A 72,089-nucleotide genomic window follows, 5' to 3' on the forward strand; every position below is an offset into this window, starting at 1 on the left:
TCAAAGAAAATTGTCCCGAAGGAATAGAACAGGAGGGGAAAGTAGAAATAGAAAAAAATCCACCAATCACCACCTGAAAGAGATCCTACAAAGAAAACCCATGGGGATGTCATAGTCAAATTCCAAAGCCCCCAGCTCAACGACACAATGTTATGAACAACAACAAAAACAAAATTAAATGTGGTAGTGCCACAATTCAAACCACAAAAGACCTAGCAATGGTAACACTAAAAGACTGCAGGTCTTGGAACACTATACAGTGAAGAGCAAAAGTACTGGATTTCCAGCTGAAAATGAAAGCTAAGCATACTCTTGAATGAAAAAAATTGACATTTAATGAATTTTAGGACTTTCAGGACTTTGTTAAAATACACACACACACACACACACACACACATACACACACACACCAAATAAACAAACAAACAAATAAAAAACAATGGAATTTCATAGAAGATTTGACATACAAGAACCAAGAGAAATATAAGGTACACATGAAAGACTGATTGCAAGGGACTGAGTAAGGACAAATTGTTTACCTTTTATGCATTTAAAATGTAAATCTATATCTATATCTACCTATATCTATATATATAAGATTCCTATTAGTATTTGGATAGCTTGTAATAAAGATTGGGGTAGACCTGAGTGTATGATTTTAAAAAGTAAAACTGTTTATGAAGAGATAAAAAGAATATTCATCTTAAAAAATGAGATGCTAGAGGAAGAACTGACACAGAGGAATTAGATAGGGGAGGAAGGATGGTAATTCTGGAAACCTTCTTTCACCAGGACTGGGTTCAAGAGGGAACAGTAACACATATATCTAGAAGAGTATAAAAGTCTTTAAATTCAGAAAGAAATAAAATGCAAATGGGATAGGGAGGGGAAGAAGAAAAGGGATGGATGGATCTTTAGAAGGGGTGGTAGGTTAAGTCAAAGAAGGACAAGCTATCAGGTAGAAGTAAAGGAGAGGAGCAAGGAGGGATAGGAAATAAGAGATACACACAAACATAAAGATCAGGAATAGTATTTGTTAGGGGAGAAGGAGCAGGTGTGGTAAGGCTAAAATAGATTTAATCAGAAAGAAAAATAATAGGGAAAGTACACTATGTGTCAGCCATATTTACCAGCAATATTTTTTACTTTTTTTTTTTTTTTTGCTTTTTGGCAGGGCAATTGGGGTTAAGTGACTTGCCCAAGGTCACACAACTAGTACATGTGTCAAGTGTCTGAGGCCGGATTTGAACTCAGGTCTTCCTGACTCCAGGGCTGGTGCTCTACTCACTGTGCCACCTAGCTGCCCCTATATTTTTTACTTTTACACAACTAAACCATATGAGGTGTAAATATTGGTGTGGTGTAGGACATGATGAGTTGGTGGTCTAGAAAAAATATGGAAAGACTCAGACTTATGAAGGAAGAGGTTACCAACCCTCAGAGAAACAGGATAGATAAGTATAGTATGGTCTTATGTAGATGCGTATGTCTTTGATTATCAATATCTAAGTATATAGATGTGTAAGTGTATGTATATATGGGCATATAGATTTATGTATATATGTATATTTTGTGTGTATTTGTCTACATATGTGTATATGCATGCATATGTGTGTATAAATGTATATCTGTGCTTAATTGTAGCCTGGGGGTGTGGAGGAAGGGGGAAAAAGAACAGAGTAAAAAGTACACAGTGGAGAACAAAAGAAAACTTACAAAGAAGAACAGAAAAGATGGACAGCTCTCAACACAATGTATACTATTTATTATATAGACTTTCTTGAAATAGAAATTTATTGTTATATATTTTGAATCCTTTCTCACTTTCTGCTGTGCACATGGCAATTTTTTTTTTTGCATTATTTCATTTTTAGTATTTAAGTTTGTTTCTTTTTTCTTATTTTGTATTTAAGTTTAAAATAAAAAAAAAATTAGGAAAAAATAATTGAGTAGACCCCATTACCAAGGCATCACAAAATTCCATGTTTCTTGTATTCTTGAGAACAGCCTTATTGAATAACACAGATCATATGGGATTTCTGTGCCAAAATAGCATCTTTTAAAAAATACAAGATAAATTGTCTTTAAAATCTAGACATTATTTTTTAACTGAGCTTGAAATCTTGTGGTAAAGCCTGAGTTTAGGTAAACAAAATGCTCCTGATTTCATGGGTAAATGATAATAATTAATTTTTACAGCATTCAACAAATGGGAGCTTGGTTTAAAAGCCATGAAGTTACAAATCTTAGCTGTATAGTGCCAGAAAGCAATAGTGACCATATGAAACTTTAATGCAATTTACATAAAATCTTCACTGCCATCAAATATACTCCAAGGTAGCAAGGGCTCTTTTAGCCACTGCTGACTTTTTGCCAGTTGATGACATATTATCACGTATCACTTTGATAACAAAATGCCTAGCTTTAAGGAAAGAAATACGTAGAGAATTTTCCCATTTATTTTCAGATAGCTATAAAACCTTTCATGTGAAAATAAAACTATTAGAAAAAAATGTAATGGCTGACTTCCTCTGCTTCTTAATTTTAAGTAAAAGAAGTGAATTCTAATACAAAGGAAGCTGGATGAAAAAAAAAATTGGCCTAACTAAAACTAAGACACGCCATGATTTGTATCAGTAAATAGTAGGACGCTTTTTTTCTTTTTGACAAGTATTCATAGAAACACTAGACAAAATGCATTTAGAAAGCAACTTTATAAAACAAAACAAATGCCTTTTAAAGTACATATGATTGAAATTATTACTTTTAAACAACATGTGCATATTAGATAAAAGATAATAGCTCTCATATATGTAGTGCTTTTAGGGTTGCAAAATGCTTTACAAATATCTCTTTTTATCCTAACAACTTCAGCAGGTAGGTTGCTATTATTTCCTCTATTTTATACATGAAGAAATTGAGGTAAACAGAGATTAAGTGACTTTTCCAGGGTCATTCAGTTATTTAAGTGTATGAAGATGGATTTGAACTCAAGTAAAGGAGTCAAAATTAAGAACTATATAATCTTCAAACTTTAACTGTAGGCAATACGAAACAAATAAGAAAGGCAGTCTGAGTTGCCAGTATCCTTAACAATGGAAATACTCCTTTCCTTCTTTGTGAAGATATGGCTTTCTTTCAGCTCCTTTTCCCAGGGGACTGATTTTTTCTTCTGAATGCAGCCCACCACTATGGAAGTTGGAAAATCAAGTTAAACTCATTTATGTTTTACTCTTTCAACGTTTGCTACACTCACTGATATGTCTAAATTAGCTCTTGCTGACTCCAATTCCAGTTTTCTATCCACTGTATCTGAAGTCGAGAGGAGTAGAATTCAAAGAGTTTAAATCCTGCCTCAGACACTTGCTAGCTCTATAACCCTAGGCAAGTCATTTAACCTTTCTTTTTCAGTTTCTACATCTGTGATATGAGGGGGCTGGACTTTGTGGCCTCTAAGACCCCTTCAACCTCTAAATCTCTGTTTCTAATTTATATTCTAGCCTTATCCAGTCTAATAACATTCTCTCTCTTTGCCTTAAGAAATCTGAGCCTAAACATCAGCTCCTACTGAACCAGTTTTTCTTCTCTAGAATAAGGAAAACTTTCTCTCCTTTAACATCTTTTGTAAGTGTTAGATAAATTATACAAATAGTTTAGCATTCCTACTCACCTGAATAGTAGGTAAATGACTTCTAAATTGAAGCAACAAGTAAATAAAAGAAAAACTATAACACACAGCTAACTAGAAGAGGAAATAGTGCCTTTTTTAAGATATAGAGATTCTTGGGTTCTTCCGATCTTTTGGGATATCTCTCACATCATGACAAAGAGATCCCTATGTAATCGCTTTCCATCTTTGCTACTGTAGCCATAATGGCTTTTGTTTTCTTTGAATGGCTCAGCTTGCCTCATTGAGCCTCTGGACACTGTGGCTTGCTCTTCCGGGGCAGGAGGCCCGGGGAGCATGCCGGGAAGCAGACAACTTCCTGTGTGAGGAGTCATGGGGCTGGCTGAGGGGAGGTGTTAACGGCTATGCTAGGGGGAGGGGCCAACTCAGGAACCAATCGGCCCTGGTCATTCGGGCGGAGCTTGATGATGTCAAAAACCCTATAAGAGGGGAGAGGACAGCTTGAAGATTCTTCTTTTCCTTTTCCGGTTGGAGCCAGCGACAGTTACATCGTCAGTTACAGCGACCGTTACATCGTCAGTTACAGTTGCAGTTTCAGTTACAGACACAGACACAGCTGAGGCAGGAGCTGCCAGTAGCAGAGCTGATCTACGGGAGGAAGCTGAACAAAGACTTCAGGCCAGTGGGTAATTTTATTACCATCGAGGGGGAAACATGATTTTGCTTTACGCAATCATGTTTCTCTGTAGCCTCCTGGTTACTCTTTCAAGGCGTACTTATTGGGCCTGGAAGATTTCGACCAACATATCAAAATGGGGCTTCTGGTTCATGGGTGGGTTACTGAGGAGCCTAAATAAATGTTTTGATTCTTCTGCCTTCTACTTTGAGAGTTTCTTCTATCTGGCGATTCCGAACCTTTCAGACATGTTTATGATCCTCTTTGAGATTATAAACTCTGCCCTCCTGATACATTTGGCGTCACGAACAGGATCGCTAGGTATAAGATCTCTATTTAGAAGCAGAACAATTTCAGAGGAAGAGATGAATATCCCAGGATGGGAGGATCCATTTTATTCCTCCCTAGCAAAAGAATTGGCTAAAAAAGCTGGACCCTGTGAAAACTGGGAACCAAGGCTACGGAAAGGAGATCCTAGGGATTTGGAAAAGTGTTTACGAGAAGTTGGGATTCAGTCAGGGGCATCACTATCTAGGCAAAGCTGGATAGTGTTATCAGCCTACCGGCTAGTATACGAAAGATTGAGATTAAGTGAAAGACATGGGGGCACTCCTACCCCACAGGAAGAAGGGGAATCTCAGATAGCAGAAGACCAAACTGACTCAAATGAGAACTTTTCTATTAATGTGGCTAAGAGCAACAGGAGACCAAAAAAGCCCAGAGTGCATTTCAACCCAGCCCAGAAAGAGCCTGACTGCCTGCTTCGTCCTAGCCATGGTGGCAGAGGAAGTGAGTGGGGAGAGAATGAGACAATGTTAGGGGCTGAGGCACAAAACACTACTGGGGTTCAGGATGTGCCTCACACAGAGAATAGGAGATGGTTAAATGATCAGACAAGGGCTCGACCCATACAAAGGAGGAAGACAGAAACCCGAGGTGAAGATTCAGTTACAAGGGAAATTCAGGAAGATTTCTCACCGCAAGAGGTCACAGATATTTTGAGTAGATTCAGCCAAAGAATAGGAGAACCATTGATATCTTGGATGGTAAGACTCAGTGATCAAGGGGCCGGTGGAATATCAGTAGATGGGACAGACTGCATGAGATTCATAGGTATCAGCCATGATCCTCTAGTTCAACAAGCTTTTAGGGAACATCATCAGCAAGGAGATGGTGATAGCAGGACTACTCTGTTGGCATTAGCCGCTGTGGGATGCAATAAGAGATATGCTACTGATTCTATGTGGCCCACTGAGCACAGACCCTGGTATTCACTTAGAGATTGTATCATGAGACTAAAGGAGGAGGTAATGAAGACTGCCATTATGACAGGAACTGCAGACAAATATTACAATGATTCAATGGAACTGCCTCATAGGAATTTAATAATTAGGACAGCTCCCCCTGCTTATAAACAACTAATTTTGAATTTATTACTTGGAGAAGTAGGGAGCCATCTTACAACAGTGATAAATAAGATTTTACAGTTACATGACTTAGGTGACTGGGGAGGGGATAGATCTCCTCGAGAGAGAAGGGTGAATAACCAGCAAACTTGGCGCCAAAGGAGAGTAACAAGGAAAGAAATGTTTACTGCTTTATTGAGAGCAGGAGTAGGTTTTGAAATGATAGATGGAATTCCAACCAATGAATTATACAGAATGTATAGAGGACTTGATAACAGGAGAAATAGGGAAATAAGAACTGCTCCTGCAAGCCTACAAGCCACTCAGACTGAAGGTGACCTTGTGTGATTAACGGATGAAAACTTGTACATTTGGGGAAAGGCTGGGAGGACAATCTTAGTCTATATCTAGGGTGGGATCCTCTTGGCTTCCTCATTATGTTCCTTTTGAAAAGAAACATTTCCCACCTGAGTTTGGCTCTGATGTTGGATCTTTGCATAACTGAAATCTCAACCAAACTTGAGATGATTTTATTTGAAGAATTATAGTCCATACTTGTCTATTCTTTTTGTCCTTTGTTTTGGCTAACCTTGTTGCTAGTTTTGTTTCCTTCAGGCTTAAGCACCCTGCACTTTCCGGTGACTGCCTAAGCATGTAGCATTCTTGGAATTCCTGCCAGCTCGTTAAAGAAATGACCTCTGGAATGGGACTTTTTGGGGGCAGGGCCATCTCTACATCCAATTTCAGCATGAAGAAGCTATGGAAAATGAGACCTTCACCCCTCACCCCAAGATTTTGAGCCCCAATCGTTCAAGGGGGGTGGAAATGATGATAGTGTTCTGTTTACTTATTTTGTGTTATCCTTGCTGTGTTGTTTTATTGTTATGATATTATTGATCCTATGTAATGGATACAAGGATTTAGGGGTGGACATTTGAATTATTAATAATTATTTTGGGGATGATTGATTGAAGAGATTATCTTGCTGGGACCTAGGGGTGGATCGCATTTGAATCGTTAGCCAATGTTTGGGAATGTCACCGAATGATATGTTTTGCTTTATAATGAATGATATGTTTTAGTTTCCTTTGTAATTGGATCACAATGTATGTTCTAGGATACATGGCTGATTAGATTATGTATCCTATAACAAGGGGTGGAGTGTAGCCATAATGGCTTTTGTTTTCTTTGAATGGCTCAGCTTGCCTCATTGAGCCTCTGGACACTGTGGCTTGCTCTTCCGGGGCAGGAGGCCCGGGGAGCATGCCGGGAAGCAGACAACTTCCTGTGTGAGGAGTCATGGGGCTGGCTGAGGGGAGGTGTTAACGGCTATGCTAGGGGGAGGGGCCAACTCAGGAACCAATCGGCCCTGGTCATTCGGGCGGAGCTTGATGATGTCAAAAACCCTATAAGAGGGGAGAGGACAGCTTGAAGATTCTTCTTTTCCTTTTCCGGTTGGAGCCAGCGACAGTTACATCGTCAGTTACAGCGACCGTTACATCGTCAGTTACAGTTGCAGTTTCAGTTACAGACACAGACACAGCTGAGGCAGGAGCTGCCAGTAGCAGAGCTGATCTACGGGAGGAAGCTGAACAAAGACTTCAGGCCAGTGGGTAATTTTATTACCATCGAGGGGGAAACATGATTTTGCTTTACGCAATCATGTTTCTCTGTAGCCTCCTGGTTACTCTTTCAAGGCGTACTTATTGGGCCTGGAAGATTTCGACCAACATATCAAAATGGGGCTTCTGGTTCATGGGTTGGTTACTGAGGAGCCTAAATAAATGTTTTGATTCTTCTGCCTTCTACTTTGAGTTTCTTCTATCTGGCGATTCTGAACCTTTCAGACATGTTTATGATCCTCTTTGAGATTATAAACTCTGCCCTCCTGATACAGCTACCTATAAATGAAACCAGATTGCTCCATTCCTACGGAAAAAGTCAAACAAACAAAAAGCTTTGCTTTATGTTTTCACCCCTTTTAGAACAGGAAGTTCTCCTAAATCTAGGTACCCAGAGAGTGTAAAAGATAGACTAAGAACAAATAAGAGAATTACAAAAGAATAGGAGGAATAGGTTTGTTTAGCTTACAGTTGTTGGATACAGTGAAAAAATACATATTGGTAGTTCTGATTTTTAATGTGATCTTGATTGAGATGAATACTAAGACTTCCTACTCTCCCTTTCCTTCAAAATCACCTTGTTTATAGAGGTGACTAGTGGTTGGAATGACCCTAAAGGCATGAGAAGACCATCAGGTCTGAGTAGGTACAAGCTGCCTCTCCTGTGCTAGATGGTTTTATATTACAGTGGTCTACCAGATGGCATACTACCAAACCTTAAGTTAACCAAGAGAAAAAGACATCTTTATGTTTTGGTTGCCTATGTGAGAGAAGGGAAAGGCAATACTGTCAAGGAGAATGCCTAATTCACAGTGATTTGTAATTCCATATAGTCAATATGCTAGAAACTTCCCATCTGTAAAATTATGCTGGATATAAAAAAGAAATTCCCCCTTTAAATCCTGGCTGCTCTCTACAACTTGTTTCCTCCTTTTAAATGTGTATAAGCCTTGGCATTATCCACCCAACCTGTCAACTCCTGGGAAGTGGGGGAAAATGTCTGTGCTCAATTGTCTCTACTTCCTCTCCACTCCTCAAACTTTTGCAATCTGTTTTCTGACATCATCATTTTACTGAAACTACTTTCACTGGCAACTGCAAAAGATCTATTAATCATCATATCTCATGGTCTTTTCTCAGTACTTATTCTTGTTGACTGCTCTTTAGCATTTGAGAGCAATTACCACATAACCCTTCAAGATAGTCTTCTCTGAGTCATCAGGTCCCTAAACTGTCTTGGTTGTATTTCTTCATTCTTTCTTGATTTTTTTCCCCAATTTATTTTGATGGATACACACACACACACACACACACACACACACACACTCACACATATGTATGAATTGCACAAAGAATAATTACTTAATTTTAGGCATTTTCACAGGTGATGAGTAAGATAATTTCTGATAGCATAGCTTAGTAACTCAGTACCTTTGTAGTTGTTCTACTTACCTACTTTGCCTACTTGCAAGGCATCTGTATTAGTTATAGAGGAATTACTTGTTAAAAGATGGAAAGCTTTGTTTGTTTTGCTAATTGACCCACTCTGATATTAAGTATTAGGAAATCATTTCTCTTACTGTTTAAAAATTAAGGGTTTTTTATCAGGCAAAAAAGAAGACAGTGGAGGCATGATATGGCTATGTACATCTTATTAGATTTTTTCTGGCTATGTAGGTGCATCTTGTAGAAGTTATAGAGAGGCAGATTTCATTTTACCCCAAGGACAAAGTCTTGATATGTAAAGATACAGCCCCCAACAAAAAGTAAATAAACTACTTGAAAAAGGAATGAGCTCCTGCCACCGAGGGGCTGAAGTGCATAAGAGAAGACCTCTTGCTAAAGTTATTGTAGGCAAGATTTATAATTTGAGTAGCTCTAATAATTGATAATCTCTAATGTCTCTCTAAATCTTAATTTCAATAATAAGTCTACTAAGAAAGATCTAAAGAGAAAATATTCCTCTTCTAGAGTTCTGTACGTGGGAAATATCATTTTTTTCCATGTCTGCCTAAATCCATCTAACCTTACACCTCAATTAATAAGTAAAACATTTTACAATGGCCCTCTGAACAATTAATACATGTATATTGCTGTTTCGTTGAGAGACAAGGGTTGTATTTCATTTCTTTATTTCATAAAAGACAAGTAATCTGATAACAGATCTATAAAACAATGAGTAAGTTGAAGATCTTATCTTTTTTTTTGTTTTGAAAATACCAAACAATCTTTTAATCAACACGAACACAAAAAAAAAAAACCGGCTCAGTGGCTCCAAAGTGCAATGTCCCGTCCCTGTGGTGCTCAGTCCCACGGCAGGCACCGGTGCAGTGGGATCCCGAAGGCTGCTGCAGGGCTGGAGGATGGTGGCGGGGTCCGGTCCCACCCTCCTGCCCACGCCATGGGATCAGCAGCCAGTGCTCTAGGCGTGGGCAGCAAGGGCCCGGTGGGTGGGTGAGAATGCTGATGATAGGGGGAAGGGGAAGGGGGTCGGGTCTCCACGCCACGGGGTGAGCAGCTGGAGCAGGGGTCCTGAAGCTGCTGCAAGGCCTGTGGTACCAGGAGGTTTGGGGGTGGGGAGGGGCTGGTCCCCATCATCCTGCTCCCATCACAGGGTCAGCAGCCAGGGCTCGAGGCGTGGGCTGCGGGGGTGGGGGGGATTCCCGGGGGTGGTGAGGGTGCTGATGGTGGGGGGAGGGAGTCCAGGTTGCTGCCCTCCCACAAAGGCCACGGGGTCAGCCGCATCGGGAGTGCGGATCCTGTATCCCGAGGCTGCTGCAGGGCCGGTAGTAGGGGAGGGGCAGGAATAGGGGGCGGGGGTACCATGGGTGGTGGTGGGGGTCCGGTCCCCGTCCTCCGGCTAAGGCCACGGGGTCAGCGGGGTCGGTGCCCGCGTCGGCAGCAGGAGCAGCAGCGGCAGCATCCCCATCAGGGGCAGCCTCCCCATCAGGAGCAGCATGCGCATCAGGCGCAGTGGCGGCCCCCTTGGGGGCCGCGGCGGCCACCATCTCGTTCCCGGCGGGGGTCCCCAGGCCCGCGCCCCCCGGGCGTCGGGCCGCCTTGAGTAGGCACTGCTGCAGCACTGGGTAGCGACGCTGGCAGCCCTCCGGGCCAGGCGCACGGCGTCCGCCCAGCTCTCGGCCTCGCAGACCTCGCCGCTGCCCAGCAGGCCGGCCACCTGGTTGAGCACGGGCATGAGCGCCACGGTGAAGCTGGCGGCGGCGCGCTCCTCCTCGAGGCGCGTCGGGTCCAGCTGCCGGGCGCTGTCGGCGCCCCGGCCGCGGCTCAGCGCGCAGCCCACCACCAGGTAGTATATCTCAACGCCCGCGTCCACCAGCGCCAGGCCCGCGGCCGTGAGCGCGGCGGCCAGCGCCGAGCCGCCGTCCTCCAGCAGCAGCGCCGACACCTCGAGCTGAGCGCGCGGGTAGCGGCCCAGGTGCACGGCCGGCTCCAGCGCTTCCTGCATGGCCAGCGCCAGCTCGCGCTCCTCCTCCCCGCCGCCGCCCCGGGCCCAAGAAGGGCGCCCGCTGGAAGTCGCATAGCAGGCAGCTGCCCGCACCGCCCGCTGCCGCCGCGCGCTAGCCCTCCGCTGGCCGTGGCCCGGACACCGCGCACAGCACCTTGGTGCGATCGGCCTCCAGGTAGGGCGAACCCTTGGCCTGGCTCAGCAGCCCGACGCGCGCGTACACCAGCCGCACCCGCGAGGGGTCCCGGGGCCCTGCCGCTACCCACCCCCCGTCATCGTCGTCTTCGACGTCGGGCCCGCACCGCACCACGTACAGCGACGGCGGCTTCGACTCCTCGGGCCCGCGGTTGCGCCGGTGATCCCCGGACGTGGCTGCGGCTAGCTGTTGCCGCCGCGTCGGAGGCCGCCGGCCCTAAGGTCTTATCTCTACGTCTGATGGTGGACAATATCAGCTTTTCTACTGATGTCCCTATTGAATTCTCTGAAGTTTACTTCCTAAGGAATCCTCCTGTTTGTTCTCTCAGACTCACAGGCGTTCATTATCAATCATTACAAGTTGAATTCGTCCTGGAACATTTTCATTCCGTAAACTCTGTTTTTAACAAAGGAAAAAAGATCGAAAACAGTTTTCACTGTGCGGTCTATGTAAGAAAAATAAATAAAATATTGTTCCAAAATCCAAATATTATCTCTTGAACTTGGAAATCTTGGGAGTATTCTAGCATTTGTGATGTTTTAGTGGATTATTATTCTCCTGAAATTTACTATTAGGGAAATAATTTAAGTACAGAAGATTTTGAAGTAGTTTGTAGCCCCATAGCTGTAAGAGAAAATAGTTCCCAAATCTGCATCTATGAACCTATCATCGTTTAGTATGATTCCACAGTTTACATTTGAGACATCTAAGGCACAGTGACTAGAACATAAATGTTAAATAAGAAATTATGGTTGATTGAGTCTCAGAGTTTCTAGTGACTACTGAAAAGTCATATAAGTAAGGAACTGACAGAGATTTGAATCTAGTTCTTCTGACAAATCCATAGCTCTTCTCTGAACAGTTCCCAAATAATTCAGTTGTTTTTTTTTTTTTCCCTTATGAGCAAGGCCAAACAAAAGCAATAGGTACCTTTTGGGTCTTGCCACCTCCTGCAACAATGAATCGTTTTACATTTCTGAACTTCAACTCCCACCCCAAATAACTATTCATTTCTGCAAAACCTTGTTGCTAGTTAGCTGCGTCCATATTCCTGATAAGGTGTCAGCGGGCAATTTAATTTTTGACCCTTCTTAGGGAGATTTACCTTTTAATGGGTCACAATTAAAGGGCAAAAAGAGTAATGAAGGAAAGAAAAGTGATAGACTTGCCACTTGGGGACAAGGAGTCCTAACAAGTACCCCAAAATCACAATTATACAGAAGATAATTACTTTCAGTGAACAAACCTAAACACAATGTTCTTGGCAATTTTTTCATCCATCAGCAAGAAATCTCTTTTTATCAGATAAGATGTGTTATGCAAGATGTCATAGTAAAGCTTAGACAGGAATTGTTCTAAATATGAAGACAAGTGGAGACCTTTGATACAATATCTTCTAACTCTCTCATTTTATACATTGGAACCATCTGAAAATTAGCAGGGGTTTTGAAGAGGAAATAGCTCTCAGTGTGAGTAATGAATCCTACCAAATGGTGTTTAGAAGAAACACATTTGCAAGAGGGATACACACAGAGTAAAGGCAAAAAAGTTAGAGCAGAATATATTATGCTTCAGCTGAAGTAAAAGAAAAAAAAAGTCAGGGGTAGCAATCCTAATTTCTGACAAAGCAAAAGGAAAAGCAGATCTAATGAAAAGACGTGAGGAAGGAAACTATATCCTACTAAAAGGAACCGTAGATCAAATTGTGCATACCTTTTGACTCAGGAATACCACTTCTAGGTCTGTGTCCCAAAGAGATCATAAAAATGGGAAAATGACCCACATGTATAAAAATATTTATACAAGCTCTTTCTGTGGTAGCAAAATTGGAAATTGAGGGGATGTCCATCAATTGGGGAATGGCTGAACAAGTTGTAAAATCTGTAATGGAATACTATTATGCTATAAGAAACGATGAGCAGGTGGACTTCAGAAAAACCTGGAAAGACATACGTGAACTGACATTGAGTGAAATGAGCAGAACCAGGACAACACAGTACACAGTACGCTGTATACAGTAATAGCCACATTGCATGATCACTGACCTTAAGAGACTTAACTCTTCTCAGCAATGCAAAAATCTAAGACAGCTGCAAGAGACTCACAATGAAAAATGCTATCCACATCCAGAGAAAGAACTGAATGTAGATGGAAACATACTATTTGCTCTCCTTTTCTTTTGTCATCTTGTCTTGTTTCTTCTTTCCTGTGCTTCCTCCCATTAGTTCTAATTCTTCTTTGTATCATGACTAATGTGAAAAAAAATGTTTACTAAGAGTGAATAAGTAGAGTCTATATCAGATGGCATGCTATCTTGGGAAGAAGGGAGGAAGTTGGGGGGGATTCAAAACTCAAAATATTATGGAAGTGAATGTTGAAAACTAAAAATAAGTAAGTTATATTAAAACTATGTTGTAGTTAGTGCAAAAGTTCATTTTTTCAAATTCAAATATTTATCTCATTTTATTTTCATAGTATTCCTCTGACTTGGATAAAGAAGAGTATTATTATTCCTATTTTTCTGATGAAAATGTTAAGCTTAGAGAGTTTAGATCACTTAAGAGTGAAGTTCATCAGCTAATGGAAGAACTAAGACTAAAACTTTTTTCTCTTGTTTTTTGAGTATAGTTTTCTCCCTCACCCTCAAGCACACCCACTTATATATTCTCATGTCTATTAAGGAAAAAAATGATTTTCTTAATACGATTGTGCTTGTGTGTGTATGTGTTACAATAGAATGGCAAGGAAATACATGAAACAATGCCTTTCCTTTGTGGTATACAGTCTGTACGAAAATAAGGGTACAACTATAACAATGTTAGAAAGCAGTGGAGGCCGGTGGCAACAAAATGGTAGAATCCCTATAGAAAAAGAGTACCTGGGTAGGATAAGTCAAGTAATAGGAGTATGGAGGCTAATGGGTAAACCTGCTATGTAAATCTAGAGGTATTCAAAAGGCATTCTCTTCCAAGGGGCCATGTCCACCATACGATTTAATTCTGGGTTGCCTCCCATTCCCTCTTTCACTAGCGACAACAAAGGATGACCACTGAGCCCATAGATTCAAGAACAAGAAAAGGAATACATAACAACTTCTTCTCCCAGGAAACCTGCACAATTCTAGTGACAGAAAAATGGACAGGATCATTCAGAAAGAGTAAGAACTCAGGTTTTATTTTATTTCATAACACTATATTACCATCAATTCTCCTCTTACTGGTACTGTCTAACTCTGCCTCTATGAGCTTCCTCTCCAAACAGGTGGCATGCTCTCTTTCTATAGATTCCATACTATTCTGCTTGTGCTATGCTCTATTTCTGATAAGTCCTGTGCATTTTTTCTCTTCCCCAGGAGGTAGTGTTTTTTTTTTTCAAGTAACATTTTAAATTATTTATTTGAATGGTTTGTATCTTCTGAAGTCTTTCCTTTTCCCTTTGTATAAGTATGTTATGGGATCTTTCAGTTAATATTAATTTCACCTGACCAAAACACAAATAATAGGACACAAAAATATATATTTGGGAGCATTATTATTCCTTAGATATGAAATGAATGAAAAACCTGAGAGATAGATTTTCTGGGTAATTAATAATCAATTTATTAATTAGTCTAGCTAATAATGGAGACACTGAATGCCTTAATGCATTTTAGAAAAATGGATGCCCGTAACAGGTGGAAATCAACCTTGATCAGTTAATGAGGGGATGGGCATATAAATGAGGAGGTGAGCTTAAAGTCTTCAACTTCTCCTGCTGAGAATGTGGATTACTCATGAAACTTAATCTCCTCCAGGAATCTGCTCAAAGGAATCCATCTTTACCCAGAACACTGTGCTTGGTTCTCTTCTTCATGAGCTGCATTATTCTAAACCCCAAGGGAGGGGTGTAATGACAGGGATTTAATGCTTTGTGGCTGTTATTCACCTAGATTGGATTCTATTTACACTCTAAATAGAAGTCAAGTCTCTTAGTAGTGTGGGGTACTGTAAATCCCCTTCCTCAGTCAAGCTATTTGTGAATCCTCCTTAAATTTACTTTAAGCTGAACCCTGAGTTCGTTTACCTATTGACTTTATTTGATAAAATTAGTTTACTTAGGGATTATTATGAGATTAATACTCTGTTTAATGAAGTCTGTTCAACTTTTAAGACACTGAAGGACAATAGGATTGTGGATCTATCTTCTCTTTAACATTTATGGCCTAAGAGTCCTATACTAGATTCCAATAGGTACATGAATTATTTGTCTGTCACTCTGAAGTTGGTTGGTTCATTGATTGTTATCCTTCATTCTCAAAGAGGATCAAAATAGCATCAGTACATTAGATTCCAGTTACAATGCATCTGTCTGTGACTGATCAGACTAATATGAGCTCACAAGGCACTATCACAGGTCAGGCAAAATATTCCATATGCACATTTGTGGAAGATGTCTCTATATTTATGTATCTCACTTTTTTTAAAGCTCCTGCAATTTTGCTCTGCCCATGGAGCAAATGTGGGTGCACCATGCTGGGCAGTCCTTTGACAGAATCTCCCACATCACCAAATCACTTTGTGAGGGATGGCTCACAGTGAAGTTCCTTCAAAAGTATCTTCCTGCTACACTCTTATCCCCCTGCTCTGCTCCTGTCTCTTTCCTGCACTCTGAGTGTGAGCGATGGCCTACAGTGCAGTTCTCACAGGCCTAAGTTTTGTTCCTCCAGAAAGCCTTGAGTTGAGTTTCCATTTTCCACGATAATTTTCTGTTTCTCCAGCACCACATCAGCATGGGTGGGGGAGCTCTGTGCCTGGTCGCTCCTACTTCTTACTACACATATGCATCTAGTCCAAATATGGGCATGTTTGCTTCTACTGGGTATTAGCTGCCACATTTAGAATGTATGCCCTGAGTAACCAGCCAAAGGAGAAAGGAGTAAGAGAGTGGGAGGGGGCACGTCTTAGGGTTATAAAGGTCTGTTTCTCCCAGCACTCCCTGGCTGAGTCTGTTTGAGCAACGAGGGCTGTACCCTTTCTCATGAGAAAGAATAAGGAATTTTTCTGATCTCTGATTCAGACTCGGGATTTTTGACTTAGTGATCATCATCCCACACAACTTCCAAAGTTCTTCTGAGAGAGCTCAAGAGTATGTTTGTATGGCTTCTTCTGAATGCCATGCAGATGATATATATTTGATTAATGAGTAAATTGGATTTAAGTGAGGTAGACTTGCACAAAGTTCTCAGCTTTACTGTCTTCTACAGTCATCATATTCCAGTCACAGGACAGAGTAAAGATGACTGAAATTTTTTTTTCACCATCAAAAAATATTTATTGAGCACTCACTGTGTATAGAACTGTTCTAGTTCTAGATTTTCAAGAATCTACAATTCTTCTGCAAAAGCTAACATTTCTTAGCCTCATTATCACCTCCCCTAGTTTCCTTTCACATGTCATCTGGGCTATTGTAACAACCTCCTAACTCACCTCCCAGCCTCTATTCTTTTTTTCTCTTAGCTTTTATTTAGTATTGTGTTTTTCCCCAGTTACATGTAAAAGCAATTTTTAACATTAGGGTTTTTTTCTAAATTAGAGACCCAAATTCTCTCCCTTCTTCCCTCCCCATTGTCCCTCTTCATTGAGAAGGCAAGCAATTCCATATAGGTTATACATATGCAGTCATGCAAAACATATCCACAATAGTCAAGTTGTGAAAAATATAGAAAAGAAAAATTACTCAAGAAAAATAAAGTTAAAAATATGCTTCAATCTTTACTCATTCACCATCAGTTCTTTCTCAGGACTATATAATATTTTTCATATGCAATTCCTTCAGAGCTGCCTTTGATCATTGTATTGCTGAAGATGATAAGTCATTCACTGCTAAACATCTTATAATGTTGCTATTAATTTGTACAAAGTACATTTTACTTTGCATCAGCTCATGAAAGCCTTTCCAGGTTTTTCTGAGAGCATCCTTTTCATCATTTCTTATAGAACAATAGTAGCCCATCATAATCATTCACTTACATACCAAAACTTGTTCAGCCATTCCCCAGTTGATGAGCATCCTCTCAACTTCTAAATCTTTACCCCCAGAAAAGAGATGCTATAAATATTTTTGTACATATAGGTCCTTTCCCTTTTGTAATCTCTTTTGTGATGCAGAACTAGTAGTGGTATTGCTAAGTCAAAGCGCATGCATGATTTTATACCACTTTGGGAATAGTTTCAAATTGCTCTACAGAATGGTTGAATAAATTTACAACTCCACCAACACTGCATTAAAGTCTCACTTTTCCAAACATTTGTCATTTACCTTTTCTGTCCTATTAGGAAAGACAATAGGTGTGAGGTAGTACCTCAGAATTGTTTTAATTTGTAATTCTCTGATCAACAGTGAGTTAGAGTACTTATTTCATATGGGTATATATAGCTTTGATTAAATAATCTGAAAACTGATCATATCTTTTGAAGATTTTTCAGTTGGGGAATGGCACTTATTTTTGTACATTTGACTCAGTTCTGTATACGTTTGAGAAATGAGGATTTGAGCAGAGAAACTTGCTTCAATTTTTTTTCCCAGTTACTATTGCTAACTATATTTCCTTCCATCCTAGACCCCACTCCCTTTATTTTATTCTCTCTCTTCTTTCACCCTGTATTTCCCCAAACCTGTTTTTTTTTCTGAATACCCCCTACCCAATCTGCCCTCCCTTCTATCACCACCCCCTTCTCTGATCCCCTTCTCTTACTACTTTCCTATAGGGTAAATAAGATATATTTCTATACCCAATGTATCTGTGTGTGCATACACACACACACACACACACACACACACACACACACACACACACACATATATACACACATATATGTACACACATATATATGCATATATATTATATACACACATACACATATATGTACACACATATACATATATATGCATAGCTAGATACCTACAAATGTATATATGTATGTGTCTTTCTGTATATGTATGTACCATATTTTCCCATGTGTAAGACACTCCCATGTATAAGACACACCTTAATTTTGGGGCCCAATATTTGAAAAAATAAATGTATTACGTAAAGTTATTGAACTCATGTTTTATTCATCCTAAAATTCATACAATAATACAATGAAATTCAAGGACCTTCTGCTCCTAGCTTTCGGGCATCTTTTGGGCAAGTCTGGTGCATGCATACATGCTTAGTCCGTTCTGTTTCATGAACCTGAAGCACCAATTGTGTCCTCCTTTGAAATCAATAACTTCTTTTTCATCAGCAATTCTTCTTGCCTCATGATGAGCCATCTTTGTGGACACAGGAATTCCAAATGCCCTTTCCTCTTCAATCCATATCTTCATTTCACCCTCTAAATCAGGCTGATCTGCTGACTTGACTCTCATGGCCTTCTTCTGTTTTTTAGTTGGGTTTCTTCTTCTCGTAGCCAATCTCGGATTGTTTTCTCATTTGGAGGAGGATCAAACTTTCTTTCAGCAGAACCATTTCCATTCACTTTTGCAAACTGGATCACTTTTAACTTGAATTCAGCACAGTACAAAAATCCTTTCTGAGCCATTTCTGGGCAGAACATGGCAAAATGTAACCTAGTACACCGGTAACAAATGAGAAACAATGGGCACAAAGACAACAAGTGCAAAAAAGCGGGAAATGCAAGTAAAAAATCTACAACCATTGTATAAGATGCACCCAGTTTTTAGACCTCAAATTCTTAGGGAAAGGGTGTTTCGTATACATGGGGTAATATGGTATGTGTGTGTATGTATTTATACATACGCATATATACATACATATATAAATATACACATACATATATACATATATACGTGTATATGTATACACATATACACACATACCTACCCATATGTTGAGAAAGCTCTCATGAGTTACAAATATCATCTTCCCAGGTAGGAATATAAACAGTTAAATTTTAATAAGTCCCTTACGATTTCTATTTCCTGTTTACCTATTCATGCTTCTCTTGATTCTTGTATTTGCAAGTCAAATTTTCTATTCAGCTCTGGTATTTCTATCAAGAATGCTTGAAAGTCTTCTATTTCATTGAATATCCATTTCTTTTGCCCTGAAGCAATGTACTCAGTTTTTCTTGGTCCATGATTCTTGGTTTTAATCCTATCTTTTCTGACCTTCAGAATATCACATTCCAAGCCCTCTGATCCCTCAGTGTAGGAGGTGCTAGATCTGGTGTTATCTTGATTATGTTTCCACAATACTCGAGTTGTTTTTTTCTGGCTGCTTGCAATATTTTCCTTGACCTGGAAATTCTGGAATTTGACTATAAGTTCCTAAAGAGCTTTTATTTTGGGATTTCTTGCAGGAGATGATTGGGGGAGTCTTTCAATATCTGTTTTACCCTCTGCTTCTATAATTAAACAGCTGTTTCCTCGATGATATCATGAAAGATGATTTCTAGACTTTTTTGGTCATGACTTTCAGGTAGTCCAAAAATTTTAAATTGTCTGCCCTGGATCTATTTTCCAGGTCAGTCATTTTTCCAATGAGATATTTCACATTGTGTTCCACTTTTTATTACCATTCTTTTGGTTTCTTTTTTGTCTCTTCATTTTCATAAACTTATTTGTTCCATTCTAATTGTTAAGAAATTATTTTCTTCAGTCATCTTTTGGATCCCCTTTTCCATTTGACAAATTCTGCTTCTTAAAGCATTCTTCTCCACATTAGCTTTTTGGACCTCTTTTGGCATTTGGACTTAGCTCTTTTTAAGGGGTTATTTTCTTCAGTATTTGGTTGTCTACTTTACCAAGCTGTTGACTCATTTTTCTTCCCAATGTTTCCTCTACCTCTCTTATTTTATTGTCTAAATACTTTTTGAGCTCTTCCATGGCCTGAGACCAATTCATATTTTTCTTGCAGGCTTTAGATGTAGGAGTTTTGACTTTGTTTTCTTCATAGTGAATATTTTGACCTTCCTTGTCACCATTGATACTTTCAATAATCTAAGGTTTTTTTCCATTCTTTGCTCATTTTCTCAGCCTATAATTTGACTTTTAAATTTTTGTTAAAGTAGGGCTCTGCTTCAATTGTGAAAGGTGTACAGTTCCAAGTTTTGGGTGGTTTACTCAGCTATTTTCAGAGATACTTCTAGAGATCTGTAAGCTTTCACTCCTTCAAGGTAGCATGATCTAAGGAGAGGTGTTACTCTTCTTCTGGCCTGTAGTCTGGTCTTTGAGAGACCACAAGAACTCTTTTTTGCCCTGGAACTGTGAGAAGGGTCTTGTGTCCACTGTAGCTGCAAGCTCTGCTATGCCAGTGTTCCTCCTTACCTTGGGACTGCCACCCAGAACCTGCATCAGAGTATTGGCAAAGCAGAGTATTTTTCAGTGCTAGCAAAAGACTCCTGTAATCTCCTTCTGACCAGTTGTGTGGTCCTCTTACTCTCTGTGGGCTGAGAGCTCCAGAAGCAGTGGCTGCTGCCTTTTCTGATTCTGTCACACCCGAGGCCTGCTCCTCATTTTCTGGGGCCTTGGCTGTACTGACATGGCCTACACTGGGACTGTGTTCCACTCTCACCCCAGTGTGATGGACATTTCCTGCTGATCTTCTGAGTTGTCTTTGGCAAAGCTAAGCAGTATGGAAACTCCCACTGCTGCAAGTGATTCAGCTTCCATGAGGCCTGCTCTGACTTTGACAGGGATGGGTTTGTGCTGGTGCAGCCTGTACTTCTCTCTCAAATTGGTGCAATAGACCTTTCCTGCTTACTGTCTAAGTTGTCTTGGTCTGGAAATTTGTTTCATTCTGTCTTATTGTGGGTTCTGCTGCTCTAGAATTTTTTAGAATCATATTTAAAAGTTACTTGAAGGGATTTGGGAGAGAGGTCAGGTGAGTCTTTACACCACCATCTTGGATTTTGAAGTTATTTTTCCTGAAAGAATCCTTGTCAGAATCCTCCTAATTGTTAACATTCTCTCTGAGGCTTTAAACCATTATTTGAGCATAATAATGAAATCTAAGGTTTACCTTAATAAGTTCTGCATTGTGGTAAATATATATTTAGCTTTAATTACCCACTGCATGAACTCAGAAAGGAGATATTTCTCCCATAACAGATATGCTTGCTACAGAAGTTCATATCAAAAACTAACTATGTAGTCACAGTGTTAGAGAGTTCTGAAGTAGAGCAAATTATATAAGCAAAACTGTAAATTAAAAGAAAAAGTTTGGAATTGGACAAAACTGATAATATTACCATTTCTGGGGAGGCCATAATCTAGCCAACTGGAATTTTCCATTACTATTCCATCAACCTCTCAGTAATAGGGTTCTTGGCTCTGTTTTCATTTATATAGTGCTCAATATTAAATTTTAAGTAAATCTCAAGTTGTGTTTCTAAAAATACAATTACTTAGTATTGGAATGAAAAATATAAAACATACAGGCATTTTTGCCTTTAGCATTATTCATATTTAAAATAAAGTGTATCTTTTATTGACCCTTTTGGTTTTAGCATTATTAACTCTTTTCTAAGTTATTTTAAAATAAATTGAATTTGGGATAAAAGTACAGTACTGTACAGGAATACTATACTTAATTTCAAAAGACCATTGTTTAGGTCAGTGGAAAATTGCAAAGGAGTTTGAAAGAAACCAGACACTGAGTGACTACTCATACCACATACCAAGGTAAGCTCCAAAAGTATATTTGTCCAAGGTATAGATGACCACATCACAAACAAATTAGAGAAATAAGTAATGCTTTTACTTTCAAATCTGTGTGTGAGAAATAATTCTTGAACAGAAAAGATAAGAAAGGAAGGACAAAAATGAAATAGACAATTTTTATGACTTAGTTAAAAAAAACACAAAAATCTAACAGAGCTAAAATTAGAAAGAAAATGTTCAAGAAGTATATTTGCCTAAGTTTCTGAATAAAACCTAATTTTCAAGATATATCGGGAATGATTTCAAATTTATAAGAATGAGGGTATTCCTTAATTTATAAATTATCAAAGAATGTGAATGAGCAAATATCAAAGGAAGACACCCAACCTATTAACAAGATCTGAAAGAATGATCCAAATACTTAATAATTAGGGGAAAAAAGTGAATTAAAGAATTCTGATTTTATAGCCATCACATGAGGAAAATCCACTTTTTTAAAAAGAAAATTACAAATGTGGGAATGACCGTAGGAAAATACTCTAATTGATGCCATTTGGCAGAATTACTAAATGAGTTCAGCCATAATGAAAAGCAATTTGGAAATATCCCCAATTGTCACTCAACCTTGCATATCTTATTATCCAATGAAATCATTTCTAAGGTTATACCCCAAAGAGGTGAAAGAGGAGAAGGTCCTACATCACACTCAAAAAAGGTATTTATAATAACTCCTTTCGTCATGGCAAGGAACTGAAAAGAATAAGAGGTTGTACATAAATGTGAGAATGACTGAACAAATTATAGTATATGGATAAAGTGTATTATTATTGCCGTATAAGAAATGACATAAAAAGATAAACTTGGAGAAACTTAGACAGACTTGTATGATGTGATAAAAATGAATTGAATCACAAGAACAATTACTATAACAATATACAAAGACAATTAACTTTAAAAAAAATACTGCATTAAAGAACTCTGAAGAAACAATTAGTAACCATGAGTCCAAAGTACTGAGGATGATATATGCTAACCATTTACTGATAGAGATGTATTGGAGTTGACGAGACTTACAACTTTGGATTTGACCAATGTGTACTTTCATTTTGCTTGAATATGCATAATTTTTACAAAGGGTTTTTTTTCTTTCTCTTTTCCTTTTTTAATTTTGCTTTTTCATTGAAAACAAGGGGAGGCAGAATTAAAAGAAAACCAGTGGTAGTTAAATGAAAAAATAAAAAAGAAAGAAATAAAACAATATTAGCATTCATATTCCTTCAGTTACTTCAACAAAGACCTAAAAAATAAAGCCTCTGCTCTTCCTCTACATGGTATTTACCCAAGTACTTCTAAGTAGACTCGAGTGAAATTTTGGCAAAATTTAATTCTATGTTCCTTTTTAAATGCAATAATTTAAAGGGGAGAAATTGCCTCACCAGCATCCTCTATGGATCCGAATATCTTGATAACTAGATTAGCTGAAGAATCAGGATCAAAAAGCCATCTCAGTCTTTACCTAGGCATTTTATTTGCTGTTACCCACAGAGTCTCTGCCCTCTTGGCTTTATCTTTTTGATGTCTTTGTTGTTCAGGACGTTATAGCCTCCATCTTCTTAGTTACGAACAGGCAGGATAGAGCACTGTCCCCTCTATCACATGTAGAGTACCCACAGTTGAATTCATCAAATGGAAAGCTCCCTGCCCCTGTAATAATTTCTCTGCAGCATGGCCCACTGGTATATTGTCGGTCATGATACCATAAGACAATTCAGTCAAGTATTAAATGCCCCACACAATGGTTTAATTAATTGCATGTTAACAATTCCCTTCACATGAACACTTCTGGATAATTCACTTCTAACTCACCAATCTGTTCTCAGATGGGATTCCTTAATAGCCACAAGTATTCAACTGATATTGAGAAACATGGGATATGTTATGGTGTTTGCCCTTCCCTTTCTGGATTGGTACTGTCTTTCTCTTGTCTCCCTGAATGACAAGAATAGATGATGAACATCATTAGTTTCCTTTTTATCTTCATATGACCATGGGACCATATTGGTCCCAGCATTTTTCTCAGTCACAAGGAGGTGAGGGAATATCTTATTTCCAGTAAAAGGTTTCACCATCTAATCTCTATCCCACTATAAATCATTATAGAACCAGGGAAAGATTCAAAAATATAGTGGTGAAGTAGAAATTTCCTTGCTTGTTATTAAAAATACTATTACTAATCTGAAAAATTAAGCAGTCATTTCCGTTTTGGTTATTTAAGGTTTCCTTTTATATGCTGAAGTTATTCCTTACTTACAATCTCAGGGAAGGAATGTTTTTGATATCTCCATATTTTCTATTAATTATCCTACTTGTTCTCTTGACCACTGACTACTGCAGCATTTGATTGACTTAGTTACTTAATTTTCTTGTTAGGACAGTTTCACTAATGTGAGAAAGGGAGAGGGGGATAATGATAGGGAGAGAGAAAGGTGAAGAGGGAGAGATGGAGAAGGAGATAAACAAAATTAAACAGAGAGATAGACACAGAGAGAAAAAGATAGAGATAGAAAGATTCTCTTGGTTGAACTAAGTTATCTGGCCCTTTAACTCTCTATTATCTGACATGTATTCTCCCATGTATATTTTCTCTGATTTATCTTTTGCTATGATTTGGATAAATGGGTTGGTGATTTACTATGTGTGTTCATTGTCGAACTGGTATCAGGTGGGGAAGGCGTCAAGTCTCAGATATAGAACTCATGCTCTCCCTTAACCCTAGTAATGACAAAACAATAAAAAATTAACTGAAACCTGATCATATAATTTAATTAATATAATTAAAATGACAATTTTACCTAAATTTATCTATGCAGTGACAATTTTACCTAAATTAATCTATCAATACCAATTGAACTAGAATATCTAGGGAATTAATGAAAAGAAATTCTAGGGAAGGGGGCCTGGCCATACCAGATATTAAACTGTACTGTAAAGCAGCGGTCATCAAAACTACGTGGTACTGGCTTAGAAACAGTGTCATGGACCAGTGGAATAGGATAGCTGCACAAGATTGCAGTAGTCAGCCACTATAGCAATCTACTCTTTGATAAACCCAAAGCATCCAGCTTCTGTGCTAAGAATTCACTCTTTCACAAAAACTGCTGGGAAAATTAGAAAATGTTAGGGCATAAACTGAGCATAGACAAATATCTTACACCATATACCAAAATAAAGTTAAAAGGGGTTCATGATTTAGGAATAAAGACTGATACTATAAGCAGTTTGGGAGAACAGGGAATAGTTTACCTATCAGATTTATGGAAAAGAAAAGAATTCATGACAGAACAAGAGTTAGAGAGCATTACAAAATTCAATACAGATAATTTTAATTATGTTAAATTGAAATATTTTTAGTATAAAAAGCCAATGCAACAAAGATTAGGAGGGAAGCAGAAAATTGGGAGAAAATCTTTACTAGTGTCTCTGATAAAGGCCTCATCTCCAAAATGTACAGGGAACTGAGCCAAATTTATAGGAATACAGGTCATTCCCTAATTGAGAAATGGTCAAAGGATAAGAACAGGCAGTTTTCAGAGGAAGAAATTAAAGATATCTATAGGCATATGAAAAAAATGCTCAAAATCACTACTGATTAGTGTTCCAGCAATCTGGCTAGCAGCTGCTGTGTGGGTGTAAGATCCACCAACAACCAGCACCCAGAAAGCTGCCGACACAGGTTCTTTGATCTGCTTTACCAAGGAAAGTAACTTTAAAAAAAAAGGAAAATGAGAAATTTTGGAGACAATGTGGGAAAATTGGAACACTATTACATTGTTGGTGGATTTGTGAATGGATTCAGCCATTCTGTAGAGAATTTTGGAACTATAAAAATTTCATACCCTTTGACCCAGCAATACCACTTCTAGGGTTTTATCCCAAAGAGATCACACAAGTGGGAAAAGGACCCATATGTACAAAAATACTTATCTGGTCTCTTTTTGTAGTAGCAAAGAATTGGAAATCAAGAGAATACCCATCATTTGGGGAATGACTAAACAAATTGTGGTATATGAAGGTAATGGAATACTATTGTGCTACAAAAAATGGAGATGAAACAGACTTCATAATAACCTGGAAAAACCTACACAATATAATGCTGTGCGAGCAGAGCAGAACCAGGAGAACATTATACACAACTACAGATATATGGATTATGTGATGACTAACCCTGATACACTTTGCTCTTCTCAGCAATACAAGGTGCAAAGGCAACTCCAAAGGACTCATGATGGAGAGTGCTGTCTATATCCAGAGAAAGAACTATGGAGTCTGAATGCAGATCGAGGCACACTTTATGCCCGGCTTTTTCCCTTTGTTTTTTTTTTTTTTTGTTGTTGTTTGTTTGTTTTGGGGATTTTTCTTTGGTTCTGTTTCTTCTTTCTCATGATTCATTCCATTGGTCATAATTCTTCTTTACAACTTGACTATTGTGTAAATAAGTTCAATGTGAAGTTATATGTAGAAGATATATCAGATTCCATGCTGCCTTGGGGAGGGATAGGGGTGGGAAGATTAAAATCTGAAACTCAAAATTGTGTAGAACTGAGTGTTATAAACTAAAAATAAAAAATCACAAAAAAATTGCCATCTCCTGGAAGAAGCAGGGTGCAAAAGGAAAAACAAATAAGCAAATAGCATAGTCCTTGTCCTAGATTAAGAATAGTTCAATATGGTTTTTGAGGAGGCATAAGGAGTGTCCTTTCTCTTGCTTTCCCAGTAACATAAAATAAAGTCACAAAACAGCCAATAAGACATGGTCATATGCAATCCCACATATCCAGATAAAAATCACAATTATCTCCAAATACAGTTTACCAATACAGAGACCAAGGAATATTTCCAGCTTCCCAAATAAGCCAACAAAATAACTGTCAGTTTCAAGTGTTTAAAAATTATCTCTGCTTTCTTAACCTTAATATACTTGTAGGATTTTTTTCTAACCACGAGAAAAAAAAAGAACAAAGACAAAACTGGCTCTATCTCAAATGAAAACCTGGTCCACACTGAGCTTTCCAAGTTATGTGAATCTCTCCCCATAAGGAAGGTCAACTTCGTGCTCCCCCTTAAAACGAGCATGCTCAGAGAAGTCCAGTTTACACAAATAAATTTGAAGAGAATAGTTTTGGTTGAATTGTGACTTGGAAAGCTAGAGAGTTAAGATGACTGGAAAAGAAATGGAAATACCTATTGTGGATGTTCTTTTCTAGGTATTCTCAAGGAACTGAGCCATAAAAGGGAAGAGAGATATGGAAAGATAGCTATCAGGAATGAGGGGATCAAGTGAGTATTTTTTGAGGATGGTGGAGACATGGGTATGTTTTTAGGTAGTAAGAAAGCAGCCATTAGACAGTGAACAATTGACTATAAATAAAAGAATGAAAATGATAGAAAGAACAATGTACCAGAGAAGATAGAATGGAATAAGGTACTGTATCAGTAATTAAGGTGGGACTTTCTTTTACTGTTTTCTCTTTTATCACTTATTTAATCAAAGAGCCTTGCCTTTGTTACCTTGATTAAATCAGGAGTCTGATGACCTCCTTGCCTCAAGGGAAAGCCTAGTTTACATGGGTTTGAGTCATGAGCTTCTGACTCTAGAAGCTTTTAGGGCACATGGGTTTGAGTAGCCCATTGTGATGCCCTTTGACCCTGAACAAGATATATAAACTTCAATAAGGGCCAGAGCCTGAACTAATAATCAACCAGAAGAAGAGCCTGGACCTAAGCCTCTTTGTTCTCTGAGTTTACTCAGAGAATATCTCTTCTTATGTCAACAAGCCCAGGTGGGGCTGACTTAAGAACATTCTTTTTTTCTGTTCATGGCCTTTAAGGATGAGATGCTTAACCTGAGACACTATCTTGAATAATGGGACTTTTACTTGTGTTAATATTTTATGGACATATACTATGTTATGGCATGTTAATGGTAAATTAAATGGAGAGACCCTGGGTTGTAATTTCAATTGACACTTTGTCAACTCTCTTATCTTACTGTATTTACAACCTATTCAATTAAGAAAAGTCCTTTTCTTATATCATGGTTAAACATACACGGGGACCATAAAATTGAGTAACAAAGGCATGCTGAGGTGGGACTGCCCTGAAATGCATTTAAGCCTTCTCATTCTTTTGTTCAGGCAGTCAGAACTTATGATCTGGCTTCTTGTACATACAAGTAAGCTAGCTTCCCTAGCTTTAAGGGAATAAACATGATGAATTTACATATCACATTGCTTGTTGGCCTCCTTTAACCACAGTTTCAGGTTGACAAGATATATAGATATATATCTTTATATACATATATATGTATGTACAAAGAATGTCCATATTGATTTATAATATTTTCCTAAAAAAAGAATTTTTCTAAGTATCAGCTTTTAGATATTTTATCTAAACAAGTAAACAGGTACAAAGAATTAGACCGTTATACCCTTACAACTTTATGAGTCACTTCGATATTATCAACAGCTACCTATGTTTCATTTTCATTCTTCCTTGTTCAGGAATCTAGTTAGAGGGTGCTATACTTGCAATTTTCAAATCAATTCTTATCAAAATAAAAAGGATATTTTTATGGTTTTTCTTCTTGCATTTGCTGCTAAAATCATGACACTTTAATTAAATATTTGTGTTAATGGGCTTAATAGCAGTTCTCACCTCAATAAATCAGGGCTTCCAAATCTTTTCAGTTTATTCAACCTGCAATCAATGTCAATGTCCTTTTGGTTCAGCAACTTCATTTAGTTCTGTATTGAAAGTTCGATTATTTTTGATTACTGTTTTAATGTACTGCAATAAATGTGATATAGCATCTATATTTTAACTTATGGAAGTTCAATTTGTTTTTATTTGTGTATTAAAAATTATTTTGAAGATAATGTTGTAAAATAAACAAGAATATTATTATAGTCAATTTAATCTTTTTTTAATTTTTCTATATTTTTTCTGTGAATTACTTATGCACTGTTATATTTGTTGCTAATGCCTAATGATAGTTTGACAATAGGAAACTGAACCCTCAAAGTTAGATATGAATTCACAATTATAAAACTTTTTTCCTCACAGCAGCTGTGGACATTTTCAAATTATTATAATCATATATTCTATATCTAATGAGTTCTTAGAAAGGCCTTAGCAAGACAAAAATAACATTTATAAATCTCTGGGAATTTGAACTATTTCATCTCTCACCTTTCTATTTTCTTCCCTTGGCCAGTATTAACATTTGCTTGTATTTATTTCTTAAAATGCTTTGATCTTCATATTTTGAGAGTATAACGTAATGAAAAAATTAAAAAAGACAAAAATGAAGAATAAGTTTTTGTTTTTTTTATTTTAAAAAGTTTAGCCATTTCTTTAAACCATGGAGATATGATGCCCAACATAAAATCTCTAAATGGCCTTTTTATGCAGGTGGACTTTTTGAATGTGAGTCTTTATTTCTCCTTTCAACGGCATATTGCCTCACAGAGGACATCAGTACTGTGTATTTTACACTAAGAAGTTCATTCAAAACATTTAAGAAGTGCTTACTATACTCAAGGCACAGTGCCAGGGGCAGGGTGGTCCAAAGATGAAATTAAAAACATTCTCAGCCTTCAAGGAGCTTATATATCCCTTTATTTAGTGAACATTTTTAGAATGCACCAAAATGTGCCTTCCTTTGTTCTAGAAGTTTAAATGAAACCCCGAACCTGCTCTTATGGAGCTTTCACGAGTCTTAAGAGGATTTTTTTTAATACACAATTAAACATAATGCAGATACCATGACGATGTGCATATGTAATCATTTTAAAGACAATGTTTTTAGATGAGATAAATAACTGGAAACTGACAATGTTATGTGACTTCTTGAAGGGACTGACTTTAGACCTGGTTTATGGAGATTGAGTGAGATTTTGATGGACTGTGACTAGACATGGAAATGTGTTAAGATCTCTTCTAGGCACTGAGAAAGCTGTAAGCATAGGTATAATGGTAGGAAAGACTGATACTCAATAAGAATAGCACTGTTTTCTACTGGTTGCTTTTTAGATGAGAATGAGATAAAGAGAGAGAGAGACAGAGAGAGAGAGAGAGAGACAGAGAGACAGAGAGAGAGACAGAGAGAGAGACAGAGAGAGAGAGAGAGTTCTTGACCATGTCATCAAGCAACTATTATGCTCACATATTCCTTTTGAACAAGTACCTCAGTATGGTTGCCCAGTCTGGCAGAAATATTTATCAAATGATCCCTTTTGCAACTCAAATAGAATACAAAAATTATGTGGTGGTGCTTTTCAAGAGTTCCACATAATAGGGGCAGCTAGGTTGCGCAGTGAATAGAGCACTGGTCCTGGAGTCAGGAGGACCTGAGTTCAAATCCAGCTTCAGACACTTGATACATGAACTAGCTGTGTGACCTTGGGCAAGTCACTTAACCCCAATTGCCCTGCCAAAAAACAAAAAAAATTCCACATAATAATAACTCATTTATAGATATCTCTGAGTATTACAAAATACCTTCCTTACAAACACACTGTACAGTGTATAGAGTTATATTTCTTTTTTTTGGAGCAGGTGCTCTACTCACTTTGCCACCTAGCTGCCCCTAGAGTCTGTTATATTTACTACTTTTTTTTTTCTAGGACAAGGACTGCAGCTCTAGATAAAGCCTTGCTAAGCCTGGAGCAAGCATATCAGGATACACTTGGAAGGACTGTCTCACCCCTCCCCACTTTAAACCTAGGATTGCATTGAATCCCTAAATCATCACTGCTGCCCTTGGTACAGGGAAAAGAAGGGCAAAAATTCATCCAACATCCTTTTCCTTCTTTGAGGGAGTGGGGTGGTGGTGAAGCTTAGAGTAGAGCTCTAGATGTTAGAGTTGGACAACATTCAATGAAAGTTTACAAAATTATGATCTATTCAAATATGTACTATAAAAGTTAAACAGGAGATGAAAATAGTGTGACAATTTAAAAAAGTTCCCTCCAAAAAGAAAGATGAAATTCACCATTACAAAGTAATGGTGAAATTATAGATAAGGAGAATGATGGTAACAGAGTTCAAATAATCTGTCCATGGGTTCAGACCACTGGTCATTCATCGTGTTATCTGATGTAAGAAGACAGGTCAACTGAGGAAGTCCGATGTTGTTTGCAGTCTATACCTTAATCATGACATGGTTAAGATACTTATGCAACACTGTTAAATTAGTTAGTATTTTTTTTCTTTTTTATTGATATTCTTATGTTATTTCTTAAAACAGCCTCCCAATTTTTTCAAGTTGATTAAGAAAACTTTCAAAACATTTCAACAACACTTTCCCCGAAAATATTGAATTTAGAGTATGTTGCAAAATAGGCTCTTGAGTGTTTTTGATAATTTGCCAGAGGAATAAAGTACACAATTCTTTCATATACAATACTGACTTATTTTAAATCTAATTTTATGACTGAGGATTTATGGTTCTTAAAAAATCTATTATTTGGTACATGTTTCAAACCTTGGAGATATTCACAATTTTCTGTTGTCCAACATTCGTTCCAAATTTTCCGAATTGATATGTTTTTTGCACATTTTCACATTTTCAATATTTAAGAAATGATCATACTAGTGAGTTGAGTCACTGAAAAATACTGAAGTGTCTTTTGAGCCATGAAAGGAAGATTAAATTATTTTGAATGTAAATTGAAGCTTAAAAGGATTTTTATTCTATTCTAGCTCTTTGAAAACTGGTAATTCATATATAAAATAGAGTATAATTTTCTCCATTATTCTGATTAACCAAAATGGGCATAATGTCAAGTGTATTGCTGAAATCAAAGGACCTGCATCAAAGGTCCAATTCTACCATTTAGTGACTTTTTGATCTTGATCAATTCACTTAATGTTTCTGTGACTGTTTCTTCATTTATAAAATATGGTAGTTGAACTAAACAATCTCTAAAGTTCTTTCCTGCTCTTAATTTTAAAATGCCTATGATACCATTATTCAATTAAGCAGAAATGTTATAGTTGGGTAACATGCATTGGATATGACTATGGATAACTCAGCTTAACCTCTCAAACCTAATTTCCTTTTTGTAAAATGATGATATTTTTAATACCTAACATCGAGGGCTGTTGCGTGGAATGTATTTTATAAATTTTAAAACACATTGTAAATGGACTATGTGTACTTTTTTTCCCACTTTCCCTCAGATGTCAGAAGTAGGTGTGATGAGTGAAGACAATAATGGGTGAACTGGCAAGCAAAGTTAGACTTTTTTCTTTTTTCCTTTTGGAGTGCTTCTCAGCACTAAGGTAATCAAGTGCCTTTAACTGAGTCTTGCCTTTGTTTGAATCAAGAATCTATGATTGAATCAAGAGTCTTTGATGACCTGCTTAAATCACAAGAAAACCTAAGTCACATGAGTTTGAGTCACATGGTTCTGACACCCTCTGACACTAAGCATATGTATATATATATATATACTCTTTGACCCTGAGTATGTATATATATGTGTGTGTATATATATATATACACACATATATATACATACTCATATATATATGTATATATATACATGTATATACACATATATACACACATACACACACATATGTGTGTGTGTGTGTGTGTATGTACACACACACACACACATATATACTCTGAGGTTAGCATTTTGCTTGGGGGCTCACTCAATGGATGAGTGTCCATGTGGTTTGGCCAGAGGAGACTCTGGGTAGCTGTTGGGGAGCCCCCCAGCTTTGAAAACCTTCTCTTTCTCTCTCTCTCTCTCTCTCTCTCTCTCTCTCCTCTCTCTCTCTCTCTCTCTTTCTGTTGCAAGTATATATGTATTGCTATAGACGGACAAGTAGAAGCTCTGTCTGCTGATTTGTGTTATTTGCTCTGTTTATATAATTTATGTTTGTAATTTCTGTTTGTGTTTTCTCTGAAGTTCAGGGTGCTGACTTTTACCTCTGAACTAAGTGAATGATATGTAAATGTTTAATTAAGGTGAGATCGTAAACCCCTTAAGGTTGCTTTCCTTAGAAAAAGCAGATCAAAGATCAAAGAACCTGTGCTAACATCCTTCCTGTGCGCTGGTGTTGTTGATCTTACACCTCCATAGCAGCTGCTAAAAACATTAGTGTTAAATCTGGTGACCCACAGCCAAAGATTTTCCTTCATTTAGACTGGGCTCCATCTTGGGAAGGGAGACTCAAAATTATTTTCTTTGGTACATGTCTCTATCTTCTGATAATTCCTCAGTGATATCAGAACATATTAGGGACTCAGGTGAGCTGGGGCTCCTTGGGAAAGCTCATTTGTAAGTAGGCCCAAAGCCTCTACTTACTAGGTACTAAGCTGATTTGGGTGTAAAGCCTTCAGGGCCCTAAGAGGAGTTGCTAACACCAGAGCCAATGGTAGGTGCACTGAATTCTAAGTTCACATCAATCATAAATTCAGCCCATCAGAGGCCTGATTTCCAGCCAATCAGACGCAGGCTAGACTTGTATATAAGGAGAGCCCAGAGTGTGAGAGAACCAGAATTGAAGAAGGATAAAAAGGAGGAGAAACAGAACTGAAGGGAAGCAAAATTGAAAAGCAGACATCAATATATTAAAGCAGCAGACATTAAGAGGGCACTGAAGAGCAGACATTGAGAGGCAAATTTATAATTGATATCTGAAAAAAATTCTTTCCAAGAATTGGAGCTAAAGAAGTCTTCGTGCAAATAATGAATGATCATGACCATTTGTCAAATGTGGCTGAAGTAGTGATATGTGTTTTTATGTTATGTTAGTTAGGTTTGTCCCTTTACAATTCTGAAATTCTGTGATACTATAATCCATTATCATAATTTCTATAGGAACTCAACATTATATGCATTTATACACATACATACATATGTATAGACATATATATCGTACAAAGCCAAGATAATTCATATATTGGAACTGTATATTCCACATTCATATTGTTATGTATCATAGGAAAATGTTACTCATTTTCTTAATCCACTAAGATGCTATCAATTTTTAAACAGCAGAAATGAAATACTGTATTCATCTTCTAGGTAGTAATATATAAGGGGTTAATGGCCAGCCACAGCATCAGGCAAGAAAATCTTGCCATAAAATCTCCTTTTCCTTTAAAAACCTAGGTTGCTAGAATGATATTAGATGATTAGTAATTCAAAGATTTGATAGAACTGATTTTTATTTTTGCTATAATAGATATTCTTTCACTTAGGTAGTCATTCAGTTTTCATCTTTTAAAACTCACTGTGAAATGTGAAATTATTACCATAAGGATGGCCCTTTTAAAAAGCTTTTAATGAAGAAGTTTAGATCGATTATATATGATTTTAACTCCTGGAAGCTCTATCTCCTCAGAATAATCAAATCCTAGGGATCACGAAGACTATCTTATCCTTCCACTTCTCTGTTGTGAAAATTAATCTAACTGCACCTTGACAAATTGCTGTGTTTTTCCCATTCTTAAAGGTCTCCAGGAAACAACAACCTATTCCTGGATCTTTGTACTATAATTATAAGAAAAGCTTTTATTTCAGAAACCTTAAATCCACCCTCATAGTTTGAACCCAATTTTTCTTCATCTTATTTCAGTGTAGTTGGAAGATTTAGTCATTATCTTTGATCTTCATGTACGTGAAGTCATGACTCAGCCTCCTAAATCATGTTTTTTTTTTTCCCATTATTTTCAGCCCTTGGTCTTCTCAACTGTATTTGCCAACCTCTGAGTCATTTTTGTTGGTCTTTTAAAGATTCTCCCCATGTTTATCATATATCACAAATTATGGCCACATTCCAGGGATAAGGTAAGTTTTTCATCAATATGAATGCTTTGGCAGGGTTACCTCATATTTCTCATAACTCATTTGTCCTTTTAATTAGAAAATTCATTTTCTGTTTACTTTCTTCCTTTATCAGACTGTTAGGATAACATAGCAATGCTAGTCATTCTCCACTTGGTAATTAATTCACTTTCTTTACTAGATGAATAAATGTGGGAAATAGTTACCATTTATGTCCATAGTCATTCTTACCAACCAAGTACTGATTAATTTTCTTAATATGGTGTATATTATTTATAGAGGTAGCATCTTATGCCAAACTAGGTAATGGACTTCTAGTCAACAAGGCCAAAAATCAAATCCTACCTTTAAGCACTTGATGCTTCATAGACTCTGACATTGGGAAAATCATTCAAATTTCTCTGGAGCTTGGTTTCCATATTTCTAAAATGGAAATTATAATTAAAGTACTTACCTCATAAGGTTCTTAGGTTAATGTGAGATAAAATATTATAGTGCTTTGTGAGGTTTTTTTTTTTCTTCTTAAGTTTTATTGATGCTTTTTTGTTTTGTTTTCATTGCACTTTAATTTCCCCAGGTTTTCCCACCCACATTTCAACCTCTTTTGTAACAAAGATTAATAGTTAAGAAAAATTAGTTAACCAAGAGTAACTCAGAATCTAACAGAGTATATCACATTCCATTCCTTCATTCACTTCCTCTCTCAGTTAAGAGGCGGAGAGTCTTAATCTGAGATCAATACTGCTCATTTTAATCAGCCTCAATTGAAATGCCTTTTAGTTTTCCTTTCATGTACATGATTATAGCTACTGTCTATTTTGTTCACCAGTTTTACCTACTTAGCTCCTATATTGATTCATACATTTTTCCCCTGAATTCCTCATGTTTTTTATGGTGCAATGTTATTTCATTTTGAATGCATACCACAACTTACTCAGTTATTTCCCAATTAAAGAGTACATGCTTTGTTTATAGTTTTTTTGCCAGCATTAAGAAGTACTGTTATGAATGTTTTAGTACAGAAGGGAGTTTTAATCCTGTCTTTTCTTGGGAGTATATGCCTAGCACTGGGAGGGCTGGTTAAATAAAGATATGAATCTTTCCTTGCATTATTCTCAGTTTTGTTGTTGTTTTTCCAGAGTGTTTAAATCAACTCAGCTCTCCTGACAAGATCAACTAAGGGATCTTTATTGTGTACTGAATTGTATTTCAGTGTATGATCCACTTTGAGATTGTTTTAGAAAGAAACAGACACACAGATTAATATAGAGACATTGATAGATAGATGATAGATAGGCAGACAGACAGATACATGATAGAGACATAAACAAGCAGACAGAGACACAGACAGATAAATGATAGATACATACATAGAGACATAGATAGAAAAATGCATGGATAGATATAGATTGTTATAGATATAGGAACATAGATAAATATATAAAAATGTATAATACCAGACTGTAACAACATTGTTTGTTTGTTAGTTTTATTGTGTCTGTGATTTTATCAATATAAGAAGGTTCATATAAAAACATCCTCAATGAGTTTAGATGAACATGCTCTCTTACATTGTAGTTTGAGTGAACTCGCTGCCAATACTAGGTTAGGTGTGGAGGTTCACACAGTCAGTATGTGTCAAAGTCAGAAATGAAACCCAGGTCTTGTCAATTCCAAGGTCAGTTCCCAATTTCAATCTGCCATAGTGACTCATATATTCTCTCTATATGCCTATATATTTCTTTATATCAAAGTTTTTTTTTTACCACTTAATATTTTTTTTCCAATTACATGGACATGTAGTTTTCAATATTAATTTTCCTAAGAATGTAAGTTTCAAAATTTTCGCCGTCCCTACATCCCCTCCCTTCTTCCCAAGAAAACAAATAATCTGATACAAGTTATACATGTATAATAATGTTAAACATATTTCCATGTTTTTCATGTTATGAAGAAGAATCAAAACAAAATGGAAAAACCATAAGAAAGGAAAAAAAAGTGAAAATAGTATGCTTCAAACTGCATAGTTTTTTTTTTCTCTCTGAATGTGGATAATATTTTCCATCTGTAATATCAATTAAGTTGGGACTTTCTTACTGTTTTAAAATGATTAATTAAGTGTCTTTGATTGAGTCTTACTAGGTGCTATGTCACAGGCCCAAACCCCTATTAGGTGCTAAACCTATGTGGGTGTGAATTGGTAACCAAGGTGGAGCCCCAGGTGGGGCTAACTAAGGGAGCCCTGATTAGATCTTTGCTCCTCAGTTTGCCCCAAACCCCTAATTACTAGGTGCTATGTGGGTGTGAAGCTCCCAGGGTGATAAGGGGAGGTGCTAACTCCAGAGCCAATCATAGGAGCCTAAGTTCTGGTCATTCAGATGACATTTGCTAACTTCTGAAACTGTATAACCAAGGGAAGACAGAGCCATTTGCTTAGGGCTCTCACTCTTGGTGGCATGCTGATGTGGAGACTCCGGGCAGCTGTAGCTAAGAGCCCTCCAGCTTGTAAATCCGGATGCTGGGACTTTGTTAAACTCTGGTAACTACATATTGGGATTTGAAACAGACAAGGTCTGTCTGTTGATGTTTGTAATTTGTTTGTATTTGCTCTGAAGTTCAGGGTACTGGCTTTTTCCCCTGAACTAAGTCAGTGATGTCAGTATGCTGGATTAAAGTAAGCTTGTTGTTAACCCCTTAATGTTGCTTTCCTTAGTAAAGCAGATCAGAAGAACATATGCTGGCAGCGTTCTTGTTGTTGGGCTTGTGTTGGTTTTTCATCCCCACAGCAGCTACTAGCTGGATTGTTGAAACACCATCATAAGTCTTTTGGATTGTCTTGGATTGTTGTATTGATGAGAAGAGCTATGCCTATCATAGCTGATCATTGCACAGTGTTGCTTTTACTGTGTACAATATTCTCTGGGTTCTGCTCACTTCACTTAGCATCAGTTTATGTAAGTTCAGGTTTTTTTAAAATACATCTGTTCATCATTTCTTATAGCACAAAAGTATTTCATTGCATTTATATAACCACAACTTGTCCAGCCATTCCCCAGCTGATGGTCATCATCATAATTTCCAATTCTTTGCCACCACAAATAGAGCTTCTGTAAATATTTTTGTACATATGGATTTTTTCCCCTTCTTTTTATGATCACTTTGAGGTACATATCTAAGAGTGGCATTGCTGGATGAAAGGGTATGCGCAGTTTCATAGCCCTTTGGGCACAGTTCCAAATTGTTTTCCACAATGGTTGGATCAGTTCACAACTCTACCAAGAATCCATTAATGTTCCAATTTTCCCACATCTTCTCCAATATTAACTTTTTTCTTGTCTGTCATATTAGCCAATCTGATAGGTGCTTTGTAAATTTTAAAAATAGCTTTAAAATATGCTATATTTTTATTATTCCATTATTTCATTCTGATAAAGTCTATAAATCATGCTAGAAACTGTAACATAACTATGATACATTCTGACTCCTACATATTTATTCAGTGCTTTCTTCACCTACTCTCTCATTCTACTTCAGAGAGATTTGACAACTCATTGTGCCCTTCATTCTCACCCGCTTGCTTTTTGATTTGCTATTCTTTTCACTTAGAATTGCCTTTCTATATACTATACATACCATATACTAGCGATTCATTAAGGACCAGAATAATTCTCATCTCCACAATGAAGTCTCCCCTGAAGAGTACAACACAGATTTATTTTGTTGTCCTTTGGTATCCAATGAAAGGCAGCTTGGCATAGTATATACAGGGCTGGCATCAAGAAGGCATGAGTTCAATTTCAGTGTTTGACCCATATAGTTGTCTGACTCTGGACAAGTCATTTAACCTTTTGTTACCCTAGAAAACTATCTAAAAATGTAAGTTACAAATAGTTGGGGATCTTAACTGAAGAGTTTCTACAGTGACAATTTACTGTAGCTTGTGATTCTGTCCACTGAGGCAATGATAGATCCAGACCAAATTGAAGTAGGGGGAGGGGATAATCTGTCTTCTGAGGTAGGCTGGTCAGACTAGACCATTTTCCTCCAGGGGTAGGTTGGGGGCGGGGGGTAGGAGGCAGGGAGGTGAATGTAGATAGAAATAGCTCCACAATATCTACCACTACAGTTACTGAACACTAAAAGAACTGTTTCAACCTGTGTGTCCATCCTTATCTCTATTTCTTCTCATTTGATATATGCAAAGATTCCTGGGATTTTCTTAACCTATGTTGGTGCATTCATAAAGGCTTCTTCGTTTATTCCTGATCAAGTCTCAAATGTTCAATGACTCGGGTTATTTTGTAGTCCTCTCAGAACTAACGGGTTTTTGTTTGTGTCTCACGTGTTCTGTGATCTTTCCTACAATCAGCACAAAAGGGACCTGTGTTTTATATTCGCGTTGGTCATGTACCTTCACACTGTATCCTTTCATTATACATTAATAAATTTTAACAAGTGTGTTATGTCTCTCGATGAACTGTGTACCTCTCTTCCTTAAACCCATGATCCAAATGCTGTATTTTATCTGGCTGATGGAATATTATTGGCTTGTGCTATTACTTAAGAGCTATATGGTTGTTTTTTAACTTCTTATGTGTGTAAATCTGGTCTTCCCAACTACTGTAGGTCATACGTTCCTCAAAGACAGTTATCTGTTATATGTTTTGTCACTCTTGAAACATTGGTACAGGACCCTTCAAGCCAATTCTTTAAAAAAAATTCTGATTAAAAATTTAGCTTTCCCCTTCTCAACTAACCTCTCTGGGGAGGAAGGGGACCTTTATAAAATGAATGTATAGTCAAATCAAAATATATTCCTTCATTCAGTTCAATAAACTTTAATTAAGCACTTTATGAATACACAGCAATGTGCTATGGCAAGAGGAAAATGCGATCCTCAGATAAATCTCTAACCATTGTCTCATAGAGCTCAAATGGAGTAAAGGTATATAATACTTACAAAATAACTATAATATAACATAACCCGTAAGTATATAAGAGAGGTGCCAGGAGTTGTAAGGTGGAGAGGTCATAATTTTTTGAAGAAGTTGGGAAGTCTTCATGAAGAGAACATTTGATTTCAGCTTAAAAGGATGGATATGAATTCAACAACCAACAACCAGGGGATAGGAAGAAGAAAAAGCCATTCCAGGAAAAAGGAATAAAAGGATAACAAAAGCAAGTAAAAGGGGAAATAAATAGTTCATTATGATTGAATTGCAGATTATTTATGTAGAAGTATTATTAGATAGAGGGCTGCTTCGTGGCACATTGCCAGGCCTATAGTGAGGAAGATCTGAGTTCAAGTTCAGCTTCAGACACTTAACTACTATATGACCCAATTATACTTATTGAAAATTGATCCTGGGCAAGTCACTTAACCCTGTTTGTCTCAGTTTCTTCATATGGAAAATGAGCAGGAGAAGGAAATGGCAAGCCACTCTAATATCTTTGCTAAGGAAATGCCAAATGGGGCCACGAAGAGTCACAGAGGACTGAAATGATTGAATAGAAAAAGTATGAGATAGAACTAGGAAGAGTGAATGGCACCAGATTGTAAAGTACTTAAATAGCAGGTAAAGGAGTTTGAAACTTACTTAGTAGGAAAGAAAAAGAACAATTGAAGGATCATAAATTTAAACCGCGTTGGCATCTTTGAGGTCAGTCCAATCCCCTCTTTCATAAAATGGGAAAATTAAGAGCCAGAGAGATGAAATAACTGGACTAGTGTTACATGGGGAGTCAGAGGAAGAACGAGGATTTCAACCCAGATCCTCCAACTCCAAATTATATGTCCTTTGCCATGTGTTATTCAGCTTCACTTCACACATGCTGACTTTTACACACTGCTCAATGTCTCCCTTACTGTTCTGTTTTTCACATGAACACACTTGCCTAAGAACAAACCCTTCCGTTCTATACACTGCGGCTGGCCACACTTTGACTTTGCAACAAAATCACTTGGGCTTCAATCTCCCAGAGACTACCTCACTTTTTCACTCTTTTTCTTACATAGTGTCTCTCTATTTCTGAACCACTGACTCATTACATTACTTTGTCCTAGTTACTCCTTGTGAACATAGCTAGGAGTCAGTTACCACCAAGAAGCCTTTAACACTGCCATTAAGGTAACACCTTCACAGCTCCTAAACGGGATGTGTGCTTCACTGTTTCTTGGCCATTATGTATGGGTATCCTCCAGTCCACTATCCTGAGTACTCTTCTTTTGTTAATCTACATTTTTTTTGCTTTTTTTTATATTACAAGAACACAAATACAGAATAGAGAAAAGAAACAAAAACACATCATAAACTTAAATATTGAAACTTAAATACAAAGTAAGAAAGAAAAAAGAGTGTCATGTGCATAGCAGAACATGAGAGGATTTAAATATGTAAAAATAAGTTTTCATTTCAAGAAAGCCTGTATGATAAATAATACACCTTGTGTTGAGAATTGTGCATATTTTCTTTGCTTCCTTGTGTTTTCTTTTGTTCTCTACTGTGCACTTTTTAACTTTGTTCTCTCCCCACCCCATCACCCAGAAAGCTACAATACAGCTTAAATATGTTTCTCTCTCTCTCTCTCTCTCTCTCTCTCTCTCTATATATATATATGTATATATATGTATATATATACATATATATATGTATGTATATATAATCTATATTTTATTACTCATAGAAGTGTGAGATTTCATTAGATTGGCTTTAACAGCTACCTTTTCGCTCCACCTTATCTCCACCAGGCATCTTGCTCTCCAACATAAGTATGCCCCAGATGACTTAAACTTTTTATGCCCGGGTCTTCAGGAGAGGACTAACATGACAAATAGGTCTGAATAAATGTGTTGGATGAAGAAATTTATGAATGAATATGTAACTAATTATATCATTGTATGTACTTTTCTCACAACCTTTCAAAATTTTAATACTGAATCATTTTAGCAGAATATTCCACTGAGTGCTATGCTCACAAATTAGATTACTATAATCTGAATTCTCCTAAATTTTGGGGGGAGAACAAAAATTCAGAAATGTGATAAAGTTTAAAGAACATAAATCATTTATCATGATATATTACCTTCCATCTGTTTCAACAATCCAGTTAGCAGCTACTGTGGCTGTGTAAAACCAACAAAATCCAGCACACAGAATGCTGCAAGCCCAGGCTCTTTTGATCTGCTTTACTAAGGAACGCAATATTAAGGGGTTAACAATTCTACTTTAATCCAGCATACAAATATCATTCATTTAGTTCAGGGGAAAAAGCCAGCACCCTGAACTTCAGAGCAAAAACAAAGAAATTACAAACATCAGCAGAGAGACCTTTTCTGATGCAAATCGCAATGCATAGAACATCCAGGTTTACAAGCTGGGGGCGCTCTTAAGTACAGCTGCCCAACATCTCCACATCAGCACACTACCAAGAGTGATAGCCCTAAGCAAATAGCTCTGTCTTCCCTTTTGATGCACTCTTTAGCCATCATCAAATGTCATCTGAGCCACTGGAACTTAAGTTCTTACTATTGGCTTTGGTCTTAGCAACTCCCCTTAGGACCTTGGGGGCTTCACACCCACATTGGCTTAGCACCTAGTAGCTTAGCACCTAGTAGCTAGGGGTTTGGGGCTTCTTGGGATCAAAGATATAATCAGACCTCCCTTCATTGGCCCCACCTTAGTTACCAATGCACCATCCTATTAATAAAAGAAATAAATCTCAAAAGATCTGTAAAGCATTATTATCCAGCATGAACTTGAATACATTATTGAGTGTCTAAATATCTTTTTCTTTCTAATGACTCCTCATAGAAGCAGGAATGCAAACTATAGTAAAGCCATTAAATGAGAGGGAGGGGTGACATTATCACATAATACATTTTTCTATTAGCCATTTAAATTTCAGAGGTCATATATCTTCATTTTATATTATATAGCCACCAGTCCAGCCTCACCCACAGAGGTGTACTTTTGTTGATAGTGGCACTGATGATATCTAAAATCCTTTCAAGGCTAGACCTTTGTTTTTAAATATAATCACTTCTTTCCACTTTACTGGAGGTGATCTCTTCCCCTCCTGAATTTAAATAGGACTTTTTGGCTACTATTATTTATCTATTAGATTCTATTTCTGTGTTATAGTTTTTCCTGTACATGTTTTATTTATTCCATTATAGTAAAGGAGGCCAGAGACCTAGGCAGCAGTTCCTTAATTTCATGCTGAAGCTTTCATATGTGTTCAATCACAATGTTTATCCTACATTGCCAGAATGAATCATCTCCTCATCTGCTGATGTAAATGGCTACACAAATGTCTTCTGTGGCGTCTTTCTTCCAGAATTCTCCACAAGTAATCCCACAATCTTTCAGTTCTGCAACACGACTATTGGTAGATTCTGATGAAGTATCTTCAAGATAATTATCACTCATTGTGATTAAAAAAAAGAAGAAGAATTATGACTGTAGCCAGTCTCCCTATAGTCTAGTGGGGACTGCATGCATCCTGGAACCTTATCCTGGAAAGGTGACAAAATGGTGTGAAAGTCTTTGTGCTACCAAAAATGGTTTTTATTCACCAAATATAAAAGGACTCTTTTTGAAGTATCGGAGAAAATATTCACTTTAGGGAGAAAAGCCTGACTTCTATGAAGCTGATTCCACTCTCTAAAAGAGAGTACTACTTTTCTCCATTTTTCTGTTCACTCAGTTAAAAAAAACTTTATTAATCACCTATTATGTACCAGCTGTTGTACAAAATTCTAGGCAGATATGCCCTGAGTGCAGTTGAACCAGACTAAAATATAATTGGAAAATAGCTAAGAAATTAAGTCAATTAACTAAAAAAAGGAAATAGAAGTATGTGTGGTTCCTTAGTCAATATGCAACCTGCAGGAATCCTTGTGTACACTTTTGTGCCCGCCCCCATTTCTATTTGAATTGACACCCTGATCCTAGATGATGTAGATGCAAACAGTGCCCTAAGGGCTAAGTTGCCTTCTCCCTGGTTTGTCCTCTAACTTGGAGATGTCTTACAGTCTCTTGACACAAAGATGCCCTAAGGGATGTGTTTCTCTCTCCCTGGTGCCCTAAAGTCTCCTCCACTTATTTTGAAATACCATCAAACTTCCTGTTACCCTGGGCCATGGAATTCTTTCTCTCCTCCATCCGGGGTCATAAAATATCTGGTCTCCCTTATTTTGTGTCATTGGTTGTCCTCTACCTGTGTCCTTATCTTGTAAACCCTAAATCTTCAACCCCCATAAGAAACCCTAAAATCATCCTACAGGCTGTACAGCTTTTCGTCTATATTAGTCTGGTTCCTTCCCTACATCAGTGCCTTTGTTTAGCTCCTTGCTAAATCTCAGACCCACTGCTTTTGTGTCAATAAAGCTCCCAATGGCTACAGAGAAGGTCTGTGTGAATTCTTTCACATTTGATGAACCAGCTTTCCCAACTCCCAACCACCTCACTAGAAATACAAAGACAAAATGGAAACAAATGTTATTTTTAAGGAAGTTACATTCTATCTGGGAAGACTTCAAGTAGGACCTTTCTAACTCATTTACTACTCTCTAAAGCCTTGGGGAAATTGTTTAGTTCCCACCCACAACTCCTAACTTGTTTTCACCATCTCAAGAACTGTTCAGTAAAAAAGGTATCATGCTGCTCAAAACTGAAAAAAGCAAAAGGAGAAATAGAATTTTTTTTCAGAAAAATGCAACTGATCCAAATGCACTTAATTATAGGACCAGGCCTCTCAAGAGTCAACCAAAAGAAAGAATCAATTCACAATTGTGCAAAAGCAATGGAACTGAGGTGTTTTTGTTTGGTTTTTGTTTTTCCTAGGAAAGAAGTTCTTCACACACTGCTCAGAAGAAAAGTACAATATGGATTGAATTCTCCAGGAATTAACATCACTATTTAGCTTGGTTAATACAGACATATAAAGGAGTTTCAAAGAATGTGAATAAATTGTTAATGGAAGTTTTCTAGAATGTAGTTTTAGAAATAATGACTTTCTTGGACAAGCTTTATTGTTTTATATCAGTCTAGTTGTAATATTCCAAAGGAGTGAAACAAGTATAGTAAAGTTCTGGCAACATGAAAATGATGACTGGATAATAATTTGTAATTTGAAAAAAATTATATTTTCTTGGTTTAGTAAACTTTCTATATTTGCCAATTAATATAAGCAATACAAGAAACATTTTGTATAAAATCCTTAAGTATTTTACAGCTACTACACAGAAAGACACAAAATGTTTTCTTACTTTGCAGAAAAATGCAAAATAATCATCAAAGAGAGATAACTGTCATACTTGAAATTATTTACCAAGATAACTGAAGGTAATGTAAAGCATAAGTGAAGGATGCCTATGGTTGATTAAATTGCATTTCTCAGGCAAAATAAAAAAAGTATGCCAATCAGATATGAGTTTACTGCTCTATCTAGCCACTAAGTATTTAAGACTTTAGAAGGGAAGAACAAAGTAATAAGTTGGGTTTAACATTATTATAGATGTGAGTCACATCACTAGGAGATAATACTATACTATTTTTGTGGAATAACAATGAGGATATTCACCTTAAGAGGCTCCCTTTGATGCAGTATTTAAAATGGTGAGTGAAGGATGAGTGAGCAACAAAATAGAACCACAGGTGGTGTTTTGGTTTTTGGGTCCCTAATGCTCCAAATACAGCAAGTGAACTAATAGATACAACACAAAATATCTATAAAGTTTAATATAAACTGTGTAAATTGTTGAAATTTTATTTTTCTTATTTAGATCTTATTAAAAGCAACAAAACTACCTCACAAAATACACAGAGTTCAAATAGTTGCTAGCTAGTGACTCATTATCACTTTGTACTTAGAATTACCTTTTGGATTATGTTTTTAAAGTATGGGTAAAATGCCCTTGTGAAATGCTCAAGAAGAACAAGCTTGTTTAAAAGAATTTCATGACTGAAATTCCTGTTACTAACTCAAATATGTTTCAATTTCCTCAGAATCTTCTTTGTTCAGTGGCACTCATCTGTATGAGGGAATTCTGATTTCTTTGCCCAGGTAAACCAAGTGAATTAGTACTCTATCACTTTAGTTAGGGCAGGAAGAACAGAGGTGGTTGTGGTTTCTTAGAAGTCCATGTCAATTATCTGCTTGATGTCCTTCCTGCCAGTCAGTGAGTGTCATTTGGCCTTTGAGCTCATTCACTGGAATCCAAGGCATAACATCATCTTCTTTGACTACTTATGTCCAGATGCCCAAGGAAAATCTTCACAGTGTATAAACTAAAAGGAATGACAACGTGTCACCTGAGTAATAACTCTCAGCAATTATTAAAGCCCTTTTAATTGCATGTTGATTAGCACTGTTTATGTTCTTGAATAATGGAATGTCTGACTGCTACTGGGAGACAGCAAAGAAAGATGCGAAAGGACACTGAATAAAGGTGAGGGGAGGAAGAAATTTGAAAAAGCAAACTGGTGTGCAAAAGGACAAAAGAAATCAAGGCCATCACAGAAAACAAGTTATGAATATAAAGTGGAAGAATGAGACACAAAAAGTCAGTGTGTCACTCTTAATATAGTAATTAGTAAATACTGGATGAGGGAGAATACTATAGTACTAATAAATGAAAACCATCCCTTTGAAGTTTGTTCTTCATGTATATAACAGATTAAATATACTTATAATGTCAACCTTTTAAAGAAGTTGTTGAGGTGGGGCAGACAGGAGTGTCTAAGGCAGATGGAGCAAAAAGGATGTGAGATATGACATAAGATGCAGTAAATGATTAAAGAAGACTGTGTGTTGAAGCCCCATGCTGTAGACTTATCTGTGTGCTTTCACAGAGCACTCCAATTACCTGATATTCCAGAACAACTCTTTCCCTCCCCTTTCCTGTTGCCTTTGCTTATCTATATGGTCTCCAGAACAGTACCACTCTTCCCCTTTTCCTGTTCTCCTTGCTTATCTGCATGACAAAGATACTTCCAGGCTACCTGATATTCTAGGCATTCCAGAGCCCTGCTTGCCTCTCCTCCCATTCTCTCCCTCTCCTTACCCCTATTCTATAAAACTATGTAGACGAGACACATAATACCAATAATTGCTCTCTCTCTCTCTCTTCCATGTGGAAGCAGGGCCTGTTTGGTTGTGTCACCCCAATAAATGTTTTTCTATAATTTGGAGACTGTCCAAGTGAATCCCTTCATGATGCTAGAACTTACCTGTCTATATCTGATCATTTCTGGTGGCACCCCAGCATTATTCTTTGGGTTCACTCTCAATTTCACTACAATGACATTGTGTTAGATGCTCTAAAGATTTGTTCTGTGTTTTTTGTTGGTTTGTTTTTGATGTGTGTGTGTGTGTGTGTGTGTGTGTGTACATCTATGCAAATTGTCTATAGAATAAACTCTGGGTTACTTGAATTCAATTTTAGGGTTTTTTAATAGTAGTTGTTTTTTTTATTTCATTTAAGGAACATCATTTAAGCATTTACTGGACATTGCTTTAAATCCAAGAGAAAGAGATGCTTTAGTGAGGCTATGTAAAATAATGTATCAGGAAGCAATAGGAATTTTGTGGTAATTCACAATAGTACTACCCACTCTTTTAGCTTGTTAAAAATACCAGAGAATTTAGTACACCACTGTACATTTCTCCGGCTACTGGCTCTTTCTTTAGAGATTTGACAAGGATGTTGTCTTCAGCAGAATGCCTTCTTTGCATAATTTAAATTAGAAGGTAAAAAAAAAATCCCTGTTTGGATGCCTAAATGATTTTAACTACACATCTCATAGGTCAGAGCAGTTACACGGAAAGTTATTGTAGCTGTTTATCTTGATCACAATTATTTTATCCTGTCTTAGTAGGAGAAAAATGTAAGTATATTTCCAATTGGTAAGTGGATCAGGTTGCTATTTCTCACAAAGATTTTGATCATTCAATTCGATGTTTACAGTAGATATGCCCTTTAGTTTGCAGTAACCTCTTATACTGTGGGCACATAATTCATGGAAAGAAGCAAAGTGCTGATAATGTTTAGAATTAGAATTCAGTTTCTTCATCAGTTTAGACTATGAGTACATACATATTTATGTATTGTTGTTTTGAGGTACAGTAGTTCAAGCCCTGATTATTCTATTAAGCCCTTATACTCATTCAAATTTCTCACATGCTGCTTCTATTTACTAAATGTTATCCAGGTTCTAATGAATTTTTAATCGTAAAGTGACGATATGATTTTCTGCTAACACTCACAAGTCATCCATCATTAAATATATTTTACAAACCAATTCCCTTCAGCTACTACTCACCTGAAGCTTACCTACTCCTTTGACAACTTACCACTTGACTTGTTTGAAATATAACAAGGAATGCATTATTTAGCTTTTGGAAATCTTCCTTATTATGAAAGCTTAAAGTGTGAATTCTAATTTGCATACAGTAACAGCTTAATTGGATTGTTATCTCGGTTTCTCCTGGGAAATCCTTACTGCATTTGAAGCTCTCTATTGTGGGGGCTCATTCTTGTTGATACTATTTATTTGCAAACATATATCTATTTATTATTCATTGAAAAACTTCCAGTTCATATTTTTGCATAGTCTAATCTCTCAAGCTAGACAAATCTTCATAAATCTTTGAATTTTGTTTTATGCTTTTAAACATTCCTTCCCTCCCAATCTAAAGAGGAGGGGGAAGGGAACACCTCCTTTTCCTTATAAAAGGTACCTTGAGTTTGGATGTTAAAAACAACTTTGTACATCTTTGTATTTGAAATAGTCTAGACTACAAAAGTGTGTAGTTTGCATGGAATGAATACTTCTTAAGTATCAAAGGGTCTTCCCCTAAAACTAAAGGAAGGAGTTCCATGTGTTCTTTATTGTTACAGTGTTTTGGATGAGATGGTCCTCAAATTTCAATTACAAGAGGAGAACTAAAAGTAAGCATTATGAAAGGGTAAAAGGTGAAAAAGATTAAAGTGAGAACAATAGTAGTACAATAATAGAATGGTTGGTGAGAACATTGAGAATGTTGAAAAGGGCCTGGGAGAGGACTCTCAAATTCCCTACCAGATTGGAGTTCTATGGCTAAGGTATGTTGTCAGATCTCTTATGTAAAATAAATTAGTTTTCTCAAGGATAAATTTGATTGAAATTAACCAACTACTTTCTGTTCCATCTATTCTTCATTAGAATTCCCTTTTTTCTTGATATGGAAAGGCCATTGTAGCCAACATGGACTTTTCTCAGGTTAATGTGAATATATAGTGATAATCATTTGATATCAATTTAGTAACTTCAATAAGGGCCACAGCCTGAGCTAATCAACCAGAGGAAATGTTTGGACCTAACAACTTCTTTGTTTTCTGAGTAAAGTCAGAGAATACCTCTTCCTATGTTAACAAGCCCAGATGGGGCTGACTTAAGAGCATTCTTTCCTCTCTTCATGGCCACTAAGGATGAGACCCTTAACCTGAAACACTATTTTGAAAAATGGGATTTTCCTTATCTCAGTATTCTATGGACATATCCTCTGTTATGGTATGTTAATGGTAAAGAAAATACAGATGTCCTGGATCATAATTTCAATGGAAATGTTGTCAACTCTCTTATTGTATTTACAACATATGCAATTAAGAAATTCCTTTCTTACACTGTGATTAAACATACATGGAGATCATAAATTTTGAGAGACAAAGACAGGCTGAGTTGGGACTCTCCTGAAATGCATTTAAGCCTTATCATTCTTTTGTTCAGAATGTCAGAACTTGTGCCCTGGCTCCTGGTAGATACAAGTAAGCTAGCTTCACTAGGTTTAAGGGAATAAACAATGTGAATTAACATATGACCTAGCTTGTTTTTCTCCTTTAACTAACCTTTCAGGTCGACAATAGTATTTTGTCATCATAAGCAGATATGACCTTTCCTTCTTGGATTCACCTATAGAAAGCAAGTGTTTTATACTGTAATACCAATATCACTGTGTAGATAACTGTTCATGACACTATTTGAGAGGGAATCCAGCTGTATCACCTTTTTCCCTTGTTTCTGTTTTCCCCACAATACTTGAAAATGTTTATTTCAGGCAATTTTATCTGATTTCTTTTTCTGGAAAGCAAACAAACAAACAAACAAAAAAACCTTTCTGTCCTCTAAGATTTGTTCTCATATAGCTCATAGATAAAGCTGGGCTTCAAGTTGAGAAGACCAGAGCTTTTCCAAGTTTCAGACACTTATTAGCTGTGTGACCCTGAGTAAGCCACAACCTCTGGTTTTCTCAGTTTCCTCAACTATAAAATTGGGACAATAATAACACTTCACTCCCAGGGTTGTGAGTATCAAATGAGATAATACTTGTAAAAGGCACTTAACACAGTTGCCTACTTTCTCCCCTTTCTCATTCCATAAATCACAGTTCCAGAGCTGGAAAGAATTATAATGATCATCCTCGACCATATTTCTCAAATTAAGGATGGAGAACCTGAGGAACAGAGAAATTAAGTAAATTATCCAAAGTCATACACAAAGAATTTGACATTAGTTCCTCTGATTATAAGGTTAACGTCATTTCCACCACACAACTTAGACCAGAGCCAGTCAGGCCCACAGAAAAGCTTTAGAACTTAAGAGGGTTTTCTTCTCTTTCTCTTGACATAATGCAATTCAACCCAAGAAAAATGTATTAAGTGCCTGCTACGTGTCAGGCACTGTGTTAAGCACTGGGGGATACAATTAATAAAAAGAAGGGCAATCCCTGCCCTCAGGAAGTTTATAATCTAATTCTGGAATATGAAAGATTGTGGTTTGTCCTTCATTCTCAAAGATTATTACATGACTTCCAAATGAATTGGATTTGAGTGAGGGAGCTCTGTGCAAAGTCTACAGCCTCACTTTCTCCTCCAGAGCCTATATCTGGCAAGATATAGGTCATGACAACTGAAGATGCCTCAGGTTGCAGTTGGAGACCTTGGTCTTTTTAAACTGAGATCTTTCCCAGGTCTCCCTTTGAGTGAGGCAATGCCCATTCAGTGAATAGGACTGTTTAAGAAGTGAGCAAAGGTATAGTCCCTTTAATCAAAAAAAAAAATCAAATGGGGAGGTCAACAAAAAAAAGAAGAAAAGAAAGCTGGGCTCCTTGAGATGAGGGAACAATAGGGGTGATCTGGCTGGGGGGCATTTTGTTCTGTGGATTTGAAAAAACTGGGCAGGGTGGCAAACACAGAGTGGAATGAGCTGAGTACTGTTTCTGCCCTTTTTAAAGGAGAGCATTGGGAGAAGTTGAATCTTTCAAAAAATCAATTAGATTAAACTAATTTTATTCATAGTCTAAATCAAAATTCTTCTTTGAGCTATGCTATAATATGTGCATCCTCTAAATATCTAAAGGCTTTACAGATTGGAGAATTTGTCTTTATGAACCTGAAAGATTTGGTCAAATTAACCATTTTAGTGGGTGGGGCAGGGGAATCAGATTGCTTGTCATTGAAGATAGACCTACCAACAAATAAGTTGAATTTTTCACTTTTTTTTACTTGGTTACAGTTACAGGAAGCAGCTGCCTATCTTCTAACGTATTTTCAGAACTCTTTAACTCTTCCCTAAATCCCAAACATGTTCCAGGGGAATTTTTTAAAGTGTAAATTCAGTGTTCCCAATAATTTTCTCTTTGGTGTTTAAATGTGTACGCATATATATGTAAATATGTATGTATGTAAATATCTATGCATATATACAATATGTGTGAATACGGAAGTATGAGGGATGGATTTAGTTGAAATGCATTGAATTTGAAATCCCTATGAGACATCAAAGTAGCGTTGTCCAGCATTCATTTGATATTACATGCCTGGAGTTCAGGAGAATTATTAGGACTCAACATATAGATTTGAAAGCCGTATGCACAGAGATGAAAATTGGAATGTTAGGATGGATAGAGTCACAAAGACAGGGAATATAAAGAAAGTGGGATCTCCTCTCCCACCCGCCACTTTGGTATATTCTTAGGAAATTCTCATTATCAATGGGCAGGAAAATAGTAATTTTTATAGCAAAGAGGACAAAATATTAATGTTCAGAAAAGTAGGAGGAGATCTAAGAGAAAGCATAGTTGCAGGAGCCAAATAAGGTGGGTGATAGAGTCAAAAGTTTCAGAGTAGTCAAGAAGAATGAGAACTAAGAATATGTCACTAGATTTCGTAGGCAAGAAATCATGGGTAATATTGGTGAAAACAGATACATTATAGTTGGAGTAGAAGAGCTTTTAAAAGAATCAATGTCAATAAAGATTTATTAAGTGCCAACTTTATCTATTTATCTATCTGTAGTCTAGGGGATAAACTGCATCGACACCTCAGGGGAATCTGGAAACTCATCATGGAGAATGTGGTACCTGAATTGAGTCTTAAACTAAATCAGAGATTCTGAAAGAAAAAGGTAATAATATAGTAAAATCCAGGTTGGAGATCATCCGATGTGAAGACATGATGGTAAAAGCTAGAACTACCTATACATGGACGGATGAATAGGTCAGTATCATGGGATGATAGACTGCGATTAGAGGAGCAGTGTGCAAGGAGCTTGGAAAGGGAGAATTTGTTCTGTGAAATTTGGATTCAGTCAAAGGGCCACACTGGAGGAACTAGAGGGCCACATGTGGCCTCGAAGATGTGGTTCCCTAACCTTGTGTTGAACCCTAATCTAGTACTCTTTCCTCTATACTACATTGTAGTTACAATTACAAATTGATCAATTTGTAATAACCATGCCAAATATTTTTATGCTCACTATTCTCCTAAATTTCTAAACCATTATGTTCCCTTAGGTAGGTTTAATAATCTATTTCATTATTATTTACATTCAATTTCTTAATAAGCCCTATTTTGTTAATCAATAAATGAAAAATTCAGCTAATCCACAGCCTGAATTATTCCAAATTTTAAATTGATAACTTATAAATCAGAGAGTTTGCAATGCATTCTATTTGATTAGAAGAGGGGTTTGTTAAAATAACTTTTGAAAGTCACTTTAATTGTGGAGGATACAATGAATGTGCTGTATATACATAATTTTTAAAAATTATACCCATTTCAAATAATTATTGAGGCTTGAGTATTCTACAGGGCTTAATAAACTTTTCTAGTCTTAATTGTCTTTATGCATGTCACAGTTAGTCTGGCAAGACATTTAGCTGTCATTTTGATGGATAAATTGAAGCCTCATTTGTTATATTTTTAGGTTAATAAGCAGTTGAAATATATGATCTTGTAAGGAAATTCTTATACTCCCAGTATTCGCATGTGTTTTCTAAAATCACAGATTTTGTGAATGCTACATCTGGCTACTCCTTATAAAATGCTCTTCTCTTCTCTTAATACTTTATCAAGTACAAATAAGAATGAATTGATATAATCTACATATGCATGTAGTATATACATATATGTGCACATAACATCTATATCTATTTTTCTGTCTATATAGCTATGAGCAATCTCATCAATAAATCCAGACAATGAAAACTTCTGGGGACATGCTGTATTGCCATATGTAAATAGTATTTTTAAAAATGTCTCTGAAAGTGATACTTTGGATTATTGGTTCCTATTCATCTCTCTTTCCCTCTATGGCCCCTGTTCATGTATTGTTTCATCAATGTCCTCTCCCAGCAAAAAAAAAAAATTGCTGATAATAATCACCATGGTTTTCCTTCTTCTTTTGTATGGAACACATCAAAAGTGAGACTCATGAAGATATAAGTGAAGAAGAAGCAGACACATTTAAGTGCAACCTTCTCCAGAAGTCATATATCAATTCTTAATTCTCATTACAAGCATGTGAGGCCACAAGCGATATCATTATGATCCCCATTTGCAATAAAGAAAACAGCAGCTCTCTTTCCCTTCTCTCAAGATGGCGGACAAAAAGCCCCCAAAGGCACCAAAGGAAAAGGTCAAAAAGGAAAAAAAAAAGAGAACACAAAGGAAGATGTGGCTGAAAAGGTGGTGAAAAAGTCTCGACAGCATTGCAATCGGAACCCAGTCCTGGCCCTGAGGAATTGGTAGATACTCCAGGTCTGCAATGTATTCCCAGAGAGCCATGTACAAGTGGAAATATGCTGCACCAAAAACCTGGATTGAAAGGAAAAAGAAAGAGAAGGTGCCTGCTACTATCTTAAAGCCAGTTGGTGGTGATAAGAATGGAGAAACCCGTGTGGTAAAGATTCGCAAAATGCCTCGGTATTACCCTACTGAGGATATGCCTAGAAAGCTGCTAAGTCATGGCAAAAAGCCCTTCAGCCAGCATGTGAGGAGACTTCGAGCTAGCATCAAGCCAGGCACCGTTCTGATCATGCTCACTGGCCGCCACAGGGGCAAGCAAGTGGTTTTCCTGAAGCAGCTAGCTAGTGGCTTGCTACTGGTGACTGGACGTCTGACCATCAACCGTGTTCCTCTCAGAAGGACCCATCAGAAATTTGTCATTGCCACCTCGATCAGGGTTGACCTTTCAATTGTAAAAATTCCAAATCATCTTACTGGTGCTTACTTCAAGAAGAAGAGGCTCCGTAAACCTAGACACCAAGAAGGAGAGATTTTTGACACAGAAAAAGAGAAATATGAGATTACAGAGCAGCACAAGGCTGATCAGAAAACAGTGGACTCTCAGATCCTGCCCCAAATCAAGAAAATTCCTCACCTCCGTGGCTACCTGCATTCTGTATTCTCTCTCTTCCAATGGAGCTTATTCGCACAAACTGGTGTTTTAAATGCCTTCCAGGGAGCTCTTATTAAAATATTTGGAATAGCTAAAAAAAAAAAAAGAAAAAAAAAAGAAAACAGCAACCCTGAAAAGTTAGTTAGCTTGCCTAGATTCAGAAAGCTAGTAAGCTGACACTGTAACCCAGGTCTTTTGATTCTGAATTTCTCTTCATCAGTTCTTAACATTTTTGAGTCACAGAACACTTTGGTAGTCTGGTGATGTCTATAGGTCCATTCTTATAAGAAAAGTTTTAAATGCATTATAATGGTAAAATGCTTAGGATTACAAAAGAATCTAATTATGTCAAAAGAGTCATTAAAATTACAAAAAAATCATATATTTAGATTGCTACTTTACAGCAAGCTGATTTTCATTTGGCTTTCATGATTTAGATGGAAATCTTAAAATTTTCACTAGGATTTTATTACTTCTTTAATAATTTTATATTTTTGGTGCTTGAAAATAGCAATTTAAGGAGAAGCCAATAGAAGATATCCTAGGCCTCACAGGAGACAATGTAACGTTCGTTTTATTTTCTAATTAATTCCTCAGAGACCTTTATAGCATCGTGGAATTAGCTTGTTGTAGTAGATACAGAGGACCCAATAATCACGTTTTGCAATGTCCTGTCAAGTTTAAAAGATATGTGGTACTGATACCTCAAATACACTTTGTTACAAATATGCACCATAGTTTATAACCTAGCAGCATGAATAACTATAGAAAAGTATAAAATTTGCTATTAGTATTAACCTTTTGCTGCCTGTAGGGGAAAAATCATTCCACAATACCATCTATGCTGAGGTAGAAATGCAAATTAGTTTATAACATGTTTTCAAGAAGTTTCATAGACTCATTTAGAATTTAGACTTGACTCCATCATTCTCCATAAGAGGATGCATGATACTGAATAGAAATGGGAACATTAGCATTTATAGATTCATATTCCTTCAAAAGAGTGACTGAAATGTAATATCCTTATATAGTCAAATGAAGAGTTGAAATACAATAAAGTAGAAACCATTGGTCCTGTCTCACATGCTGTTGAGAATCCTTCATGAAAGGCTTAATTTCAACCATTCTTTATTTTCTATACAATATGAGGTTGTGTAACCTGCATTGTCTATAACACCAGAAAATTCAAGTCCAGAATTGGGCTCTGACAGCTTACAAGCTATGACATCTTGGCTGGATCATTTAATATGTTTTATCTTCAGTTGCTCATTTTCAAAGTCATAATGATACCACCCTTTTAGGGTTGTTGTGAGTATGAGGTGAGAAAATAAAGTTCTTGGTAAACCCTATAGTTCTACATAAGTGTAGCTGTTATTAATAGTAGTAACAGTGGCAACCCTGTATAGTATTGTGTACCTTTTTATGTACTAAAAATGTGCATTTATAGTGTTAGTTATAAAGATCGTATCCCACCTGCTAGATTTTTAAGCTACTGAGGTCAGGGAGAATATCTCAGTCAGTAAACAAATATTCATTAAGTATTTACTATGTACCAGCTATAGTGCTAAGTGCTTGGGAACCAAAAAGGCAAAAAATCTGTCCTTACCCACAAGTAACTCGCATTGTGATGTAGGATACAACATGCAATTAAATAGGTATAAACATAGGTTATACACAGAGTAGATGAAAGGTAATCTAAAGAGAAGAAACTAGCAGCTGAGTAGGGTAAAGGAAAACCTCCTAAAAATGGAGGATCTGAGATGAGTCCTAAAGGAAGGTAGGGAAAACTAAGAGCCATTAATGAGGAAAGAATGCATTCCTGGAATAGCAGACTGTCATGGAGTGTCTTGTGCAAGGAAGAGCAAGTAGGCTGATGTAACTGGATTGTAAAATTTGAAGATTGGAGTAATGTGTAAGAGAACTGGAAAGATAGAAAGGGGGAGGGGCAGGATATTAAGAACTTTAAATGCAAAATAAGACTTTGTGTATGTATATAGCACAATGCTATGTACATAGTAGGTGCTTAATATATGAGTTGTCAATAAATAAATGATTGAATGAATGAATTACTGAACCTGGAGCATCTATCAGTACAATATAAACTGATTGAGGAGCAGGGCATTTTGTTTTTGTTTCTACGTCTCCAGAAACTAGTTTAGAGCCATACACATGGTAGGATTAAGGCTTAACAAATAATTGGTGAATTCAATAGTGCGTATTTGAGCAAGAAATCTGGAACTATTTCATGTACATAATTTATAGTCTATAAATAAAGACCAAAATGTACTTGAGGCATTATTCTCGCCATAAAATTATGTCATTTCTCTTACATTTAACTCTATTATCTCATTCAGATACCAAGGATAGGTTAAATCAACCTGGACAGCTAAAATGTCAAAGATACCTAATTTTGACATAATATTTAACTTTTTAGTTAAGGAAATACTATTCATCCACTAAAGAATGGAAAAAAGTAACCTGTTACTAAATAATAATGATGATAATAGTCTTTATTTCCTACTCGTTCCCAGTAAAAACCTAAGAAAATATGATTAAAAAATCCATGATGGTGAAAGAGAATTGGTAGTGATAAGAATTTTGTAATCCCACTCAAAAAAAGCAACCGAAATGCACAAGGAAACATTCTAGAAATTTCAGCAAAAAAAAGCATCAGCAAAATACCAAAACCCCTACTCAAATGCAATTCTAAAAATATCTATGTTTGATTAATGTTCTTTGTTTCACAAAGCTGTCACTTCCCCAACGTCTCATTCTCTCCTTCCCCTGGCCTAATAATAATTTTCAAGGTCTCACTTTGAGTGAGGTAAGGCCCATTCAGTGAATAGAACTCTTTAAGGCAAAAAAAAAAAAATCAAACTGGGAGGGGAAGACACTCAGTGTTGCTGGCCAAAAGAGAAACAGTTACTATTTAGTACATATTTACATTCACTCTGTGCTAGAATGTCAGGGACCTGTTGTTTAACTAAGCTCCAGAGGTTTAAGGCTTGGTTTTTGACAAAGAAATCTAGCCAGTAAACCTGAGGTTAAGGAGAAAACCATCTGCCATGGAAATGTCCATTCCTTTTGGGAGAGCAGGAACAGGGAGATAGAGAGGGGGAGGGGGTGGGGGGAGGCAGGGCCCAGGGGAGTGGGAAAGGAGAGGCTACTCACAGGTTGTGTTTGTCCTTCATTTTCAAAAAGCACCATGACAACAGGGAAATGATGACATGACTTGCAGTTGACTTTGATTTTAGTGAGACAGGGCTGTGGAAGGTCGCCAGCCTCACTTTCTCCTCCAGAGCCATGTGGATCCAGTGGCTTGATATTCAGCAGGAAGACTGGAGATGGCTCAGGATACACTTTTTTGAGATTTACTTAAAGGGGCCATTCCTTGATTAACTTCTTAAAGAGGCCTATTCACTGAATGAGCCTTACCTCACTCAAAGTGAGAACCTGAAAAGGCTTTAGCCTAAAAGTGCCAGGGTCTCCTATTGCATCCTGGGCCATCTCCAGTCTTCCTTACGAATATCTGGCCACTGGACCCAGATGGCTCTGGAGGAGAAAGTGAGGCTGGTCACTTTGCACAGCCCTCCCTCATTCAAATCAAAGTCAACTGCAAATCATGTAATCATTTCCCTGATGTTATTGTCCGCTTTGAAAACGGACAAGTGCAACGAAATCCAATAGCCCTTACTTGTAAAAAAAAAAAGCTCATTAAAGTAAATTAACCCATCTAATGCATTTAAATGTAGTTTAAAATAAGCTAGGGGAAAAACACCAAAAGAAATACTCATTGCACAAGCACTAGAAACACTGTGAAATCCCCCAAAATAGATGTCATATTTGAAATGGACATCCTCAAGAAACTAAAGAATGTTTTAACACAGTAGAATTAAAGGTATAAGTGAGTACAGCTGAAAAATTCCTGGTGAATATAATGGCAAAATTGCTCAAATTTAAAAAGCAAACAAACAAACTAAAATAAATGTATTGGAACTGATGAAATACAGAATGAATTCTGAGTCAAGAAAAGAGCAACAGATAATGCAGTCAAAGCAGAAGAATATATTAAGAGAATAATTGACATACAGCATCTTTTTCAGCTTTAGATCAGAGAATTCTCTCATCCTAATACTTAGAATGCATTTGAGAAGGAATTCAAGTTATAGATCTTGCAGAGTAGACATAGAAGTTCAAACGTCAACATAAACAGCATCATTCACATATTAAAGAAAAACAAATTTTAAAAATTAAGCTGAGAAAACTTGGAAAATTTGTTAAAAAATCAACTTGCCTTTAGAGACCATATAAAAGCAAAAATAATAACAAGCACATTTCAGTGCTCTAAAAGGAGACTAAGTAAGAAATAATCATCCCCTTGTCTTCTCTATGCTGAAAAAACCTTGACTTGATCCATTCAACTTCACTCATTAATTTCTTTTCTGATCTGGAAAAGGAGAAGTAACCTGCTTCAGAGATGGCTACACTTTGTCCCCTCTCACCATCTTCTTTGCTCCTTACAATATGGTTTCTGATCTTATCATTCAATTGAAACCCCTCTCTCAAAGTTAGTAATGATCTTTTAGTTGCCAAATCTAATAGCCTTTTCTCAGTCCTCATTCTCCTTGACTCCTACAGGTTTTAACAGTGTGGATCACTCTCTTGTCTTTGATGCTTTCTTCTCTAGGTTTTTGGGATACCTGTCCCCTGCTTCACCTCCTACCACTCATTTTCCATCTTGTTTGCAGGGATTACCTCCAAAGCCCTCTGTATAATGATAAATGTTCTTTTTTATGTTTAAAATATGCCAGTTGGTGTTGTCATCAGCTCCCATAGATTTAATAGCTGTCTCAATGTTGATGACACTCAAAACTATCTGTTTTGCCCCAATCTGCTCACCTCCAATCTCACATCTCCATCTGCTTCTAAGATATCTCAAACTGAATGCCCAGTACATAAACTTAATGAATCTAAAACAGAATTCATTATCTTTTCCTCCAAATATTCCCTTGTCCTTCCTAGTTTTCCTATCACTAAGAGAGTAACATCACCCTCCCACCGCTCAGGCTAACAATTTGGGAGTCATCCTGGATTTTTCACTTTGAATGGCTCTGCCATTTACTCTCTGTGTGACCTTGCACAAGTCACTTTACCTCCCTAGGCATTGATTTCTTCATCTTTAAAAGGGGAGGGTAGGAACAGATGACCTCTTGCATGTTTCCAAGCCAGGAACTTTGGTCCATGAGAAAAGTCTGCTTAATGGCTTTGAAATCATAGCGCTATGCTGAGTCAGCCCAGATGTGTATAGATTGCATTTGCAAATACTCCAGTAAGAAGTCTAAGAAAATCCAGGAAATTAAAATTTTGAACTTTCACTTTTTATATTCAGAACCGATGTAACAGTTATGTCTCCTCAATCATAAGGCATTCCAACAAATTATGCACACGTCTCATTCAATAAGTGAAACAACAAGAGTCTAAGAACCATAGCATTCCGACAGACTTGAATGTGACCGTAGGTCTTAATATGTCTCTCCAGAAGTGAGTCAAAAACACCATTCTGAGGAAATTGGTTTAAAACTGGAAGAACAGGGTGAGAAGAAGGACATTTATCATCCAATTCCCTATGACTCGTCAGAGAGTTCTTGAACACAACAGTCTTACCATTCCCAAGAATAATATCCTTGGTTTGGAAAGTGGAGTCAGGAAAATTAGTAGCTTTTTGTCAGGCATGACAAAATCAGCTTTCCCCATGCCCAATTTTAAAGGGAAACCATTAAAGCCTGAGGTATTCCACCAGCTTTTTAGTCCACAGAACCAGTTCTTGTTTCCTTTCTCTCTCCTCCTGCTCCACCCTCCCACTCTGGCTCAACTTGCATGTACTGATAATTATTTGCTTTCTTTTTTTTTCTCTTTCTATTTCGTTATTTAAGATTTTTTAGTTTTCAACATTGATTTCCACAAGATTTTGAGTTAGAAATTTTCTCCCCATTTCTACCCTCCCCCTGCCCCAAGATGGGATATAATCTGATTGCCTTTTTCAACAGTCTGCCCACCCTTCTGTCACCCCACTCCATCCCACTCCCCCCCCCTTATTTCCTTTGCCCTTACTTTCTTTTAGGGTAAGAAAAATTTCTTTACCCCATTGCTTGTATACCTTATTTCACATTTGCGTGTGAAAAAAAAATTGAGCATTTGTTTTTAGAACTCTGAGTTTCAAATTTTCTACCTTCTTCCCTCCCCACCCACCCTCCTTTAGAAGGCAAACAATTCAATGTAGGCCACAGATGTATCATTATGCAAAACACTCCCATAACAGCCATATCATAAAAGACTAACTATATATCCTCCATTCTATCCTGTCCCCCTTTATTCAATTTTACGTAAGAGTTGTTTTGATTTGCATTTCTCTAATCAATAATGGTTTAGAGCATTTTTCGTATACCTATTGTTTTCTTTAATTTCTTCCTCTGAAAACTGTCTGTTCACATCCTTTGACCATTTATCAACTGGGGAATGACTTGTATTCCTATCAATCTGCCTCAGTTCCCTGTATATTTTAGATATGAGGCCTTTATCAGAGACTATAGTCATAAAGATTTTCTCCCAGTTTTCTGCTTCCCTCCTCATCTTGGATGTGAGAGCACTGAGACATGTCGTACAGGTTTTTAGTCACGTGGAACAAAAGACATTAGGGAAGGCAGCTGGTTAACAGCTGGCTGTTGTAAAGATGTTGGCAACCACATGGTACACTAGTGAACAGTGGAAGAATGGCCATGCCCTTGCTGGAGTTAGCCAATTCTCCTTAGAAAAAAGGAGATGAAAGTACGTTTCCCTCCCATAAAGCCTAAAGAAGGGAAGAGAGGATGCTACAACATGAAATACTGTTAGTGGTTGTATGAGAGAAGTGGTGAGCAGCATGACTAGTGAGACCATGATCAGAACTAAGGCTGAGAGAATGCAGGAGAGTTGCAGTGGGGCTGTATATCCCTGCCTTTGAGGCAGCATGTGGGGGTCATGCAATGCTGGGTGATTAAGAAGGAGAGAGGGATGTTACCAGCTGCTCATAGATAATGTGAAGTAGTTAGGATTTTTCATAGAGCAAGAATAAGGCCTTAAGCAAGTCATTTAACCTCTGTGGATTTCACTTCATTTTTCAACACGTTATATGACGTCTAAAATTTTTTCTCATTGTAAGTCCTGTAAGACCTAAGATTTGGTTCTCTGGCATTTGTAAAGAAGAATGATGCATTGTCAGTGTACCCTTAGGAGACATTTCCCTTGAAGTTCTATCACCCACTTCCCAGGCATGCTAGCAAGGACACAGAAGAGGGAGAAGATATGTTTCTGTGGGCTCCCAGTATGAATGTCTGGGACACGGTAGCAACATCTGGGGTTATCCCAGGTGACAAAAGGTCAGTGTTCCAGTAATGGCTGAGGCTGTGGTGAGTTAACTCTTCAGCCTTCCTTGCATTTCTAATAGTGATTGTTTTTAGGCTACCACATCTTCTTAAATGGAGGTGTTTGAGAGACCTACATGGATGGAAAGAAATTAAGATTATAATACAGAGTTACAACAATTTTTTAAAAAAAGCTACATGTGTGTGTGTGTATGTGTGTGAGACAGAGAGACAGAGAGAGACAGAGAGACAGACAGAGAGAGAGAGGCAGAGACAGAGTGAAAGAGAGACAGAGAGAGACAGAGAGAGAGAATACTAAAGCTAAAGATACAACAGGAATTAAATCCAATATTACAATTTTAGAATGATAAGTCAGGGACATCCAGTGCCAAGATGGGGGAGTAAGGGTGGAACCCTTTGGAGCCCTGCAAACAACAAGAAAACTCACTCATTATTGATCTAGGAGCAAGGAAGCAGCTTACCAGAATAGCAGAAAGGGTCTGTTTCAGGGTACAGAGGTCAGAGAACAGCCGTAGCCAGCCTCATAGCAGGAGACCTGCAGCAAAGCTCCAATCATGGGCCAATTTAGCAGCCAGGCCCCACCCTCTGGCAAACCAGCCACCCCACCTCAGTGATTCCATTCCCAGCAGAAGGCAACATCAAGACCTTGACCCCACTGCTGAACAGTAGTGAAAAACTGCCCTGCCATGGCCAACAGCCCTCGGTCCTGAAATACAGAGTCACTGTTTCCATAGCAATACAGCAGCCAGGCCCCACCTCTAAGGCAGACTATTAACAATATTTCACCTCCAGGGACAGCCACCATCAATATTGTATTAAAATAGCAACCCAGCAGAAAGACCTTGCTCCTGGGATAAGCCAGCACTCATACCTAGTGGAGGACAACAGTCAGTGTTCCCCTGCCTCCAAAGGGAGTGAAAGCAAGTAGCTAAGCTCCAAAGCCCAGTGATGATACACTGTGCCCCAGAAAAAAAAAAAGTTTGGGATATCACAGGACCAGGGCTCAACTCTCACACAAAACACCAAGTCATAAAAAAGGCAGAAAAAATAAACAGAAGAAAAAACAAACTTTGACTACAGAAAATTATTATGGTGACAGAGGACCAAGTAATAAACTGAGAAGAGGACAATAGTGTCAAAATGTCTATATGTGAAACCTCAAATAAAAATGTAATTTGGTCTCAGACCCAAAAAGAATTCCGGGAAGAGCTTAGGATTTTTTTTCTATCTTTTTTTTTCCTATTCTATTGTAGCTTTATTTGTTAAACATTTCCCAATCACATTTTTTCTTCTTTTTTCTTATTTTTGTAAGTTTTTATTTAATATTTTTAGTTTTCAGCATCGATTTCCACAAGATTTTGAATTACAAATTTTCTCCCCATTTCTACCCTCTCCCACCCAGGCCAAGATGTCATATATTATTATTGCCCCATTCCCCATTCAGCTTTCCGTTCTGTCACCCCACTTCCCCCAACTCTTTTTCCTTTACTTTCTTGTAGGGCAAGATAGATCTCTATGATCCACTGCCTGTATATCTTATTGCCCAGTTGCATGTAAAAACATATACAGCTTTTTTTTGAACATCTGCTTTTAAAAATTTAAATTCCATATTCTCTCCCCTCTTCCCTCCCCACCCACCCTCTCTAAGAAGGCAAGCAGTTCAACATAGGCCACATGTGTATCATTATGCAAAGCCCTTCCACAATATTCATGCTGTGAAAGATTAACTACATTTTGCTCCCTCCTACCCTGTCCCCCTTTATTCAATTTTCTGCCTTGACCCTGTCCCTTTTTGAAAGTGATTGCTTTTGATTACATCCTCCCCCATCTGCCCTCCCTTCTATCATCCCCCCTTTTTATCTCCTTCCTCCTTCTTTCCTGTGGGGTAAAATACACATTTGAGTGTGTATGTTATTCCCTCCTCAAGTCAAATTCAATGAGAGCAAGATTCACTCATTCCCCCTCACCTGCCTTCTCTTCTCTTCCAACAAATTGCTTTTACTTGCCACTTTTATGTGAGATAATTTACCCCATTCTATCTTTCCCTGTCTCCCTCTCTCAATATATTCCTCTCATCCCTTAATTTTATTTTATTGTTTTAGTTATCATCCCTTCATATTCAACTCACCCTGTACTCTCCATCTATATACATGCATATACATACATACACACACACACACACACATATATATATATGTATATATATGTATATATATATATACACACATATATATGTGCATATATATTCCCTTCAGCAACCCTAATACCATCTTTCCATGCAGAAACGTAAACAAAACAGTTCAACTTTAGTAAGCCCCTTATGATTTCTCTTTCTTGTTTACCTTTTCATGATTTTCTTGGTTCTTGTGCTTGAAAGTCAAGTTTCTATTCAGCTCTGGTCTTTTCAGTGAGAAAGCTTGAAAATCCTCTATTTTATTGAAAATCCATATTTTGCCTTGGAACATTATACTCGGTTTTTTCTGGGTAGGTGATTCTTGGTTTTAATCCTAGCTCCATTGACTTCCAGAATATCATATTCAAGTACTTCGATCCTTTAATGTAGAAGCTGCTAGATCTTGTGTTATCCTAATTGTGTTTCCACAATACTCAAATTGTTTCCTTCTGGCTGCTTGCAGTATTTTCTCCTTTATCTGGGCATTCTAAAATTTGGCGACAATATTCCTAGGAGTTTTCTTTTGGGATATTTTTCTGTAGGCAATCCGTGCATTCTTTCAATTTCTATTTTGCCCTCTGGTTCTAGAATATCAGGGAAGTTATCCTTGATAATTTCTTGGAAGATGATTATCTAGGCTCTTTTTTTGATCATGGCTTTCAGGTAGTCCAATAATTTTTAAATTATCTCTCCTGGATCTATTTTCCAGGTCAGTGGTTTTTCCAATGAGATATTTCACATTGTCTTCCACTTTTTCATTCCTTTGATTCTGTTTTATAGTATCTTGATTTCTCATAAAGTCACTAGCTTCCACTTGCTCCAATCTAATTTTTAAGGTAGTATTTTCTTTTTTTTCACTTTAAATTTATTTTTATTTTTAGTTTACAACAGATGGTTCTACATAATTTTGAGTTCCAGATTTTCTCCCTTCCCTCCCCCTCCCTCCCCAAGACAGCATGCAATCTCACATAACTACCACGAATTCCTTCACATTGAATTAATTTATACACTAGTCAAGTTGCAGAGAAGAATTATGACCAATGGAATGAATAACGAGAAAGAAGAAATAGAACCAAAAAAAAAAACAAAACAACAACCCAGAAACGAAAACAAAAGAGAAGAGAAAAAAGGCGAGCATGAAGTGTGCCTCAATCTGCATTCACACTTCATAGTTCTTTCTCTGGATGTAGATAGCATTCTCCATCGTGAGTTCTTTGGAGTTGTGCCTGCACCTTGTGTTACTGAGAGGAGCGAAGTCTGTCAGGGTGGGTCCTCACAGAATCCATATATCTGTGGTTGTGTACAGTGTTCTCCTGGCTCTGCTCGGCTCACTCAGCATTATGTCGTGTAGGTTTTTCCAGGTTGTTATGAAGTCCGTATCATCCCCATTTCTTATGGCACAATAGTATTCCATTACCTTCATGTACCACAGTTTGTTCAGCCATTCCCCAATTGATGGGCATCCCTTTGATTTCCAATTCTTGGCTACCACACAAAGAGCTGCTATAAATATCCTTGTACTTATGGGTCCTTTTCCTGCTTGTGTGATTTCTTTGGGATACAACCGTAGAAGAGATATTGCTGGGTCAAAGGGTATGAACATTTTTATAGCCCTTTGGCCATAGCTCCAAATTGCTCTCCAAAATGGCTGGATCAGCTCACAACTCCACCAGCAATGTAACAATGTTCCAATTTTCCCACATCCTTTCCAGCATTTATCATTTTCCTGTTTAGTTATTTTAGCCAATCTGACAGGAGAGATGTGGTATCTAAGAGTTGTTTTGATTTGCATTTCTCTAATCAGTAGTGATCCAGAGCATTTTTTCATATGCCTATAGATAGCTTTAATTTCTTCCTCTGAAGACTGGCTGTTCATATCTTTTGACCATTTCTCAATTGGGAATGGCTTGTATTCCTATATATTTGGCTCAGTTCCTTGTATATTTTAGAAATGAGGCCTTTATCAGAGATACTAGTTGTAAAGATTTTCTCCCAATTTTCTGCTTCCCTCCTAATTTTTATTGCATTGGCTTTTTTTGTACAAAAACATTTCAATTTAACATAATCAAAATTATCCATTTTGCATTTTGTAATGCTCTCTATCTCTTGTTGGGTCATGAATTCTTTTCTTTTCCATAAATGTGATGAGTAAAGTATTCCTTGCTCTCCCAAATTACTTATACTATCAGCCTTTACTCCCAAATCATGAACCCATTTTGACTTTATTTTGGTATATGGTGTGAGATACTGGTCTATGCCCAGTTTCTGCCCTACCATTTTCCAATTTTCCCAGCAGTTTTTGTGAAATAGTGAATTCTTAGCCCAGAAGCTGGACTCTTTGGGTTTATCAAAGAGGAGATTGCTGTAGTTGTTGACTTCCCATCTTGTATTCCTATCCTATTCCACTGATCCACACCTCTGTTTCTTAGCCAGTACCAGGTAGTTTTGATGACTGCTACTCTGTAGTACAGTTTAATATCTGGTATGGCTAGGCCACCTTCTCTATCATGTCTTTTCATTAATACCATAGATATTCTAGACCTCTTGTTTTTCCAGATGAATTTTGTTATTATTTTGTCCAGCTCAGTAAAAAAAATTTTTGGTAGTTTGATTGGTATGGCACTGAATAGATAGATTAATTTACATAAAATTGACATTTTTATTATATTAGCTTGGCCTAACCATGAGCAACTGATATTTTTCCATTTATTCAGATCTGTCTTTATTCGTGTGAAAAGTGTTTCATAGTTATGTTCATATAGGCCCTGGGTTTGTCTTGGCAAATAGACTCCAAAATATTTTATAGTGTGTACAGTAACTTTGAATGGAATTTCTCTTTCTATCTCTTGCTGTTGGGCTTTGTCAGTAATGTATAGGAATGCTGAGATTTTATGTGGGTTTATTTTATATCCTGCAACTTTGCTAAAGTTGTTTATTATTTCAAGTAGTTTTTTACTTGATTATCTAGGATTTTCTAAATAAATCATCATATCATCTGCAGAAAGTGATAATTTAGTTTCTTCTTTTCCTAATCTAATTCCTTCAACCTCTTTTTCTTCTCTTATTGCTACAGCTAATGTTTCTAGTACAAAATTGAGTAGTAGGGGTGATAATGGACATTCTTGTTTCACCTCTGATCTTATTGGGAATGCATCTAGCTTATCCCCATTACAAACAATGCTTGTTGATGGTTTTAGGTATATGTTATTTATAATTTTAAGGAAGGTTCCATTTATTCCTATGCTTTCTAGTGTTTTTAATAGGAATGGGTGTTGTATTTTGTCAAAGGCTTTTTTTGCGTCTATTGAGATGATCATATGGTTTCTGCTAGTTTTGTTGTTGATATGGTCAATTATGCTAATAGTTTTCCTAATATTGAACCAGCCTTTTTCATTCCTTTGGTTCTGTTTTATAATATCTTGAATTCTCATAAAGTCACTAGCTTCCACTTGCTCCAATCTCATTTTTAAGGTAATATTTTCTTCAGTGGTCTTTTGGACCTCCTTTTCCATATGGCTAATTCTGCCTTTGAAGGCATTGTTCTCCTTCTTGGGCTTTTTGGAACTCTTTTGCCATTTGAGTTAGTCTATTTTTTAAGGTGATATTTTCTTAAGTATTTTTTTGGGGTCTCCTTTAGCAAGTCATTGCCTTTTTTTCATGGTTTTCTTGCATCACTCACATTTCTCTTCTTAATTTTTCCTCTATTTCTCTTACTTGCTCTTCCAAATCCTTTTTGAGCTCTTCCATAGCCTGAGACCATTTCATTTTTCTTGTATGCTTTTGATGTAAGCTCTTTGACTTTGTTGACTTCTTCTGGCTGTATGTTTTGCTCTTCTTTGTCATGAAAGAAAGATTCCAAAGCCTGATTTTGAATCTGAGACCATTTTTGCCACCTCTTCGTGTTCCCCGCCAACCACTTGACCTTGAGCTTTTCCTTGGGGCATGATTCCTCAGGCTTGTAGAGTAGAGAGTACTTTTTCGCAAGCTTGAGGAGCAGTGCTGCTGTTTTCAGAGCTATTTCTATACATCAAGCTCTGTCACACCAGTGCTTCTACTCCCTCAAGACCTGCCACCCCGCACTGAGACTCAGATCCAAGCAGGTTCTGCACTCCTGTTCGGATCTGCAGCTTAATTCCTTCCACCACGTAGGCCTGGGGCCGGAAGCAACTGCAGCTTTTGCTCTGGAAGCAGCCCCAGAGTTGCACCACCTCCACAGACCATGGAGCAGTGGCTGACCGTGAGCGCCTTTCACTCTCTCCCAGCAGTTTTTTTTTTTTCCCACTAACATCCTCTGTTGTCTCTGGCATTTGTGGTTTAGAAGTCTGATAACTACCCCAGCTCACTGATTCAGGGCACTATGGCCTGTTCCTCTCATCTTCTGGTCTGGTTGGTCTGGGTGCTGGCTCTACTCTGCTCCTCTTCCAGCTCCGTGTGTGATAGACTTTACCTAGAGTCCATCCAGGCTGTCCTGACCTGGAGCCCTGCTTCCCTCTGCTATTTCATGTGTTCTGTAGTTCTAGAATATGTTCAGAGATTAGACTTTTAAAAAGTAAATTAGAGAAGTAGAAGAAAAATTGGGAAAGTGAATGAGAGTAATACAAGAGAATCATGGAAAAAATCACCAGCATGGCTAAAGATATAAAAAATTCCTTAAGAAATAAAATTGTCTAAATGAAAAAGAAAGTACAGAAGCTGACCGAAGAAAATAATTTCTTAAAAATTAGAATTGATGGAGGGCGGAGCCAAGATGGCGGCTGGTAAGCAGGGAATAATGTGAGCTCCCTACGGAGACCCTCCAAAAACTTATAAAAAATGGCTCTGAACCAATTATAGAACGGCTGAACCCACAAAACAGCAGAGGGAAGTAGGGCTCCAGTCCGGGACAGCCTGGATGGCCTGTGGGTGAGGTCTATCCCACACGGAGCTCGGAGCTGGGAGCTGGGAGCTGGGAACTGAGTGGAGCAGAGCTCAGCCTGAGCGGCGTGGACCATCCAGACCAGAAGCCGGGTGGAGGGGGCCCTAGCGCCCTGATTCAGTGAGCTGCAGCAGTTACGAGACTTCTCGACCCACGGGTACCAAGGACTGCGGAGAAGGTTGGTGGGAAAGGCTGTGGGAATGGAAGGAGTTCACGGTTCGGCTTCCAGCCCCGGGGGCAGCGGAGGTGGGGCAGCTACAGCTGTTGTTACTTCCAGCTCCAGGCCCACCTGGTGGGAGGAATTAAGTGGTGGATCAGAGCAGGGGTGCACAGCCTGCCGAAGATCTAAGCCCAGTTAAGGTTGGGGGTTGGGGAAGGAGCAATGCTGATGTGGTAGAGCTGGCACCTCCCCCCCCAAAGTGGAACATAGAATTCTGTAATCTACAAGCAGTCGTACCCCACTGAAAAATCAACGGTCAAGTTAGTTGGCTGGGAATATGGCCAGGCAGCGAAAACACACCGAGATTCAGTCTCAGACTTTGCATTCTTTCTTTGCTGACAAAGAAGACCAAAACATACAGAGAGAGGAAATTAATAAAGTCAAAGAGCCTACAACAGAAACCTCCAAGAAAAACAGGAACTGGTCCCAGGCCATGGAAGAGCTCAAAAAGGAGTTGGAAAAGCAAGTTAGAGAAGTAGAGGAAAAATTGGGAAGAGAAATGAGAAGGATGTGAGAAAACCATGAAAAACAAATCAATGACTTGCTAAACAAGACCCAAAAAAATACTGAAAAATACACTGAAGAAAACAACACCTTAAAAAACAGACTAACTCAAATGGCAAAAGAGCTCCAAAAAGCCAATGAGGAGAAGAATGCCTTGAAAGGCAGAATTAGCCAAATGGAAAGGAGGTCCAAAAGACCACTGAAGAAAATACTACTTTAAAAATTAGATTGGAGGAAGTGGAAGCTAGTGACTTTATGAGAAATCAGGATATTATAAAACAGAACCAAAGGAATGAAAAAATGGAAGACAATGTCAAATATCTCCTTGGAAAAACCACTGACCTGGAAAATAGATCCAGGAGAGAGAATTTAAAAATTGTTGGACTACCTGAAAGCCATGATCAAAAAAAGAGTCTAGATACCATCTTTCAAGAAATTATCAAGGAGAACTGCCCTGATATTCTAGAGCCACAGGGCAAAATAGAAATTGAAAGACTCCATCGATCACCTCCTCAAATAGATCCCAAAAAGAAATCTCCTAGGATTATTGTCACCAAATTCCAGAGCTCCCAGATCAAGGAGAAAATACTGCAAGCAGCCAGAAAGAAACAATTTCAGTATTGTGGAAACCCAATCAGAATAATCCAAGATCTGGCAGCTTCTACATTAAGAGATCGAAGGGCTTGGAATGCGATATTCCGGAGGTCAATGGAGCTAGGATTAAAACCTAGAATCACCTACCCAGCAAAACTGAGTATCATGTTCCAAGGCAAAATATGGATTTTCAATAAAATAGAGGACTTTCAAGCTTTCTCAGTGAAAAGACCAGAACTGAATAGAAAATTTGACTTTCAAACACAAGAATCAAGAGAAGCATGAAAAGGTAATTAAGAAACAGAAATTTCAAGGGACTTACTAAAGTTGAACTGTTTTGTTTACATTCCTACATGGAAAGATGACATGTATGATTCATGAGACCTCAGTATTAGGGTAGTTGAAGGGAATATGCATGTATATATGTTTATGTATATATATAAGTGAATGTGTATGTATGTATGTATCTATGTGTATATGTATGCATGTGTATGTAGATATATATATATGTGTGCTTTTATATATGTATATACATATATATATATACATATATATATACATATATATATATATATATATATATATATGTAAAAGAGAGAGAACAGACACAGGGTGAGTTGAAGATGAAGGGAAGATATGTAAAAGAAATAAAATGAAATTAAGGGATGAGAGAGTAACATACTGAGAGAGGGAGATAGGGAGAGATAGAATGGGGTGGATTATCTCACCTAAAGGTGTCAAGAGGAAGCAGTTCTGTGGGAGGAGGGGAGAGGGCAGGTGAGGGGGGAATGAGTGAACCTTGCTCTCATCAGATTCGGCCTGAGGAGGGAATACCATACATACTCAGTTGGGTATCTTACACCACAGGAAAGAAGAGGGAGGAAGATAAAAAAAAAATAAAAGGGGGGGGATGATGGAGGGGAGGGCAGATGGGGGTGGAGGTAATCAAAACAAACACTTTGGAAAGGGGACAGGGTCAAGGGAGAAAATTCAATAAAGCGGGATGGGTTGGGAAGGAGCAAAATGTAGTTAGCCTTTCACAACATGAGTATTGTGGAAGGGTTATACATAATGATACATGCGTAGCCTAGGTTGAAGTGCTCGACTTCTTAGGGAGGGTGGGTGGGAAGGGAAGAGGGGAGAGAATTTGAAACTCAAAGTTTTAAAAACATATGTTCAAAAACAAAAATAAAAGTTTTTGCATGCAACTAAAAAATAAGATACACAGACAATGGGGCGCAGAAATTTATCTTGCCCTACAAGAAAGGAAGGGAAAAGGGGATGAGAGGGGAGGGGGGTGATAGAGGGGAGGGCTGACAGGGGAACAGGGCAACCAGAATATATGCCATCTTGGAGTGGGGGGAGGGTAGAAATGGGGAGAAAATTTGTAATTCAAACTGTTGTGAAAATCAATGCTGAAAACCAAATATGTTAAATAAATAAATTTAAAAAATGAAAAAAAAAGAAAAAAAATTAGAATTGATCAAGTAGAAGATACCTACTTTATGAGACATCAAGGTAAAATAAAAACAAAGCTGAAAAAGTTTTTAAGAAAGAAGAAAATGTGAAGTTCCTCATTGTAGAAATAACTGCCTAGAAAATAGATCCAGGGGAGATAATATAAGAATCATTATTACCTGGAAACCATGTTCAAAGAAAAAAAAAGTCCATATATCTGCCTCAATATATTAGAAGCAAAAGGAAAAATATAAATTGAAATAATCCACTAATCACCACCTAAAAAGTAGCTCAAAATGAAAACTCCCAGGAACATTATAACCAAATTTCTGAGTTCATGGATCAATAAGAAAGTATTGAAATCACACAAAAAGAAGAAATATCATAGAGCTAGAGTAAAGATTACACAGGATTTGGCAGCTTCCACTTTAAAGAACTGGAGGGCATGGAATATGATATATCCAAAGGGAAAGGAGTCAGGATTACAACTAAAAATCACCTACCCAGCAAAACTGAATATAATCATTTAGGGGAAAAATAGACATTTAACCAAATAGAGTACTATCAATCAGTGCT

At 37.4% G+C, this 72,089-nt stretch overlaps 2 pseudogenes; one reads left to right on the top strand and one right to left on the bottom strand.

The window, feature by feature from the left end:
• Positions 1-10,067: 10,067 nt before the first annotated feature.
• LOC118847344 lies at positions 10,068-42,936 on the bottom strand (annotated as a pseudogene).
• Positions 42,937-48,528: 5,592 nt separating this feature from the next.
• LOC118847345 lies at positions 48,529-54,280 on the top strand (annotated as a pseudogene).
• Positions 54,281-72,089: the final 17,809 nt, after the last annotated feature.

The sequence above is a fragment of the Trichosurus vulpecula genome, chromosome 4, assembly GCF_011100635.1.
Source record: "Trichosurus vulpecula isolate mTriVul1 chromosome 4, mTriVul1.pri, whole genome shotgun sequence".
Taxonomy (NCBI): domain Eukaryota; kingdom Metazoa; phylum Chordata; class Mammalia; order Diprotodontia; family Phalangeridae; genus Trichosurus; species Trichosurus vulpecula.